The following is a 72,089-nucleotide window of genomic DNA, read 5'->3' as shown; positions in this document are numbered from 1 at the left end:
TGCATGCATGTATGTGCACGCAACCCACCTGTAGAACCAGGGACCAGGTCCTTTCTTGAAGACCTCAAACAAAGCTTTTATTATCCAGCCTCAAAGCCATAGCCAAGGCTGTGTGTGTTGGAAGAGCTCTCAGAGATGTTCCAGCAGGCATTGCCCCACCTGCACACATCACTGCATGATATTGTCGCCTACAATATTTGTGTTTGAAAAGCATGCAATTAAGTTACCAGAAAAAAGAAAGGAAGAAATAAAAGAAGAGAAGAAATAGGGCAAGAGAGATAGCTCAGTGGTTAAGAACACATACTGCTCTTCCAGGAGACCCAAGTTCGGTTCCCTGCACCCACATCATGATACCCACAGCTACCTGTAATTCCATCTCTAGGGGATCTGATGCCTCCAACCTTCTCCAATACCCACAATCCCATATGCATATCTACACACAGGCACACAATACAAACCCATCTTTATTTTAAATCTCACAGTATTTTAAGTACAATTCCAATTTTGCACCAGATTGCACTCACAGCTATCCTGGGGCCCATGTGCCTGCCACCGCAGGGTGGCCACAGCTGTCCAGATATGAAGTTATGCCTTTCCTCAGTCTCTCTCCGAGTGCTCGGTCCTTCCAAGGAAGCCAAGGCTAACTTGGGGTGAGGCCCTCACTTTCATGCTGGCAGCCCACGACATGGCCTCCATCTCGGAGCTCGCCACCCTCCACCCTGCTGTTCTCCTGCATCACAATGACAATGATGAGGTAATGCCTCAGAGGATGAGATCAATGAGTTGAACCTTTCTGGCCTGGCGTGTTAGCCATGGCCCTGGCCAATAGCAACACCGAGAGCCTCGTGTGTGATGCACTGGCTGACAGGCCCTCTTCCTTCCACCGCGGCTGCCCTAGCCAGCATCTCTTGACCTGATAGGAGATGGTTTTGAGTAGATGAATAAGGTGAGTGAAGGTTCTATGGCTGGGCCAATGCAGGCATGTGCAAGCAGACATGGGTGGAGGAGCTGATAGCTAAGCCCAGTGAGCAACCCCCCCCTTCACCCTCTTCTTCCTGCCATGACGGGGCCTGGCAAGGGAACACTAGCAAAACTATCAAAACCCAGAGGAGGCTCTTCCCACAGAAGGGTCATGGCCGGGATCTTCACTCTGCAGGGCGCACCATCTTCCCCATTCACTGCCCTGCAGTTGTAAGACACAGGAAGAAGGCACCAGACAAAGATAGAATCCAGGACCCAGCAGTACCCACGTGTGGCAACCAGTATGAGATCCAGGATTCTAGCATCTGACTCAGCCCTGGCTCATGGAGGCCATGGGCAAGTCAGCCTCCCACATGGTCCCAGGTTTCTCTACTAGCCAGGCTTATGGGGCCTTTCTTCATGCAGGACCAGGGAGCTAGGGGTGCATCTAACTGGGATGCTTGCTATGTCTATGACCAAAATGCCTACCAGCTCAGAGGCAGATAAAGACCTTGCCCTTCTAACTTGCCTCCTCTACCCTTAAGAAGCCCTGGGACACATATATACCTTTAACCAAGCTAGAGACTCACGACTCAAAGCATGGTACAAAGCAGTGGCCTGACCTCCCTTGGAGCTTAGCAGAAAGCAGACCCTCAGGCCCACCTCAGGCTCTGCAGCTGGACCTGATGCCCAGAGTAAAGGCCCCCATACTGAGAGACATGGAAAACCCATCAGCCTCGGACCCAGCAGATCCTTAGGAGGCACACATCCCAGCAGCCTCTTGCCAAACGGGTGCTCTGTCTACGCACTGAACTTGGACTCCTCATGCCAAAACAAGGTGGAGGGCTGGAGAGATGGCCCAGTGATTAAACTGCTTGTCATGAATTTCAGATCTCTAGAGCCTATGTAAATGCTGAGTGGGCAGAAGGACTCATGTCTCTGAAGGCAGAGACAGAGGACCCCCCTCTCCCCACTGTGCAAGGTGGCAAGCAAAACTAGCCATACATGCAAGCTCTGGGCTTTGCTGAAAGACCCTGCCTCAAAAAATAAAGTGGAAGAATAATCGATAAACACACATGCATGCACCTTCACATGCATGCAAAAGCATGCATACATGCCCATGTACAACACACACACACACACACACACACACACACGGAAGAGGGAGAGAAGGAAAAAAACAGGTAAGAAAATGTCTCTCTGAGCTCACAGAGGACAGTTTTCCGCAGAGCTGTTTGTGACAGGGAAAGACTGCACACAGACTCACCATGAATTTGGAGAAAGCCACAGAAACCAGGAATTACACAATAAATGGAGAGCAGTGAAAATGGAATTCATAGTACCAGCCATGTAGAAATGAAAATTCTCATGCACGCTCATAGATACACGGACCATTCTGGAAGACTAGAGCCCTAACTACTAAACATGGCAAAATGAGACATGAAGGGATGAACTGGGAGTAGAGAAAAGACGGTCTTAAATCTCAGATTGTCTTAACTCTCACTAACCTTGAAGGAATTAATGGGCTGGGTAACTGACATGAGTTTGGCCAGGAGAAAAACGCATCTGGAACAGTGTGCATCTGCCGTGCGCTTCATGTCTTCTGTGGGGCAGGGGAGCTGTGGGACTGGGAGGGGGTGGGGAGTCGAGGCATGTCCAAACCCCGGAAATCTCATCCTGAGTCAGCAGGAGTAGGACTGCTCCCTCCCCGCTATCCCTGGGCCTGCATGTTCTGCCACACATGGTCCTGTGCCCTGACCTTTGCCCCCCCCCACCCCTGTAAAGGAGGTCACATAGCTGGGTAGCCAGGTCGTGTCCAACCGCACCTTGAATTTCTTCTCATGCAAATGAGGCATCCCCAGCACCCCAGCCCGGTCAATAATGTACACTCACCATCCATCGAAAGGTTTAGGTAGCCTTTGTTCCCTCTATTAAAGCAGCTGTCTCACCAAAGCTGTCTCCCAAGAAGTCTGCTTCTCTCTGCGCTCACTGCCATAAGAAGCAGGGAGAAAAGCCTAAACAGAATTTTTGACACTTCTCAACCAGGATATCTCAAAGACAACTCTTGGTCCCAGGAGATTCTCCAACTCAGATTCCAGAAGAAAGCGAGCAGGTATTTATGCAAAACAGCTGCCAGAGAGGGGGACATTTTTGAATGTCGCTATTCCCTGGGGCACATCCTCCTCTGCTAAAATGCCGCAGACTCAAGCAAAGGCTGAGACAGCATCTTAGAGCAAGAAGGTGCTTGTGTCACCTTCGGGAAGATCCTTGCATCTCGTGATTGGCAGCCCCTGAGGAATAAGACCTGAAGTTGACCTCTGGTTTTACATACGCACATGTGCATGCACACTAACAAGTACATGTACACAAGCAAACACACACACACACACACACACACACACACAGGCCAGCCAGCTTTTTTGTTTTGTTTTTTTAAACGAGGACTCATGAAGCCCCACTTCAGATGGAAGTGATAAGACCCGTGACCCCCTAGAAGTGGCTCATCTGGCCCCTGGGGTCCCCAGGATACCAGTGCTCTGTCCCAACCTCCAAGGATCAAGGTGAGAAGAGGATTTCCACATTGCACACCTTGGGGCTCACCTGGCTCTGTGGGCCTCGCTAAGTACCTCTGAGGAAAGGAGTAGAGGGGAGCCCTGGGTGCTGAGAGGCACCTTCTAGGCTAATGCTCCCTGCCATGTGACTTCCACTTACTTGGAAATACAAAAACCGTTGTGGCTTTATGGAAATCGACCTGCACATGTCATAGGCAACATGGCCTTCAACACAGTCATCTTCACGGTACTCCCCGGCATTCCCTGCTGGGAAGCAGTCCTGGCCAAGTGAAACTCAACTGGAGATCGGACAAGCAACAAAAATGCCTCACACACACCTCTGGTGCTGAGTCCAGTGCAGAGGGGGCTCTGAGTGATCGCAGAAGCTTGAAGTACTTGCGTCCTGGACAGTACTTCAGTTTCCCAGCACAGTGAAAACCAGGTAGGCCTGGCAGCCGGTGTCCGGGTGCTTGGGAGGCAGAGGAGGGCACCCCCAGAGGACGCTGGGCCATCTAGGCTAGTCCAATCGACCACCCCTGCACTCAGCTGGGAATCCAGACCCCTCTACTCCTAAGTTCCAATAAGTCTGTCCCTGGTGCAGTTCTATTTAGCTGAAATTCCCTCTTCATCAATCTTTTCACCCAAAGTGTTACCCCCTGCCTCAGTGGGCAGGACTTGGCTCGGTATAAAGTCAAGAGGGGAACAATCAGATTAATTCACACTAAAGTGCCTGGCTGGGAGCTGAGGCTTGTGAGCACAGGAAATGGGCCAGCCAAGAAGCCCCGTCCTGGCTTCTGAGCTCCACTAGGCTGAGGGACTACTGTGTCCCTCCGAGAGGCATGCATGACAGCAAGGTGGCTCTGGATGGCAGAGCCTCCCCAGGGAGACACTCGCAGGGCAATTACATCAACACAGGATGTCTTTGTCTTGAGTTCAGGCCCGGGTTCCCACAAGCGACTGAAATAAATTAGAGCCTTTTCAACAAGGGCGGTTGAAAGCGGCCCTCTTGGAAAAATCTCAGCAGCTGAGCTTTATGGGATTATAACTAGTAGCAAAACACCCCAAACCACACAATCGCCTGCAAAGGGGGAAATCGAATCAAACTCAACATTGTTGTAGACCTGGAAAATGTCTCCCCAGGAAGCCGGGCCTGGGAGCCTGCTCAATGTTCCACTGCTCAGCACATCAGGGAGACAGGCGCTGCTCTCAGGGGGTCACATGTACTTTGTCTGTACGCATGTGCAGCCAGAGCCTCCAACACACACAGACAGACTAGAGACAGGGGACCTGGCCCAGGCAGGAAGCTATCACTGGGATGTGTTGGAGTCCTAGAAGGCCTTATGTGCTGAGTGGTGTAGCCCAGGCAGCAGTGTGCAGGAAAGCTCTTTGCTGGGGGGTGAGGGGGGAAGTAGGGGAAGTGAGGAGTCTGCTTATGGGGACCAGTGTGTCCTGTGGTGCCCTAGGGACAGACAGATATGAGCTCTGCTCCCTAGGAAGCTGCTGGAAGCCTCCATCACAGGATGGGTCTCTAATTTAGGAGAAGGTTGACATGAAATAACAGAACTAAGCAGCCAGAGGCCCTGGTGGCTGCATCTCCACCACTCCCCAGCTCTGTGACCTCCAAAAATATATATATAATAAGTGAGCCTCCATTGGCCTGACCACAAAATGGGTACCTCCATGTCCTCTCTTCTCCTAAGACAGGAGTAGAGATGGCTAGAATGCTTCAGATGAGAAGCAAAGGGGACAGAAACAGAACGGGACTGTGTGGTGGGAGCAAGATGGCCCAGGAAAGGGCAAAGAGAATTTTCCAGACTGGTAGAAATGTGCTATATCTTGATTAGAAGGGGGCAAGCTCCTGCAAACATGTATTTGTCAGCATTTGTCCAACTGTGCATTTAAGTTTGCACAGTTTAAAAAATGCTTCTGCTTGGTTTTTTTTACCCCCTCCATTTATTTATTTATTCACTTTACATCCTGATCACAATCCTCCTCCTCTCCTCCTAGTGCCCCCACCCATCCATCCCTCCCATTCTCCTGTCTTCCTCTCCTCAGAGAAAGTAGAGGTCTCCCTTGGGTACCAACCTGCCCTGGCACATTAAGTCACTGCAGAAGTAGGCACATCCTCTCCCACTGAGGCCAGTTAGGGAAGCAGGATCCAAAGGGAGGCATCAGAATCAGAGAGGGCCCCCACTCCCCGCTCTAGTTGTCGAGGGACCCACATGAAGACCAAGCTGTGCATCGGCTACATGCGTTCAGGGGTCCTAGGGCCAGTCTGTGCATGCTCTTTTAGTTGGTGGGTCAGTCTCTGTGAGTCCCCAGGGGCCCAGGTTAGTTGATTCTGTGGGTCTTCTTGTGGAGTCCTTGACCCTTCTGGCTCCCTCAATCCTTCCCCCAACTTTTCCTGCTTTTACAGCTCGGTAATGACATTTAAGTGCTAAGAGAACTGGAGGGACATGGGCCATAAAAGGGGCTTTCTGGCTGCCATGATCCGGACACACCCAGATCCGTAATATCTCCCATTGCCTTGGATGTGAGATTATTTTGAAGTTCAGGTCCAACGGTTTCAGAAAACACATATGTTTGTGTCTAGTTCAAACTGGTTTGGTAGGTATTTAAGAGAAAACATTCATGGGATCCGGAGTGCAGTCAAAAAGTAATAATATTTGGGTTCAGTTTGGGGGTTCGGTGAGCTGGAGCAGTGTTTTCCAATTTGGGATCGTGGTTCTGCTCAGTTTTAACTCTTGTTGGGACAGCCCAGTGCAAGGTCTCACACACACACACACACACACACACACATGCACACACACACTCACACGCACATACACACACACACGGGCACACAGGCACATGGGCACACACACAGATACACATACACACACACACAGACATACAAGCACACACACACACCAGAAACACTGCACACTGCCCTCCCTGTGGACAGCTCAGTTTAGGGGTGACCTCCTGAAACAGTCTGCACACTGCCTTCCCTGCCCATTCAACCCTTTCCAGCACCTTCTTAAAGAAGTGGGAACTTGAGAAGAAAAGAAAGCAGACTCTCCTGTCCTCAGTCAAACTGAGGTCCACACTCTGGCCTATGGGTAAAAGGCAGAATTTGGTCTTTGAGATGACAACACCCACCAAGTGGAATAAAGTCAGTGATCTGATCCCAAAGTCCCTGCCTGGAGGCTGCCGTGCCCTCCCGCAGGTGGGGAGGGGGGCACTGAGAGAGGATGGGGAGCTTGGCCCAGGGTTCTGGGCAGGGACAATCTGAACAACAGAGCTATAAACGCCCTATGCAAGGCCAGCATCCTCCCAGGCCACCCACATCCTTTGAGGTGCTCGAGCCTTCCAAGGCTTCTTGTTCCTACTTCTCTGTGCCAAGGAATCCTCTCAGCACGTGTACGGAGCTGTGACTTTCTCTTCAGGTCCCACAACTCCAAACAGGGGCTGAAACGACAGGCAGAAGACAGGACAGAGCTCCTGATGGACGTTTCCAGAAAGATCGGGGCATGGCATGGGAATAAACGTCCAGGAAAGCCTGTGAGAGGAAGGAGTTACCTCCTCACCTGCCTTCCTCAGGCTACTTCTGCTCTTGTTGGGAGAGCCCAGTGCAGGATGAGCCTGCTCTGGGTCACTGGCTTATTCTGGCCTGGGGGCTAAAGCACAAAGCCTGGCCTCTCCTTCAGCCCCACTTCCCTGCCCCCTTTGCTCCACACGGACATCCTATTCTCCGTCCGCCCCAAGGGTTGAACACACTTGTGCATGGGTGAATATATTCCTCACCCTGGGGCCTTTCCTGGGTGCTTCAGGGTGATGCTAACCACTCTGGGCAGAGGGGACTTAGCTGTGGAAAGTGTCACCCAAGTTGGAGACATCTCCAGCTCGCCTTCCCTTCTGATCAGTCCTCCCCCAAAGTTTATGGGTCCTTTATAGAAACACAAAACTGTCAGCAGGAACGCCCTGTGCCACTGTGCAGTTTGTGCACTACATAAGTGTGCCAAACTAAGAGGGTCAGGGCAAGCAGGGTCTCTGTGCAGAGCTGTGCCCAACCAGAGAGGGCACTTTTCTTTCACTCTCACCTATGAAAGTAGCAGTGGCCGTGCCTGGACCACAGGCGCACAGGAGGAGAGTGGGCACTTTGACCATCCATCTTGATAAAGGTATCGTTCATCCTGATTGAAGTGACTTGTGGAAGGACATGTGTGACAACAGCTTAGGCGGCTCACCAAGTGCCCGGGGCTGATTTTACACAGACTAGGCCCTGATGAATCTCCTCATTTTGGATTCCTCGCTGAATGTCAGTCCAAGTACATACAGTGCCCTGGAGCCAAGTGCCAGCTCTTCCTTTGGACAACTTGCACACACACACACACACACACACACACACACACACACACAGACAGAGTGGGCACACACAGACAGAGTGGGGGACAGGGAGGGGGAGAGGGAGGGAGGGGGAGAGGGCGAGGGAGAGACGTTGTCTCCTGTACAGCGTAGCTGGGAATGCTACCACCAGCCTAACCTACAGGAGAAGGACTGATGGTCGCTACCGCCCAGACAGCTTGGCCTGGCACATAAGGCATCGGGAGACCTCGCTGCAGCACACACTGTGTGAAGATGCAGCCTTGCAGACCTCCACGGGGTCTTCTTAGGGAGAAGAAGAAAGGGGGTTCGCTCATTCTCTTAGACAGAAGTGCAGAGGGAGCAGGCTTCTAAACTGCTGGAAAGAAATTTTTTCCAAGATCTTTGGAGTGGCCTTCCTTCTGGGCACTATAGGCCCCCGGCCGGGTAACCGTGTGCTAGGCAGCAGCGCCCCCTGCTGGCTGTAAGCGTGGCAGCCCTGAGGAGACTGTGGGGTGCGGGGAGGAACTCCTGGGCAGCCCTGTGGCTGTTCATACTCCTCGGAAAGTCAAGAACGTGTGGCCACTGCTCTAGACTAGTAACAGGAGCCTTCATTGTCCTTCCTTGTTTAGGGAACCCACGACCACCCACCCCCCAAGAACAGATCCCACAAAACTGCCTGCAAAGAGCCATGGCTTTCTCAGAACTTCCATGTTCTCTATTTCAGTCGGATAGGGTTTTCCCTCCATAAGTCATTATTTTTGCAGCTCATGAACTTGCTGGGATGTGCCTGGAGGCCATCAGCTACCTCCCCGGGAGCCAGCTGCCCGTACTCTGCTCTCACAACAGGGCCCACTCTACAGTGAGGTATCGGTACCACCTGTGGCTGTCAGTTCCCAAGGGCCAGTTGCTATATGGGTGTGCACAGCCGACGGGTCGTGAAGTTAGGAGAGTGAAGGGGCACACAGGAGGGAGGGGCTCACAGCCAGCCTTAGGCCAACATGAGCAGGTCCACAGCTCTGGCCCGCTTTGGCCTTGCAGAAAGTTTGAAAGTGCCTTTAGAACAGAGAGCCTGAACACAAGTTTAAACATAGGTAGATGATAGAGAAATAGAGACAGACAGACAGGTAGATATGGATATGAAGACAGATAGATGATGGACAGATAAAGAGATGTGTGATAGATAGATAGATAGATAGATAGATAGATAGATAGATAGATAGATATTTTAAATAGATATACTAACTCCATTTTTAATAGAATAACCTGTCCTTCCTAACCCAGGACCTGAAAGATCATCTGGGCTCGCTTGAAGAGGGCTCAACAGATGGGTTTCCTCCTAGGAATGAAGTGAAGGAAGCCAGCCCAGGAAGGTGAAGCACCCATGGGCCCTGATCATCCCTGTCCCTGAAGAGGAAAGGGAAGAGGGCCGTGCCAAGAGTCACTAACAGGAGCAGGGACCCAGCGGAGGGCCATGACCAGCAGCGGGAACAGCAGCAGGAGCCTGGAAGAGGAGTGAATATCCCAGTACCCCACCCATGTAACAGCCCCATGGAGGGAGCCAGCTTCAGGGCATAGAAGCCGGAGCGGGAACTAGGGCATCCCAGGCAGTGGGGATGTGAGGATTCTCAAGGCAGACCCCAAAAAGCTCAACTGTGACAGTGGGGTCGGGGTCCTGGGATGCCACCGAAAGGGCCTGACACTGGGTTTTACTCATATGCGCCTGTGTCCGTCCCTCACCAACAGTAGTGTTCTGTTTAGGGAGCAGCTCTGCGGGAAGAGCGCCCCCTGCAGGGCTCAGTGGTCTACGTGCTTGTTCTCGCCTCCTTCAAGAAGCCCTGACCCAGAACCAGCGGGGACTGGCAGAGCACTTGCCTAGCTGCCTAGCGTGAAAGAGGCTTGGGATACATCCCCAGCGGCAAAGAACTAAAGGCACAGAGGCGGAGCTGGAGAGGCAGCTCCTGAAGTACCTGCGGGGCAAGCCTGAGGAACTGAGTTCAATCTCCAGAACTCGTGTAAAACACGCTGAGCACACTGTGGACCCATGCGAGCCCAGCGCTGGGTGGGGTGGGGTGGGGAGGCAGATCTCTGGTGCTTGTCGCCCCCCACCCCAACCGCCACCATCACCACCACCACCACCACCAATCTAGCTGAATCAACACCCGGTTCAGTGAGAGACCTTGCCTTAAAACAGTAAGGCAGAGAGAGCAGTACAGGAATATACCTAATGCTCAGGGGCTCGTGATCACAACAAACAGATTCTCCCCGCCTCCCGCCCCGCCCCCCCGCCCCGCCCCTGAGAAGTAAGTCAGGTAAGGTCCCTCTAGGTGCTGGCCTCACTCACCTCACCCACCTACCCGCCCCAGAGCATCAAACAGCAAACATTCTGTAAATCACCAAGCCTAGCACCCTGGCACTCATAACTTTGTAAATGCTCCTCTTTTTCCTTTCTTTCTTCTTCTTCTTCTTCTTCTTCTTCTTCTTCTTCTTCTTCTTCTTCTTCTTCTCTTTTTCATTATTAAAAAGAAAAGTTTAAGAAGAGCACTGGCTTCATTTCCTGCCCTCTCCCCATCACAGGGGCAGGAGACGTTTGCTTCAGAGTCACAGGTTCTGTTTCCATTTGGGGGAGGCAGGCCTCCGGGGAACAGCCCCCATCAGGACTTTCCATGGGCTGAGAAATCTAATCCAGTGTTTCGCAGCCATCATTTAGCAGAGAGTTGTCATCTACGTGGTTTGCTCAAGCCCTATGCTGCCTCCCCCTCCCTCCCTCCCAACTCCCCCCCCCACCCCCAAGGACCAACTTGGTGACTCTCTCCATAGTTATGAACTAGCAGATCTGCTAAAACTTAGGAGGCCTGGGCTAAACCAAAACGTTTTTCAAAGAAACACTTTCCAGTCGAGAAAGGTAATATCCTAGAGGCCTGCCCGCCTTCCTGCAATTAACTGGAACACCACCCAGCATAGCTTTTGTTGGCTGCCACTTCCCATGGAAATACCTCAAATGCTTTTCCTCAACCCTAAAATGGAACTTTTGTCTCTTTCCTGTTCAAGCCACAGAAAGGCAGAAGGGACCAGTGAGCCCTTCCTCCACCACCCACAGCAGCCAGGGCCAGTGGACTGGCTCCCGGGTGGGCTCCAGGGCCAGGCCAACCCCCAGGCCAGAAGGGGTACTTCTTGCCTGGAGGAGGGCCCTGGTGCATCCAAACCCAGCCCAGTCAGACCCTCCAGCTCTGGAGACTTTAGCCAAGTCTGTGCCTTCCCAAAGCCCAAGCTACCACTCCCTGGTCTGTTCAGTGAGTGAAGCTGGGGGTTTGGGAAAGGCAATGTGTGTGCACTCTCCCAACACACGGTGCTTGTGGAGGTGGGGCCCCTGCTTCCTGCTGGAGCATGGCACGCTTGTTAGTGGAAATTCTAGGAAGTCTCACCAGAGTCAACACGTTACTTGGGAAAGTCCAGGTTCCCTCGTGGGCTTCTTAGTCCAGAGGAGAAGATGGAGAAGAGAAAGAGAAAGGGCCACATTGTTTGAATCAAGCCAGTGTAGAAGCTGACAGGGATAGAAGGAAGCTTCAGAGAGAGGGGGAAAGGAAGCCCAGGGCACTAGGGAAAGCAGATTAGAGCAGAGATGGAAAAAAGAAAAGGGGGGCAGGGCATGGTGGCACATGCCTTTAATCCCAGCACTTGGGAGGCAGAGGCAGGCAGATCACTGTGAGTTTGAGGTCAGCCTGGTCTACAAAGTGAGCCCAGGACAGCCAAGGCTAACACAGAGAAACTCTGTCTCGAAAAGAAAAGAAGAAGAAGAAAAGGAGAGACTGGAGAGATGGGAGGTTCAGTTCCCAGCACCCACATCTCACTCATGGCCATTGTAAGTACAGTTCCAGGGATTCAAAGCCCTCTGGCTTCAGCAGGAATCTGTACATGCAGGCACACACACACACACACACACACACACACACACACACACACACAAAGAAAAATAAATAAATAAATAAATGTCTTAAATTGCTAACACCAAGTAACACCTTAAAAGAATTTTTACTGTTTGTGCTCCCCGCCCCCCCCCCCCCCGAAAAAATGCCACACAGCCAGGTACAGTGAACTCAGAACTCAGGAAGCTGAGGCAGAAGGCTTGTGAATTTGAAGCCAACCAAAATTATGCAGTAAATCTCCATCTCAAAAATAAATAAATCACAGCCGGACGTGGTGGCGCACGCCTTTAATCCCAGCACTCGGCACTCGGGAAGCAGAGGCAGGTGGATCTCTGTGAGTTCGAGGCCAGCCTGGGATACAAAGCACATCCAGGACAGCTAGGGCTACAGAGGAACCCTGTCTCAAAAACCCAAAAATAAATTAATTAATTAATTAGTTAGTTAAGTGTTATACAGTTGACTCTTTCGAAAATATTTGGCTAATCCCCATTTTCTCTGAGAGATTTCTAAAATTCAAAATAAAACACATGAGGGACAACCTCACTAGAGTCAGACACAACAAAACAGGCAACGCTCACCTGAAACTTCCTAAAATGTAACACAGAATTTGGACACAGTAAGATTTGTCTGATGAGCCATGTGTACTTCAGTGTAGAAGATGAGGGAGAATATATTTTAACTGTTAATTACTTACTAGCCTGTGTGGCTCACCACGCTGCTACACTGTTCATAACACTCAGGAGGCAGAAGCATTCTGCACACCCATCAGCCAGTGAAGAGCTGAAGAAGCACACAGTGGGACTTTATCCAGCCGTAAGAAAGAGTGAAATTGTGACGTCTACAGGAAAACAGAAGGAAATTATTCTTCAAAAATAATTTTTTAATTTATGTGTTGTGTGTATGTAAGTAGTCTGTCTGCATATATACCTGCACACCAGAAGAAGGCATAGAGATGACGGTGAGACTCCAAATGGGTTCTGGGAATTGAACTTAGGACCTCTGGAAGAACAGCCAGCTTTTTTTTTTTTTTTTTAAATAAGCCATCAAGCCCCCTAGAAATCATTCTTTTTTTTTTTACAAGCTTTTATTTAAGTGCATTGACTTGAGGATGAGGTTAGATTTTGTTAAAAAGCAGTCACATCCATGGCCTGCACGTAGTCCTCGAGGGCAGTAAGCTGCTCTTCCAGCACGTCTGTTCCAACCGTCCTCATCGGCAGGCTCTTTAGCTTTCTCTGATCCATACTGTGCCAGGCGTTCCTCTTGCAGCCTCTTTGCTTCTTCGCTTTCCTCCCCATCATCAGATCCAAAGAGATCAATGTCGTCATCATCTTTAGCATCAGCAGCTCCACTTCCTGTTGTCTTCCACACTGGCAGGACCATACTTGCCCAAAGATTTCTTTGCTGCCGGCAAGCTGGCCTTTTCCTTTTCATAAGACTTACTGTGATTATTCCCAGGCAGGGCCTGACACAGGTCAGCGGGCAGCAGGCCAGAGACTGCTTCAAATACCAACACACCTGCTTGGGACGGCTCATACTCTTCAATGTAGCTCTTGTCTGCCAGGTAATGTTGAGTACCTGGAGGCCAGCTGGGGGTGGGGCTGGGGGTGGGGTCAAGTCTCAGAAACCCATGGTGTGGGCTGTATCTGGGAGCCAGGCAGCAGTGGAGGAAAAGAATGCCACAAGCCCACGACCAGCACTAAAGCGAAAAAAAGTTGGAAATCATTCTTAAGTGAAGTATCCCAGACTCCGAAAGACAACTTCTGCAAGTTTTCTCTCACTTGCAGAAAACTCTTAATTTTCACATATGTATGTGTATCTGTGTGTGCCTATTTCTGTGTGCAGCTGTGTCTGTGTACATGCCTGTGTCTGTGTGTTTATGGGTGTGTTTGTATTCCTGTGTATGTCTGTGTATATATCTGTTTGTGTGTGTGTGTGTGTGTGTGTGTGTGTGTGTATCTCTTTGTTTCTGTGTCTCTGTGTGTTTGTGTATGTCTGCATATAGATCATGAAACTAGAAAGAAGCACATGAGACAGGATAATGACGTCTTTAGGGAGGACAAAGAAAGGAGAAAAAAGAAAATGATTGGGTGATTTCATTTTCATTTCAATTAAATATAAGAACAATGCCAGTCCTACCCAACAAACAAGAAAGTGTCACCTGGGAATGAGGATTTTTTTTAATTATCTTGTTAAACGAGTCATTCTGCCCACTCTTCTTTCCCAGAAGTACCTGTTAGTTGCTGCAGAGGGACTCCCCGACATCTTATTCATCCTTCCCCTCCTGATAGACATCCAGGCTCCTCCCAACACTGAGTGGTCCTCCTAGGCACAAGTTGCTTTAGGGAAGCAAGATGGAAACAGCCGTTGGCCACAAGATACCAGCATCTCCTGTTTCACAGGACTCTGATGGATGACTTCCACACGTCAGCCATGTGCACGTCAATCATTTCCCTTCCATGCTCACTGATATTCAGTATTGGTACAGTTTCTTTTTTTAAATATATTTTATTAATTTATTCATATTACATCTCAGTTGTTATCCCATCCCTTGTATCGTCCCATTCCTCCCTCCCTCTCATTTTCCTCTTACTCCCTTCCCCTGTGACTGTGACTGAGGGGGACCTCTTCCCCCTTTATATGCTCATAGGGTATCAAGTCTCTTCTTGGTAGCTTGCTATCCTTCCTCTGAGTGCCACCAGGCCTCCCCATCCAGGGGACGTGGTCAAATATGGGGCACCAGAGTTCATAGTACACTTTCAATTTGTATGGTGGATAAAAATAACTCTCAGTGTTGTTTTGCTTTTTTTTTTTTTTTTTTTTTTTTTTTTTGTGGGTGAGTGGTGGTTGGCTACCTGGCTGGATAAATGGCTCAATGGCTAGCTGGCTGGATGATTGATTGGTTGGTTGGTTTGTTAGTGGGTTGGTTGAATGGTCGGTTCATTAGCTAGTTGGGTGACTGGCTGTCTTGTTGGTTGGTTGACCGGTTAGTTGGTTGGCTGGTTAGTTAATTGGTTAGTTATTGGTTGGTTGGATAACTTGCTGACTGATTGGTTGATTGACTGGCTTGTTGATTGGCTGGGTGGTTGATTGGCTTGTTGGCTAGTTGTTTGTATTATTGGTTGGTTGACTGGGTTGCTAATAATTGATTGACTGTTTCATTGGTCAGTTGGTTGGTTGGTTGATTGGCTGGCTGACTGGCTGGCTGGCTGGTTGTTGGTTGACTGATTGGTTAGCTGGCTTATTTGTTAGTTGGTCTAGCTTGCTGAGTGGTTAGCTGGATGATTGGTTAGCTAATTGGTTAGCTATCTGGTTGGTTAGTTGGCTAGTTAGTTAGTTGGTTGGTTGGCTGGCTTGCTGATTGGTTGTCTGGTTGATTTGCTGGCTGGTTGGTTACCTAGTTCATTGGCTGGCTTACTGGTTGGTTGGCTAGCTTGTTGATTGGTTGGTTGGTTGGCTAGTTGGTTGGTTTTGAGACAGAGCTCATTCTTTAGCTTAGGCTGTCTTAGAATTACTGATGCCTCTCTAAGCCATAGTGATCCTCCTGCTTCAGTCTCCCAAGTGCTGGAACTACCACACACAACTTGTTTTAATTATTTCCCCAATGACTGACAAGGCGGACTTCTTTCCCCGCATGTCATAGCAACTGAGATTCGCTTCTCTACAAACTTCCTGCTCATCTTTTTTCTAATAGGCCATTTGCCTTTCATTTTTCAGATGTTACCTTGTGCCAGTCTGAAAATGAAATCAATCAGATAGCTCTTGTCCTTTGTGGTCAACGGATGGGAGTGGTGATCTCTTTTAAGAACATCTTTCTGCCTGAGATCTTAAAAATAGCTTGCTATTTCTTTCTACTGGTTTCAGTACTTGTTTGTTATGTTAAGTCTTTAAAACAACTGAAATTTGTTATTGTGTATTGTGTGATGTAAGAAAGTAAAGAGACAAAAAGAGGGAATTTTTAGAAGGCACGATAACAGCAATTGAAAATAATTATTTGGAAAACAGTACACTGCTAGGAAAGTGTGTCCAAGTATAATAGAGTTTCACTGTGCATGCAGCTAGGCTAGCCTGAAACTCTTGATCCTCCTGCCTCTCCTTCCCCAGTGCTGGGATTCCAGGTGTGCTCCTCCACCCCTGGGGCCAGCCATTTCTTCCCCTTTATAGTTGTCACTTTGCTGTGATGGTTTGAGATGAATTTTCAAACCTGGAAGATTCCCTCAGAGTTTGGGGCGTGAACTGCTCCTAATCCTGCATGACATTAAAGAGTTAATGAACTGACTGTTTAAACGGAGATGTGGGACAAGTATCAGGGTCCAGCTATGTAACTAAGCCTTCTCCAAATTGACCTCCTGATGTCCTTGTCGTAGCTGACAGAAAGGAGGAACACATTCTCTCCCATAGGCCAGAGCTTACACTCCCAAGTTATTTGTTGATTTGGGTTTTGTGCTGGGTTTTGGTTTTTGTGGGGGTTTTTTTGTTTTTTGTTTTTTGTTTTTTTTTTTTTTTGGAGGGGGGTTAAGATTGTGATCTCACAGTATAGTTCAGAATAGCCTCACACTCATAGTAATCCTCTTGCCTCAGTATCTCAACCGAGTGTGCCACTGTGCCTCGCTCACACAGCTTTCTTTAGATGGGCAGCACTGTGGCTCTGAGTAGGCCAGGCACATGAGTGGTCAGGCAGCCAGGGGAGAGGGTCTGGCAAGAGGGCACAGAGCACCTTTGGAGACATGTCCAGGTTTCATTTCCAGGGCTGGCTTAAAGCAGCATAAGGAGGTATATTAGTCATCCCCAAAAGGAACAGAACTGATGGATGAGTACACACATTAAAAGGGAATTTGTTAGACTGGCTTACAGGAGGTGGTCCAGCTAGTCGCAGAATGGCTGTCTCCCTATGGAAAGGGGAAAAGCCAAGAATCCAGGAGATGTTCAGTCCATGAAGGCAGATCTCTCAGCAGCCCCACTCTGCTGCTGGTCTTCAGTCTTCATTAGAATCCTGAAGAAGCTGGATTTAACACCAACCACAGCAACAAGACAGGTGAACATGCCAGCAAGAGTAGGGGCAAGCAGGCAAACAACAAAAGCTTCCTTCTTCTGTGACCTTTTAAGTGGCTACCACCAGAAGGTAGCCGATTCAGGGTGGGCCTTGCTGCTTCAAACACTCTAATAATCTGAGGAAGAAAATCCCTCACAGCAGTGCCCAGCAGCCTGGGTTTTAGTTGTTTCCAGATTAGCCAACACAAGAGGAGACTGTACTCTAACAGAAACCTGCATGTCCCCAGACAGGGACAGCAATACACATACAATACTGAGTGAGACCTTGTGGTACCTGATGGAGAGCTGATCCTGCTCAGCTGGGGATCTGATGGGCAGTTCTCATGTCTCATCCCGGAAAAGCGTGTCCCTGCTTTGGCACAGTAGCTACGGAGCATGAGCCCAACTGAGGCTGAAGTACGTTGGAATGCACTGTTACAAAGACTTTGAATAAATGCCAGGACATTGCTACCTGCAGCACTGACCAGCACATGGGTCGATTAAGACTTTTCTCCTGTTCACATGGAGGAAAACTACCAGGAACATGCACACTGGCTTTCAGGCAGGAGACTGTACCGACATTTTCATATAGCACAAGGGCTGTATGAGCATAAGATCGGGATGTAGGCAAGCCTGTAGGACATTCTCTTTCTTTCTTTTAATTTATTTAGTTATTTACTTTATACCCCAATTGTAGCCCCCTCCCTCCTCTCCACCTGGTCCCACCCTCCCTCCCTCCCTCTTCTCTCTATTCCCTCTCCCCTATCCCTCAGAAAAGGGGACCCCTGACCCATCAGCCCACCCCAGCACATCAAGTTGAATCAGGACTAGGCACATTCTCTTCCACCTTAGCCTGGCAAAGCAGCCCTGCCAGGGGTAAGTGATCAAAAAGTAGCCAACAGAGTCCATGTCAGAGACAGCCCCCACTCCCCTTATTAGGGGACCCACATGAAGACCAATCTGCCCATTGGGTACATATGTGTAAGGGGTCTAGGTCCAGACCATGCATAGTCCTAGGTTGGTGCTTCAGTCTCTACAAGCCCCCCCTGGGCTTTGTTGGTCTTCTTGTGGCCCTCCTGTCCCCTCTGGTCCTTCTATCCTTCCTCTCCACTCTTCCACAAGGCTCCCTATGCTCTGCTGTGAGTCTCTGGCTGTGAGTCTCAGCATGTTTTGATCTGCTGTTGGGTTGAGCCTCTCAGAGGACAGCTATGCTAGGCTCCCATCAGCAAGCATAGCAGAGTGTCATTAGTAGTGTCAGGGGTTGACTTTCTGGTCTCAGGTTGAGCCAGGCATTGGTTGGACATTCCCTCAATCTCTACTCTGTCTTTATCCCTGCACATCTTATAGGCATGGTAAATTTTATAGCCAGAAACTGGAAACAACCCAAATGTCCCTCAACTGAAGATTGGATAAAGACAAATGTACATTTACAGAACAGAATACTACTCAGCTATTAAAAACAAAGAAATGATGAAATTTGCAAGCAAATGGATAGAATTAGAAAATATCATCCTGAGTGATAATGCAGACCCAGAAAGACATGCATGGTATGTACTCACTTATAAGCAGATATTAGCCATATAATAATGGATAACCATACTACAACCCACAGACCCAAAGAAGCTAAGTAACAAGGAAAGCCCAAAGCAGGATGCTTGAATCTCCCTCAGAAGGAGAAATAGAATAGGCAACAAAAGTCAACATTTTCTTAGTGATTAATAGAGGAGGGCCCAACCCACCGTGAGTGTTGCTATCCCTGGGTTGGTAGTCTTGGGTTGTATAAGAGAGCAGCCTGAGCAAGCCATGATGGGCAAGCCAGTAAGTAGCACTCTTTCATGGCCTCTGCATCAGCTTCTGCCTCCAGGCCCAGACCTGCTTGAGTTCCTGTCTTGACTTCCTCTGATAATGAACAGCAATGTGGACATGTGAGCCAAATAAACCCTTTCCTCCCCATCTTGCTGGTAACACTAAAACAAGGATGCGAACACCTTAGTGTGGAAGGTAACATTCTAGAGTGAGGAGGCAAGGCGGCTCAAAGGATAGAGATGCTTGCTACCAAGCCATGGCGTGAGTTGGATCCCAAAATCCACAGTACTCATATGCACACGTACACGCAGGAGCACGCACTCTCACACGCACTCACACTCACACACACACACACTCACACACTCACACACACACACTCTCACACACACTCACACACACTCACACTCACACACACACTCACACTCACACACTCACACTCACACACACACTCAATCTCACACACACACACACACACACACACACACGATATAACTTCAAAAATTAAAAAAGTAAGATATCACTTGCACAGCTACCAAACTATGACTTTGTTAGGGAAAACAGCCTACATCTGACTCTAAGGCAGTTAAAATAAAACCTCAAAAGTCCTAGGAACCTTGTACCACCTCATGGTCTAGTTCCGGTCACCTGAACTTCTCTAAGACACAGAGACACATACCGCATCCAATGAGCACAGAGACAGCTGGAATGGCTTGCTATTGTTTAGTTTTAGTTGCTGTTTTACTTTATTTAGTGAATGAGAATTCCTAAAGGCTTTCATCTGCTAAGTGCCACATATAGCTTGACTACCCTGCTAGTCAGTGACAGTGTCTGGACAAAAGGAGACCAAGTGTCAGGGCAGGAGAGATAGCTCAGTTAGGAAAATGCTTACCTTGCAAGCATGGGGACCTGAATTTGAGCCCCAGAACCCATGTGTGTGGTGTGTGCTTGTCATCCAGCACTGGCAGATGGAAGCAGGTGGCTCCTTGGGGCGAGCCTACTTTGTGAGCTTCAGGGAAGCGGAAGACGCTGTCTCAAGAAACAAGGTGGACAGTTCCTGCCTTGGAGCTCCACACACATCCAGACACGTCTCTGTGTATACCTGCACACCAAGCCGTGGGAAGCTTAGTGAGGTGCCCAAGAAGATAATGAGAAAAGCTCTGCTGCCTGGGGCTCAGCACACACACACACCAGCTCCCTGTCAGTGGAGGCAGCAGGCAGAGACTGCTCCTCATTAGCTCTCCTCAGAGCACCACAGAGCAGAAAGGCACTTGTACTGAGGGAAGCTTCCTCAGACTGCAAGGAGCCCTCTGGGCACGGGCAGGGCAACTCTGAACCAGGAATAAATCATCACCATCTAGTAGCCTTTATCACAAACCAATATGAATATAATATTGAAAGCTTGTTTCCCGGTTAAGAGTGCTATTTGGGGAAGGTTCTAGAAACCTTGGGAAATGAGGCCTAGCTAGAGGAAGTGGGGAGCAGGAGGCATGTTCTTAAGAATTGTGTCTTCTCCTGGTGTCTCTTTCCCTCCCTCCTCCTGGCACATGCTTCTATGGCTGCCATGATGTTCTTCACCGCATACTGATAAGCAACAATATGGACTAAAACTTTAGACACGATGAGCGGAAGTAAATCCCTTCTTGTTTTCAACTGTTGCGGCAATTCTGTCAGCCCAGTACGAAAGTGGCTACCAAGTGACTTCCCAGAGTAGCACAGCCCAAGAGAATGAGATGGTGGAGAGGCAGCTACGGTGTCTGGGAAAACTGAACCTTGGATCCTACTTAAAGTTGGATGCCCCTTTAAGCGGCATGCAGTTTAACAGCTACCCTGTTGGAGGGCTCATTTCCCAAAGAGTCAGCAGCTTCTTGGACCCGTCTTTCCCACTGGGTGTCTTGGCCTCTTTGTCAAAGCACAGTAGTGGGGACTGTGGGCACTGCTCGTCCCCGGCTTTCAGTCCTCTTCTGCCCAACTATCTAGAGTTTTCCAAGGCCAAATATTATTTCTAATAACAGAACTTTCTCGTTCCAGGTATAATTACCAGCCTCTCTGGGGAGAAAGTCTTATAGGCCAACAAATGGCCTATCCAAAGGTTTCAGAAATGACTTTTTTTTTTTAAACGCTTTGGACTGGACGATGCAGGGAAATTAAATAAGTATCAGGTTGGTTTGAGTAAGTTATCACATCTGCCCATGAGCTGCAAGGCGTGTTTACAGAAGGCTTTTTTCCACTGGTTCCAAAGAAGGGACAAATTGTATATAGGAGTGATGGAAGGAAGGCCAGAGCAGGAGCAGGAAGGCCGCCGCGGGGAAGGGAATATTAAGCAAGACTTCTCAAGAGCGAGGAGCAACCAGAACAAACACACACTGCCTTTTTACATGTACTGAAGCTCCTAGGTGACACCCAGCAGTATTTCCCAAATTCTAATACACACACCACACATGCACACTCGTGTGGACACATGTTCAAATGCGGGTTCCAGGGATAAAGGGACAGCTCCGTTCTTAAGAACGCTAGAACTAGAGTCTGGTTCCCAGCACCCACATCAGGCATCTCACAACCACCTGTGTGACTCCAGGGGCTCAGACACGCTCTCCTGGCCTCCAAGGATACCTGCAAGTATATGGGCAGACAGTATGGGGGAAACTGGAGCCGCTAGTCTCAGGTGGGTTGGAAACCTTGGGAGGCACTAAATCCATGGGCAGAAGGCACTGGGCTGGTGGCAGCCTCTGCACTGACCGGCCGATCCCCCTCGGGATATAGAGCTGGACTCTTTTGAAAACAGGCATTTAGAAACCTGTCTCCTTCAAGGTATTCACATTGTTTTAAAAAACTCTCCCACAGCCACTAGTTATACACAGACGTCCAGGAAGTAGCCAGAACCCGCCCACACATAACCTATTAGGTCTTCTGTCTCAGTCAGTGTTCTACGCTGTGAAGAGCCACCATGACCACAGGAACTCTTACGAAGGAAATGATTTAACTGAGGCTGGCTTATAGTTTCAGAGGTTTAGTCCATTATCATCATGGCGGGAAGCATGGCAGTGTGCAGCCAGGCACAGTGCTGGAGAGGGATCCGAGAGTTCTGCATCCAGACCCACGGATGACAGGAAGAGAGAGAGCCACTGGAGCTTGCTTGGGCTCCTGAAACCATCCAGGCCCACCTACAGTGACACACTTCCTCCAACAAGGCCACACCTCCTAATCCTTTCAAATAGTGCCACTCTCTGGTTGACCGACACTCAAATCTATGAAGGCAGTTCTTACTCAGACCGCCGCAATCTCCAAGTACAAGAAGCGTACACACCCCCAACTTGCAATCTTCTGTTTCCCCACGTTGTAGAGACAGCAAGACCAGCAGGCTCAATGCTGCCTGTCCTAACTCTCCCCCTGTTTGTCCTATCTCAAAAAGTAAGGTTAAGTGATTGACCTAGCTTCAATCTCTGGCCTCCACACACACACGCGCGCACACACATTCACACACCTGTGCACACACATGGGAGTCGGGAGTTGGGGGACAGTGACTCATTGGATGCAGGAGGCTCAGTCGGCACCCCTTCCCTGACACAGCAGGTAGTAGAGTGGGAACACCAAAACGCTTCTGACCAAGAGGACTGACAGCTACAGGTTGCTTCCCCCCTTTTAAAAAATAAAAATAAAAACAATAAACAGTAGAACAGGATGAGATGCAGTTGATCTGTACAAGGACCCAGCAGCCTCTGTGGCAGTGCAGAGCTCTGCTGCAATGGCGTGGTAGCAGCACAAACACGGACAGAGTGAGTGAAGAAAGCCACAGGCACGGGGTGACATCCACAGTGCCACATGCTACGGAGGGGAGGATTCCTGAGTGGGAAACATAAGTGGGAGCCAAAATGGAAAACTCAGCAATAGAAGCGGATAGAGAAATGACAGCACAACAGCGCATGAGGGCACAGAGCACCTCACACACTGTACACGCTCAAGGGTGCAAAGGAAAGCGGGTAAGGGGTGACAGATGAGCATACCACTGACACCTCACTGGGAATCCCACTGGGAACCATGGACAACACTGGAGAAAAGGGAGGTCCCACGGGGAACTTGAAAAAACTTGAAAATCCCAGCACTTGGGAAACAGAGGCAAGAGGGGTCTCTGCAAGCTCAAGGCAAGCCTGGTCTCAATAGTGAGTTCTAGGCCAACTAGAACTACATAGGAAGACCCTGTCTCCAAAAACAAAACAAAAAAGCCTACAACGGAATGTATACAGAATGAAGAAAGGAAAATTAGTGGTTTTTTGGGTTTTGTTTTTTTAAAGAACAAAGCTTAGTAATCTATCTGCCTGTAGGATACATGCTTAAGCCAACTTTAACTTTAAAAAAAAAAAAAAGAACACTTTTAGAACTTTTAAAAATGTTTACATCTCTAAAAAGTGTATTGTTTCTTTGAGAATTTCATACAATATATTTTGATAGTCACTCCCCTCCTCCAGACCCACCCCTTTTCCTATCCACAAAACTTTGTCTTTTCTTTCTTTCTTTCTTTTTTAAACCCATCAAGACCAATTTGTGCTGTCCAAACATTCTTGGATGTTCACTCTTCCAGTAGAGTATGGTCAACTTACCAGGGGCTATGCTCTTAAAAAAATTTTTTTTTTTTTTTTTTAAATGCTCTCCATTGAAGCAGCTAACAACTGCCCACAGCTCTGGGACCAGGGGTGGGGTTCTTGGGTCCAGCTCCTATCTCCATACTGGGATTTGGTCTGGCTTGGGCTTGCACAAGTCACAGGCCTGCTGTTGCAACGACTGTAAGCTCAAGCATGCACCTGCCCTGCTGTGTCTGAGAGACTCTTTCCTTGTAGCCATCCACTCCCTCTGGCTCTTAGACCCCTTCCACTCCCTCTTCTGCAACAATCCCTGAACCTTAGGAGGAGGGGCCACAGCCTATTCCGCTTAGTGCTAAGGATTCTGCATTTTCTCTACACCTTCACCAGCTGCAGGTGGCTGTCTTTCTCTACATCTTGGCCAGCTGTAGGTCTTTATGTTAATCGCCCTATATTGGAATTAAAAGCTTCTCAGACAAGGGTTGAGAAACATATTCATCTGAAAATAGAATACTAGGATCCTGGTCCCAGGGCTCCAACTCCTTTAAAAAGCAGTGTATCTCTTTTCACAGAAAAATGAAAAGTTAAGAGAATAGAAGAGCTATACTGCATAAATGCTAATCATAAAATAACTGAAAGTTTCAAAACAAAGAATGTCACCAGCTACATAATGATTGGGGGGCAATTCCTCAAGACATAATATTCTGCTGGATATGTAGACTTTGAGACACCGAGCAACCCTGACAAAACTAAGAAGTTTCAAATACATAATAGTTAGTCTCTCAGCAACTTAAAGAATAAATGCACAGGAAAAATCAATGGCCAGAAAGCTCAAATTCTGCCCATCAATTTTACTTCAACTTTATTCTGTTTGGAGAACACTGAAGCCAAGTGGGCAGAGTTACCAAGGCAGAACAAATACCAAACCATAAAACAGTGTTAATCATCTAAAGGCATTAAAGTATTGAGGAGGATGAGATAAGAGGCTCGTCATGAGTTACAGGTAAGCCTAGGCTACATCATAATCCTGGTTCATCCTGGAGATCCTTTCTCAAATTGAAAAAATAAAATTAAAAGCAAACAAACAAGAGGCTAGAAAGAAAGTTCAGTAGTTAAAAAGAACTTGCTGCTCATCCAGAGGACCTAGGTTCAATTCCCAGAACCCACACAGCAGCTTACAACCATCTTTTACTCCAGTTCCAGAGGATCCAATACCTCTTCTGGCCTCCATATGTACTGTATACATGTGGTGCACAGTACATACATGCAGGCAAAATACCCATACAAATAAAATTTAAAATAACTTTTGTTTTTCAAGACAGAGTTTCTCTGCGTAGTCATTTTAATCTCACCTACCCATAAGTTGTTACTGCAGCTTTCCTCAAAGGAAAAATCATCTTACGTTATGACCTAACAAGACTTTTACAATAGTTAAGTCTCCCTGGAAAAGTCCCAATCCACCATGGATGCTGCGGGGGGGCTAGCCGGTCTTCAAATTCCCTTTTCTCAGCCACTGCTAGAGAGGGTAAAACCCTGTGTTTTTAGTCACAGTTCTCAAATTGGTCCACCACATGACCATGAATACCTGTTCAATACTCTGGGATCCTGAGCTCCTCAAGCAGTTACCTGGGACACGGCTACCCTCTGCTGCCTTCCCTACACGGACACCAAGGGCACACAGGTCTTGGCCCGGGGTGGTTTATGCCACTTAGATCACCTTATGCTTATATTTTAGAGTTCATGCCATGGTACTTATGCTGCGGCTGCTCTCCAAGAGGCTGTGGGTGCTGCTTTTATACAGAGTGGGGAAAAAATTTTCAGAAAACATTCTATCATCCTCACAGAACTGGACTTGGTAAAAATATACACATGTTTAACAGATTTTAAAAGGTGAACTTTGCATCCTCCCTGCCCCCAACTACTCTGGTCAAAGCTGGGACCACTGACTATCCTCAACCTGCCTGAGCTCCCTTCCGTAGCCTCACCCAACTGTTAGTGTACAATAAAGAAAACCCAAAGAAATAATATGGGGCCGCAGGAGGGACACGGATAAAAGCAAGCATCCTAACAAGCAATTCCAATGCAAGACATGGAGCAGTTGACAAAGACAAAATACTAAGGGAATTAAAACTGTTTCAGACAGCCAAGCATGGTGGGGCACACCTATGATCCCAGCACTCAGAGTGGCAGAGGCAGGTGGATTGTTTTGAGTTTGAGGCCAGCCTGGTCTACAAAGAGAGTCCGGGACAGCCTAGGCTACGCAGAGAAAACCCTGTCTCAAAACAAAACAAAACACAAAACAAAACAAAAAACAAAAAAAAAACCCAAAAAGCAAAAAACTACTTCAGCTAACTGCCATGCTCTTAAAACTTCCAACATGGCTTCCGAAACAATGCTAACAGGCAAGGGTCTTGGGCACCTCCAAACCTTACCTTCGGGAAATGCATTCACACCAAGGATATCTCAGAGTGAAGGAGCCGTCACGTCTGATTCCAGCACCTTCTCTCAGTCTACAAAATCACTGTCCACCTACAGCTTTGCTCTGCCACCAAAGGAAGGCACATGCCCTCCAGAGTTCTGCAGGTCTCCCAGTAAGCATCAAATGCCATCAGCACACAAGCAGGTTCCTCCATCTTCCCTCCCTCTCCAAGGAGATGTGAGTTTCAAAGTGTGGATGAGGAGGGAAGAGGCTCCTCCAAGTCTGCCCTCCCTAGGTAGTGCTGCTCTCCATCTCTCTGTCTGCCAGTGCTGCAATCTTCAGAATGGCTTTCCCCTCCTTAACACTGACTGGTCCTCGTTCAAACTCCCACCGAGTTTTCCTTGCCCTCAATGGATCCTAAATGCTAATAATGCCATAATTATTTGCGAAGTTTAAAAGAAGATGCGTTGTTTCCTAAATCACAAGAAAATTACAGCCAGGAAATTATAGTCCAATTAAGGAACAGAGAAGCTGGTGAAAAGACACAGATGGTTAGAGGACTTGTCTAAAAGCAAACAGATCAGACTCTAACAAAATGCACAGGTTCTCAAGTGGGCTGACACAAAATAGATGACAATCCTGTTTAAGAAATTGTCGTTTGAGTGAGGTGTTCATGTGGCCCACCTCCATCTTGGTGGACAAGTTAGTGGAAGGAAAGAGCAAACCAGAAGGAGTCACACACAGTCTCCATTTCAAATCTCTAGCCTAAAGGAATCAAAACAAAACAAAGGATCTTTATAGAGAAACTGAGCAAAGTAAGAAAACAGCAGAAAGTCCAAGTACTGGGCAGGTTCCTAGCTGGCCAGAATGTGCCAAAACACTTTGACCTCTTGGAATAAAAGGGATTCTTGAGACCACAAAGGATTAGAGCAGGGCAGAAAGCCAAAAAGGGAGTGCGCCAGCAAGGGATAGACTGAAATCAGTCCTCAGAAGAAACTGAAGTGCTATGTGCAAGTTAAAAGTAAAGAGAATAGACAAGCAAGCCATCATAAATATGAGAAATACTCCAGTACCAAGGCAAAACTCAAAGCAAAAAGATAAGCCACAGAGCAGCATCAACATCTACAGAGCACCAACAGAAATAACTCAACAATCTACAAATAATCTAGATGAACAGAAATATCTACAATAGATTTTAAAATTGCACTGTTAAGTGTATAATCTTTCAAAACTTAAATTTAAGTAATTGAGAAATTCCATGCTCATCTGTCACATATCAACTGAATAACCCTTCATTTAAAGCATCCAAAGGGGCCAGCAAGATGCCTCAGCAGGTAAAAGCACTTGCTGCCAAGCCTGAAGTCCTAAGTTCGATTCCCAGTACCCATGTGGTAAAAGGAGGGACAGTTCTCATAAACTGTCCTCTGACCTTCATACATGTGCTCTACACACATACACAAAAACACACCTCTTTAAAGATTCACATCCACAGAACATCTTAAAGATTCTAGGTCCCAAAAATCTCAATATATTCTAAATAAGCAAAAATTGCATAAGTCATATTTTCTTTACATAATGTAAAATCATTCAAGTAACAAAACAACAAAATATTTTTAAAGCTAGCCACATGGAAATATTTAAATATTCTTAATTGTTAAACCAAAATTTGAAACAGTGATAAGCTACTTAGAAAACAAGGCTATTGCACACATGGAATGTTCACACTATTCAGAGAAAACCCAAAGCCTTCAACACTGCATTTCATACAAACAAAACAAACCCCATATGCTAAAAGTTTAGAGGAAAAAGAAAAACCCAGAAAGCAAAGTAATAATAAGTGAGAAATATATTTTAAACAAAGCCACAATAAACCAAAAGACCAGTTTTCTGAAGGAAAAAATCCCATTATATACCAGGCCAACCAGGTAAGCTGCAAGGCCAAGTAAAGCTCTCCCAATAAGTGACAGGGTCTGAGTCTGAAAAGAGATTTTTCTGCTAACAACTGTTTAAATTTCCACAATAACATAAATATTATAATCTTCTTTCTTTTCTTCTTCTTCTTCCTCTTTTTCTTCCTCTTCCTCCTCCCACTCCTCCTCCTCCTCTTTCTTCAAGACAGGGTCTCTCTACACAGCCATGGATATGCTGGAACTCACTATGGAGACCAGGCATATTCTCAAACTGAAAGATCACAGAGATGTGCCAGCCTCTGCCTCTCAAGTCCTGGGACTAAAGGCATGGGCCACCACATCCTTGCTAAGTTTTACATTTAGCAAACATAACAGAAACTCATCTTTAAATGTCAGTTATTAAGAAAAGACTTCTACAGAGGGCTCTGAACTAGGTCTCACATGTAGTATTTCTGCCTCTCCTTGAACAAATCACTGCCCTGCTTTAGCAGCTGTACAGAGTACACACAGCCATCCCTTACTCAGCTCAGCTACCAAACACCCAAAGCTGTAAGCTGTAGAGCAGCCCTAAGACCTATGCTTACATACAAATGCAGACTTCCCAAATAACAGAAGCAAGGCAGACTCTACACCACCAACAGGCAATGGCACCTGGGGAGAAATGTATCCTAGGAAGGGTCAGTCACACGCCATAAGCCTGCCATCTGGACACTGTGGTTTTTGTCTTGATAGCTACCAATCCAGCATGACTCCTAATGTTTTGAAGAGACTCTGTGCACGTTGGTACACTGGCTCACCCACATTTATTTTCTGTCCCTTTGACGCTCATCATCTTCTTTGAGGTCAGCTGGGTGTTCTGTCCCACAGATACCAGACTTCCAAGTAACCTGACCACTCAGTGAGACCCGATGAGGAGTCACCATCTTGCTCTTGCCAGGATGCTGATGAAGGATCATCTGGGGCCTACTGACCAGTGACAGGAGTTCTGCTATTACAAAAGCATTACAGTACATAATGCAAGACTGCCGGTGTTGAAACTGCAAGTTGTGGTGACTCTTTTAGGCATTTGTCCACATTTTAAGGACGTCAGTCATTATTAATAGAATGACTATTTAGTCCATATACTTTAAAGTCTACACAAAACACAAATGAACTATAAATCTTTCTGTTTTAAATGAATCTAACTGGCTCCAAGAGTAGAGAGATGGCTTCCTGTTGGACAATCTATTAAAGTCAACACCACACTAGGTGGGAAAATGGCAAGGACATCTTAAGAGAGACTCAAGAGCTCCCTCCCAACAGGACTCCACAACCTTCTTCCTCATTCGACCTTCTACTGAACTTCAGCAAAGAGAGGCCACCTTTCTAGTGTCTCCGTCAAAAAGCCAACTTAGACATAAAACACAGTGATCATCTCCATTAGAACCAGAAACAGAACAAGACTGTCAGCCATTATTATTTAATATAGTTCTGGAATCTGAGCCAAGAAAATATACAACAAAATTTAACTATCATCCCTATTCAAAGATGGTATCAAGTGTTGGCTTAAAAAATCCACCTGCATACCCAGTCATGTCCCAGGCAGCTTTCTGGCACAGTCCCAACTACTGCATCAAGCTTTTAATGGCTTCCTGACCTCCACCCAGGTGAGACAGTTCACAATATGGCCACAACAATGAAATCTAAACCCACAGGTGACCTGCCATTACACTGCTTAGGAGGATTCCCTCAGCTTCTAATGTTTAAAATAAAGCTCAATTCCCTCCCAGTGGCCCATATGGTCAGGCCTGTGTTAATGCCATTACTGACACTCAAGCCACTGACCACTTTTCGCTCGCCCAAACACAGGGCAGCAGCATGGGCTGGCAACCCACCCTGGAGGGATGCATTGTCTCTCCTGGGTCTCACAAGACCTGGCTTTCTAAAACGGCAACCAAATCTTATGTCACCCCTCTTCCAAGTGGCCTCTTTAATCACGCTCTTGTGTCACCCTCTTTAATTTCTCCCGCAGAATGAGAGAGAGAGAGAGAGAGAGAGAGAGAGAGAGAGAGAGAGAGAGAGAGAGAGATTATTTTAAGCTCAAGAAATAGACCCTATTTTATCCACTGTTCTAGATCCAAGATTCTGGCACAGGATATTTACTCAACAAATACCTGGTGAATGATTGAGCGCTTCCTTTTTCGTTAAGTCCCTATGGTTAGGCAAACATTCCTGCTAAGTCCACCACATTACTGTGTTCAGGTTGTTAGGTTTTTGCTGTAAATATTGTTGAAGCCACAGCCTCCCAAGGGCTGGGGTCATGAGCCTGTCCACCACACTCTGCTACTAAGTCACCTTACAGGAGCTATTATAAAGTTACTGATCTCCCCACATCTACCCATTCTCTAAGTTGCAAACTTACGGAAGTAACATACTAGGCTAAATGCAAAGCTTTAAATAAAGTTAGATGGCCTTGTTCAATCTTTAAAATATCACTTAAAAATATGCATGTACTGTGGTACATTTACACTATGGAATACTACTCAGCTATTAAAAACAAGGAATTAAAAATTGTGAAATTTGTGGGCAAATGGATTGAACTAGAAATGATCATAGAGAGACTCAAATGGTATACACTCACTTATAACTGGACACTAGCCCAAGGGGCATGTCTCATGAAAGTCTTCACTTACCAGGAAAGTGGGATAGAGGTGAGGACATCCTATTTGGACTCTAGGTGAGAGAAATATAGGAGATAGGGAAATAGATGGATCCAGAGGGTCCTAGAAACCTACAAGAATAACACTATGATGGGCAGATCTGGGCCCAGGAGTTCTGCTCAATCTATGGCACCAACAACCAAGGACAATACGTGCAGTCATCATCAAACCCCTACCCAGATCTAGCCAGGGGACAGGACATTCTCCACAGTTAAGTGGAGACTGGGTACTGACTTTCACACGATCTCTGGTGCCCCATATTTGGCCATGTCCCCTTGATGGGGAGGCCCGATGGCACTCGGAGGAAGGATAGCAGACTACCAAGAAGAGACTTGATACCCTATGAGCATATACAGGGGAGGAGGTCCCCTCAGTCATAGTCATTAGGGAAGGGGAATGGGGTGAAAGCGGGGAGGGAGGGAATAATGGGAGGATGCATGGGGATGGGATAGCAATTGAAATGTAATATCAATGATTTTATTTTTTAATTTAAAAAAATGTTGACTAAAAAAATAAAATAAAAATATTCATGTACTCCAAAAAAAAAAAAAAAAAAAAAAAAAAAAGAAAAGAAAAGAAGAGCCAGGCATGGTGGTGCACGCCTTTAATCCCAGCACTTGGGAGGCAGAGGCAGGTGGATCGCTGTGAGTTTGAGGCCAGCCTGGTCTACAAGGCAAGTCCAGAACAGCCAAGGTTACACAGAGAAACCCTGTCTCGAAAAACCAATAAATAAATAAATAAATAAAACAATCATGTAAAATACTACAAGTCAAAAAAAAAAGACCACAAGTCTTTTGAGTTATAATCCACAAATTTTCATGCCAGTAACCAGCAGGGAAGAAACCTTCCCTAAGATGACACTGGAAAGAATAGCATTAAGTTTTAACAAGTCTGTCTATCCATCATTCCAGCGCAGAGAAATGACCGCAGAGGACTGCCTCCTAAGGAGGTTCTCATTAAGTGCAGCACACACAAGTGCAGCTGGAGCTGCCGGGACCCTAAGTGTCTGATATCTTCAAACAAAAGATTGCACTCGCCATTTTTCACATGTTCTTTTTATTCAAGGGTTTACTCACAGGCAGTATTTAAAGTCAGGCTTTTTAAATTAAAGGCCTAAACTACGAAATTTTGCAAATATGGACACTGGCAAAGAATGAGCGTCTGGATAATTTAAACCCTCATTATCCTGGAGTCCAAGTCTGTAACACGGACCGTGCAAGATCAGTATCATTCAAAACAAACAATGAGAAACCACGGATGCTGGGTAAATTTGTCAATGAAGAGAAACGTCAGTTTCAGCCTTGCAGAGTATGAAACCAGCAACTAGCTCTTCTGTGGCAGAGCATCAACTGTGCTTCAGAACTTTGCCTGTAAAGTCTCTTTCTCCATCAGCAAATCTGCGTATCTCTGCTGAAGCTCTTTCTCTCGTTCCTGCTGCCGCTGCACATCTTCTTTTAGACACTTGTAGAAAGAAAGATATACAAAGAACTGTTTAATTCACAGCACTCTGAAGGGTACAGGTCACAGGGAAACAATCTGCTATGAAGCTACCATTGCAGCCATGCTTTGTCCTGTGCTTACCACCCTGTAACCTCCTGCTAGCTCAGTAAAGAAGCCACTGGAGTCTCCTCAACACCCACAAAGTACCAAAAAGGCTGGCTGCCCTGAAGCTAGGCAGGGGCGAGAGTCCACACTAAGGAGGTAAGTCTAAACCCAATTTGGCCAAAGGATCTGATGTCCTAGGGTGCACAGCTAGGCTCCCAGCATCTTCGACCACAAAACTGAAAAATGTTAGTTTCCCCAGAGCCACACAAATGAAGCCAATAAGTTGCAGGAAAACTACTCACAAAACTGGCTTTCTCTCCCACCCAGCCTATCCTTGAGTGTAAGAGAGAATGAGGAAAGTCTTCACAGCAGAAACCATTTACTTGTTACCCATCTACACACAGGAAGGTCTATGAAAGCCAGAAACCCAATGCTCGCCAATACCAACTTCAGAGATAACCCGCTTATCTCTGAAGGAGGAAAAGGAAGGCCTGGGGAACTCTTCATAGGTTTCCTTCTGAGCAACGAGGCACCACATGCTGTTACCTCTAGCCTGCGGGGAATAGCAGAGTCTTCATGTTTCTTGAGTTCTTCAAAAGTGCGTAGCTCCAAGTGAGCCTGCTCAATTTGGTCCCATAAGTCATTCAACTGTTTCATGAGCCCCATAGCACGAGACTGGTAACCACCAAGCAAAATTTTCATCTTCTTTTCCATCTTTGCAGCTCTCTTGGCTTCTGTTGTCATGTGACCCCTGTTTATCTGGGGAATTGGGGGAGGGAGTGGAGAATCACACCAACATACATGAAAAAGGCAGATTTTTAAATGAGGGGTAAATGCCAAAAGTCAAACATACCAGGGCTCCTCTCACCCTCAGAGACACAATATATAACACAAAATTAGCCTCGACAGATACCTTACACCCAACATTCCACAACTTAATCCACAACTCAATCCCCAAGCAGACTTCAGTTTCCGAGCATGGGAAAACTGCTGTGCACCTGTGCAAATGACTTCTGTGATCATTCACCCTGTTACTCTAGGCAGCCACCTAGCCATCTTCTTCTTCTACACTCCAAATCCACTTCAGTATCACACGTCTGTTCCCCTTTTACAACGAACAATATTCCAGAAGTACAGAAGGCCCATTGGAAATGTGGTACTTTAGACCCGCTCATCTCCAGCTTTATTGGAAATTGAAGTCAAGTAAGCTACCTGGGGTGGGGGCGGGCGGGGAGGGGAGGAATACTGCATGTGTGTGCCTTAGAGCATGAGATGGAGCTAAGGTTACTTTAAATAAACCTTCTTTAAGACCATCATTCTGTCTTTCTTTCCTTTCACTTAATAAGATTTTAAGCATACAGTGTTTGCCTGCATGTACATCTGCACATCAGAAGAGGGCACCAAATCTCATCATAGATGGTTGTGAGCCACCATGTGGTTGCTGGGAATTGAACTCAGGACCTTTGGAAGAGCAAGCAGTACTCTTAACCTCTGAGCCATCTCTCCAGCCTGCCATCATTCTTTCAACATTTATTCAAGTTAAGCTTTTCTGCTCCTGCAATTGACTTAAGGCCATGTAAACTGCTGTTGTTCCTTCTTTTTCTCTCGTGGGTAGTAAGTCAAGTAAGTACGCAGCACAGGACATCTGCCAAGAGGCCCAACAAACTGCTGGTGTGGCAGGCAGCTCAAACAATGAGTAAAAACCACTGGGACTACCCAGCATGCCCCCCAGTTGGCCTGATGGAGCAGGTTATCCAACCTCTGTGCTCCATTTCTTTATCAGTAAATAAAATGGTCGTCGCTGCAGTTAACTACAAAACTTAAAGTGGAAAATGTATATGAAAAAGGCACCCAAAACCTGGCATTGAATAAGCAATCAACAATTGTGAGCTGATTACAATGACTGTTTTACAGATACAAAGCATCCTCTGTAATCTCTAAAGGACCAAGGAAAAGATTTGAAAATCTTCAAATTCCAACTTAACAATGTGGACCTCTTGGGGGGGAAAGCAGAGAACAGCTGTGCTTTCTTTTAGGCGGGCAGTGTGCCCTCTGCAAACCACCATATCAAATGGCACACACTGGACCTCTGCTCGACATTGCAGTGTTATCAGAACATGGAGCATTGCTACTCTTTGACTTGCTGAGATTTTTCTAGCCATGAAGTTCAAATGAGGTGAAGGATCCCTGAGTATGCTGAGCCAGCTATTTTCTTCCCAGCATATACCCAAGTGAAGACATGCTGTGGCAAAACATATAATCACCATGTTCACAGCAACACTACTCATAATCCCATCACCCACCACTGTAAATGGAGAAACACAGTGAGCTATTGCCTACCCAGGGGAGCAGCACCCAGCCACTGAAAAGCAGGGAGGTACTAACACATGCTATGGCTAGGGGGAACTCGCAGAACACAATGTTTAGTGAAAGCAGCCAATCACAAATGCCAGCACACTACAGGACTTCACTTCCATGAAATATCAGCAATGGCAAATCTATAGCATGAAAAGGGACCACAGCTGCCTACAGCCACACAGGTTGAGAAGAGGGAGTGACTGCCGTGCGTATAAAGGGTTTCTTCCTGGGGTGAAGAAAATGTCCTAAAGGTATAGTGGCACCTGCACAGCTCTGTGAACACAGGAGAAATAGCCATCTGTTTGCCCTAAAGAAGCTGTCTGAGCTGTGTGATTTACACCTCCAAGTGTCCAACAGTGGGAAGATTACTTCAGGGTGAGAAGCAATCCTCAACCTCAGTTCTTCTGAACACAAGCAGAACTCTCTCCATCCTTGAGACCAAAAGCAGACCGTTCTGCATCTAGGTTCTAAAAAGGTGATATGGAGAAAGATAAATGACTAGCAAAGGACTCAGCACCCAAGGCAGACAGCTCACAACCTCCTTCCTCTATGTCCCAACTGTGGGGACCCAATGTCTCTGGCTCTTGTGGGCACCTGCATCCAAGTACATATATAAAGATACTACACACACATAACTAAAAATAAATAAAAATTTTTGTTAGTTTACAAAATAAAATACCTTAATTTTGTCTCACAATGTAGTCAAGAAGAGAAGACAGCACTTACTCTCTTCCATGTCAAACATTCTTGGAGCATGTGTTCTGAAACTAGTGGTTTCAACCGTGACTAAACTTATAATTATTTGTAAAGCTTTCAAAATGACCAGCCCCAGATTCTGATTCAATGGTTTCAGACCACTGTCTCCCAACTCCCTGGAAAGTTCTAGTGAGCAGCCAGAATGAAGAATGGATCCAGCTGGGATCAGCAGAGAACTGGTATCAACTGTCTTCTCAGCCACACCCACTAAAACAGTCCTCCCTCCAAAGGAGTGGAACAGCAAATTCCAGAGCTACACATCAAGGTCCGTACTGTGTGCAACTCAACACGGTCCAATACCCATATTAGACTTCACTCACATGTGGGTTTCAATACACATCCAAAAGCCCTTAAAAGCATACAATTTCAAGTTAATATGGTGTGTCTTAAAAATTAGTTATACAAATTAACATTTTCATTGGTTAAGATATCTCAATTAGCTTTACATTGACCACACTCCATAGATATTCAATTTCCAGCTTGGTTAACAGCTTAATACCTATGTGCAGAAAGCATTTAATTAGTCACCGTGGCATACTTAGTGGTGTGTCCCCTGTCCCTGGATATTACCTCACTCACGTAGTTCAGCTGTGTATTATTCCCAAACCGCCAGAGATATTTAGACTTCAAAGTTACTAGTTCCCACTTATTGCCAACAATTACACTTCACTCACCTCAAACTTTGTAAAAATCTTCTGGTTCAGCTACAGGTTTAGATAAAATAAATTGAAGTACAAGACTAAGTAACTATATGGGTGTTTATGTGGTGGAGTTAGTCATCAGACATAAAAAAAAAATTAAAGGTGGCTTTCAGTACTAAATTTTAGTTATTGGATACCTACTATCTAATTATTAAGGTGGAAAGGAAAATATCAGTAACTGTTCAAGACTGCTAAGCACACTAGAAAGAAAAGGCATCCTGTAACTACAAGACCTGAGGTGCCAGAAGATAAAAGATGATGGTTTAAAGGACAAAAACCTGACAGAAAACCAGTTGTTATCAATTCATATTCCTAAGTCCTTTAGAAAACAAATGAGCAGAGGATGAGGAGGGGAAGCAGGAAAGGGGGCAGATGGCAGGGAGAGCAAACAGGACCAAGCACATTGACGTGTGTGTATAAATGTCATATAGGAGCAAGCACACTGACGTGTGTGCATAAATGTCATATAGGAGCAAGCACACTGACGTGTGTGTATAAATGTCATATAGGAGCAAGCACACTGACGTGTGTGCATAAATGTCATATAGGAGCAAGCACACTGACGTGTGTATAAATGTCATATAGGAGCAAGCACACTGACGTGTGTGCATAAATGTCATATAGGAGCAAGCACACTGACGTGTGTGTATAAATGTCATATAGGAGCAAGCACACTGACGTGTGTGTATAAATGTCATATAGGAGCAAGCACACTGACGTGTGTGTATAAATGTCATATAGGAGCAAGCACACTGACGTGTGTGTATAAATGTCATATAGGAGCAAGCACACTGACATGTGCATAAATGTCACATTAAAGCTCCTTACTCTGAATGTTAACTTACTTCTTTTAATTAGGCATTAACAGCTGCCCTATTGAAACTTTATTTTGAAAAACTAAAAACAATACTGGCTTAAGGAAATGATGCAGCCTCTTACATCTGATTTACCAAATGTTCCTCTAAAGCCTGCTACATCCTAAGGATCACTCACCCTGCCCAATGTGATGGCACAGAAGCAGGTGGATCTTCGTGAATGTAAGGCCACAGTGAGACAATACATTTACAAAACCACAAAAACAAAAAGGCACTTATTCTAACAACTTTCAAAAACTACTGTTTAAGGGGCTAGAAGGATGTCTTGCCTATTAAAAGGCTCTTGCTACTGTTTCAGAGCACCTGAGTTTGGTTCATAGCACCCACTTGGGGGCTGACGTCCACCTGCAACTCTCTTCTGGCTTCTGTAAGCGCGTGTACGTACGTACGTACACACACACACACACACACACACACACACACACACACACACACACACGGCTATTCAATTATTTTAAAAGGACGAACATCTATCTGAAAATATGAAATTAAAGTGTTCCAAAATCTAACATGTTCTAAGCACTGACATGTTACCCTAAGTAGAAATTTTATATTTAACCTCATTTGACAGGTCACAAAATTATATAAAATGCCATATTGTAACATTTAAAAAATAGAATTACCTTCAGGCTATTTGCATGAGGGATATAAGAAACAAAGACTTTGCATCCAAGGGCTCCTCACTATGGATACATATGTACACAAAGACTCCTCATTCTAATCCAAACATCTGGACAAGGGACTCTCAGCCAGTGTGCAGCAGGGACAAGCAGAGAAGCATTCCTCTTTTGCCTCCCTATTTAACCACTGCCCCTCTCCAGAACAATCAAGTAAAACTCAGTTTTATTTCATTACACTGAATTTGTGTCAGGGTTTTCAGCAGCTGTAGAGCCTGTCTGTTGTGTATGTCAGAAAGTACATGTGTACAACCTACTCAAGATAAGAAAAGTCCAAGGAGATAAGTATCTTCATCATTGAGATTTACAGTACTAGAAAGCATCCTGAATAGCCAATTAGGATCATATGTGTAGGTGGATCAGGCCTCTACCTATGAGAAAGTACCCACCAACAGGGAGCACTCACTTCTACACAAACCACTATTCACTCAGGCTCCCTAGCAAGATAAACATCCATTCAGGTCTCGAAGTGCAGGCCTGTCGCTATTCAGGAAGAAGATTTTAAATCTAAAGTCACAAGCTGGAGAGATGGCTCAGAGGTTAAGAGCACTGATTGTTCTTCCAGAGGCCCTTAGTTCAATTCCCAGCAACAACACGGTGGCTCACAACCATCTATGATGTGATCTGGTGCTCTCTCCTGGCCTGCAGGTATACTTGTAGACAGAGCACTGTATACAAAATAATAAATAAATAAATCTTTTTTTTTTAATGTAATTGTTAGCCAGGCAGTGATGGAGCACGCCTTCAATCCCAGCACTCAAAGACAGAGGCAGGCGGATCTCTGAGTTTGAGGCCAGCCTGGTCTACAAAGAGAGTTCCAGGACAGCCAGGACTACTACACAGAGAAACCCTTCTGCAAAAAACCAACACACATACATACATACATACATACATACATACATACATACATACATACGGTTTCTGTTGTTGTTGTTTTGAGAAAAGGTTTTTTTGTGTAGCCCTGGCTGTCCTGGAGTCCCTTTGTAGACCAGGCTGGTCTCGAACCCACAGAGATCTGCCTGTCTCTGCCTCCTGAGTGCTGGAATTAAAGGTGTGCACCACTACACCCAGCAGTTTCTAATTATTTTATGCTAAACAAACTGTAGATAATACACACTTGTGATGGTTCATAAGATTAAAAGGGTAGACTTAACAACCTCGTAAGCAGTAGCAAACATAAATATAACTGGTGCTTACAGATTTTATAAAAGCTACACTTTCCTGTAGAGTTTAAATGGAAGTGAGCATTCTTTTTTCTTAAATTCCTATTTACACTATTATACTATTGGGTGGAAAACATGGTACAGGATCATTTCAATTCAGTTATAAAGCTTTCCTTTCTTTACACATTGAGTTAAGGTTGTAGACGTCGCTGAAGAGACGTCCTCTGCTCTTGCACGAGAACCTGGGCTTGGTTCCCAGCACCCACAGGGCAGCAGCTCACAACCATCCTTAGCTCCAGCTCCAGAGGCTCCACCACCTCTTCTGCCCTCCACGGGCTTCCTGTGCACATGGTACACAGACAACCAGGCACATTCACATTAGCACTCACCATAAAATTAAACTAATGAATTTTAAAAAAAAGAAGAAGAAGAAGAAAAGAAGGGCTCTTCTAGAGGACCCAAGTTCAATTCCCACCATCCACATGGAGACTCACAACCATCGCCAGTTCCAGGAGATCAATACCCTCTTCTAGCCTCCATGGCCCCTAGGCACATACATGGCACACTTACATACAATCAAGTAGGCACATCACACACACACACACACACACACACACACACACACACACACACACCATAAAATTAAATAAATAAAAATATTTTAAACGAAAAGCGTAACTGGGCGTGGTGACCCACACCTTTAATCCCAGCAGTAGGGAGGCAGAGGCAGGTGGATTACTGTGAGTTCAAGGCCAGCCTGGTCTACAAAGAGAGTCTAGGACAGCCAAGGCTACACAGAGAAACCCTGTCTCGAAAAAAAAAAAAAAAAGAAAGAAAGAAAGAAAAGAAAAGAAAAGTATATGTGTATACATGTGTGTACTGTTCAAAAAGTCTGAGGAAACTGTCTAGCGAGCAGGCTTCTGAACAGTAAGCTTCTTCTGTAGTTTTTCTATTTCTCTTACAAAGCACAGGTATTATTTTTAGAAAAACGTCTAGAAATGTTATTTTTAAGTGCATAGAAGAGAAACTGTCTAAAAATGACTGGCCGGGGACCAAGGGAAAACTGATGGTCCCCAGGAGATGAATCAGTAGACCCGTAAGTGTTTCCTTGGGTCATTACAAAGGGAGCTGTATGGGATTATAAAAGTGTAATTGTTACTTTCAAGCTCACTGAGTTTGTTAAGGTTAGTAAGCTTAAGTAATTCCAAAATAAACACGTTCTCCTTGGGTCTCCAGTACTGTCTGTAGTTTAAGTCCACTCCAGCGAGGTTCAGAAACATTCAGAGCATCCCTCACTGAAACTTGCTTAAGGGGCCAAAATATAACCTTATATAAAAAGAGCTTGAGGGACACCCAAAATAAACACACAGCAAATTGCAGCTCACTGCCCAGTCCATCACTCAGCCTGATGATCCTGTCCCAGTAAGGATGCAGTGCAATCACCACATTCACAGGCAAGTCGGGAGTACCTCTCCTTTCACTGCTACGCTCCTTAATAATGTCAAGTTTTTCCGTGGCCCTTCCCTCTCCTAATGAGATGCACGGTCAATTGATTACAGTCATCATCTATAAGACTTAGCAGGTTATCACTCAGTGCCCAGTGAAACCAGGTAACCAGCAAGGTAGGCAATCACCTGGCAGAGCATCACAGAGCAGGCTGCATCTGCAGATTAGGAGGTAAAACACAAATGACCCAAATGAACTCAACTTACGCAGAGGAGGACTGAGCACCGTAGCAGTGCTGCTCAATCTCTGACCTGAGGGTCCAGCTTTTATCTGAGTTCTTCCCAGCAACAACTAGTGCTCTGAAGAGGCATGACAGACAGCAGAATTGGGGAAAGAGAATTACAAAGGACTGATGAGCCCTCCTCTGTACCTCTGGCCACCTACTCCAACCATCCCCACCTCAGGAGAACAGAAACAGCTGGCTTCAGAGGCATTTCCAATACAGACTTCTCTATCCAGCCATGCCCCCCAATTTAATCCTTAGCCTAAGTTTTCACTCTGGAGTAAGAAGCACATTTTCCCCTATGTTAAAATACCCACCTATATAATGAAAAGCACTGAAAAATGGGATCCACTGTACAGCCAACTCTGCTGAAATATAACCCTCAGGCAAGCCAGGGTCCTTGGCAGAGCTTTACAGACAGACTGAGAGGGCCCTCAAACTGCTATCTGTGTTCTTTACGTCACTTATCTCCAAGAAGTCAACATTATATAATATGTCTTGACTACACTGACTGTACCAGTAAAATATGGGGAATAGTAACACATGGGGCCAGGTTTCTACCTTTAAGGAAAGCCTTTTCATTTTTATAGCTAAAATGACAAAACCCACTTTCCAGCCAAGCTTCCTCAACACAGCAGTGTAGTTACAATTTCAAATACTATTAAACTTAATGGCAGGGCCTAAATTCTGGCTTTTCATTTCACTTCTGTACCTACTGGAAACTGCTTCACCCAAACTAATTTTGTCTTCAGATGATTTCCCATTTCCACTCAAGTGGAAACAAATTAGAACACTTCAGATTCTTTTTGCACTTCGCAAATACAGAAATGACTCAATGCCTAGCATCATCCGAAAACAAAGCCCTCCGCTCGTGTTTTGTAGATAACCAAAGCCCACAAGAGTGAAAGCGCCTGTCTGTCTTGTTCTCCACTATGTATCCAGCCCAGAGCAGTGTCTGGAACACAGTGGGTATCTGGTAATAGTCACTAACTGTGTGAATAAATAAGGGGAAAACATTTTATTTTTAACAATTTGGTGATTTTTTTTTTTCTACAACAAATTACAGCCATCCCTCATTTTCTAAGAGTCATGGCATGGAACAGACATGGAGCCTCTCTGTTACTCTGGGGGAAATCCCCAGAGACAGCAAAAGCTCCAACCTCCTGCAGGAGCTTGTAATGGCCCCAAAGTTATTTCAAGGCTCAGAACTTTCTGCTGCATGTTAAAATGCCTTCTGCACGCTGTGCTTGCACAACTTTCCTGGGCTCTTATTTCTGTTTGCCCCTTCACAAACAAACGTCTGACAAGGTTCTAGTTAATTCTGTCTCCAGAGCGAATTCAGCTACAATCCAGAAGTCTACAGTGCTTAACAGGCTCCACGGAACAGCAACTCAACCAACCACAATCTGCATCAAATGAGGTGGGTCTATTAGCTGTTATTATCTTTTTTAATTACTTATTTACTTATTTTTAGTATGAACATTGGTGTTTAGCCTGCATTAAGTCTGTGTGAAGGCTGGACTGGAATTGAATACAGACAGATGTCAGCTGCCATGTGGGTGCTGAGATTTGAACTTGGATCCTCTGAAAGAGCAGCCAGTGTTCTTATCTGCTGAGGCCCAGTTTTAAGTATCTTCAGGACTTAAATAAAAGTGCTAAGTTCCAAATGTTAATGATTCGATGTGGCTCAAAAGCTACCCACAGTATAACCCTCAGGGCGTATTGTAACTATACACGTGGGAGACAATAGCCATGATGGCTCTGCACGTCATCTTGCCTGGGAGGCTTGAGATGAGGCCACAATGTGGATTCACTACTCCAAAGTTCATGGCAGCAAAGTCAAATGCTGGCAGCCATGGTGCACTGTGCTTGCCCAAAAAGCCCACCTCCCTGAGCCTCAAGTGGAGGTTTACCAGTTAGTTTACACCATGTAACTGCAGTTCCTTCCCACAACAAACTCTGAATGTTGTTTATAATTTAGCAATCAACTAAGATGATTAAAGAACTACCGCAAAACTAGAAAAACCATGTATTTCAAACCAGTAAAACTGTGTCTTCAGAAGCTATGAGAAATCTAGCTGTAAATTATGGCTAGATACAAAATAGATGAAGGTTTTGTTTATTTGGATCTCTAAGTTTCTTCTCCCTGAAGATTTAGTAAATTTTCGTTTGGAATAAGAGAAGCTTACTAATTGAAGGATTTGATTTAGTATTACTTAAAATTAAAACTAGCTGGGTTAACAATGAACCAAGTTACCCAGGAGTCAAGAAAAAAAACTACTTCAGATAGTTTTATTAATATTCTTCCAAAATCACCAATCCCTCAACAAAAATAGTTCTCAACAGAAGATTTCAGTTCCTGGCATGAGATGAACAAAGAGAGCCACATGTTTTTAATGATTGCTCATCAACAACCCAAGTAAATCTCCAACACAACAGCAGAGCTCTTTCTGGGCTTTTCCCTTCAGAATTCTCAACAGTGAAGGAAAAGCTACTGTACTTTATGGCACCACTCACTTTGTGACATTCATTGGCTGTCATCAAAGTTAGTACCTCAACAGAGGAAATGAAATTCAGGGAAATTTTTCTTTTTATTTTAAACAACACAAAATGTCCTTGCAGCATAATTTACCCACCTCAAAATGAGAAGAGTTTCAAACTAAGTAAGAGATTGAAGTATTTATATAAAAATGTTACAAGAAAACATTACAAACAGCTTACCAATCAATTACAGAGCGGGCCCTAGATCTGTAGCTACCATTTATAAGACACAAAGCCTGCACAACATAAAGTAGAACCTACAGTTTAACTGCTCAGGCTCTGTCTCCAAGAACTTTAACTATGAATTAAAGCAGAGCAACAGCACCACCTACTGGAAGTTATAAAACTACACACTCAAAGCCCTGGCACCACAAGAATTGCTTTAAAAGACTAATGTCCTAACTCAACAGGCACTCAGGCATGAACATGTGTGTCATAATACATGTGGTCATAAAGGTTGAAATAAGATATTCATATTAAGAGATACTGCTTTTTCTCGTTCATTTCTCTGGCTCCAATCACTCTCAACCACCCCAAGTAATTCTAATATCTAGATTTAGCCCTAAACAAAAATACTCTCAAATCTACCTGTTTAAAAACAGTAACTAGCAATTACATCAAAAGGGAAACTGAGGCCATTTTCTAAATCAATAGCCTAAGAACCCCTTTTTCTTCCCCCATCCAATCTTGGCTTCAGAGACATCCCTAAAAACCACCATTAAAAATCCACAAAGCATGCTGGGTCTGGTTGCTCACACTTTTAATCCCAGCACTTAGGAGACAGAGGCAGGCAGATGTCTATGAATTTGAGGCCAGTTTGGTCTACACAGTCAGTTACAGGGATAGCCAGAGTTACACAGTAAGACCCTGTCTCAAAATCTCTAGGGGGTGGGGGGTGGATCTACAAGGCAGCCTGCTGATCTGTGAACCACAATTTACATGCCACTAGCAAAATGTCTACAGATTCTGGAATTCAAAACATGAACATTATACTAAGAAACCACAAGCCATGAGCGGCTGTCACTAGGCTTCAATGCTTCCCAGACATGGGCAATCATGGAAGCCACTGTCTACACAACAGCTCCACACTGACTCAAACCTCTCACATCAAGACGCACAGACATGTACTGAAGGTCTGTAAACATGCTGTCTGGGCTACAGATCACAGCTCCCACTGCTGAGATTTCACTGACCCACCTTGTTTTGAGCAACCAGTGTCACTTTAGTAATTTCTCCTCCCTCATGTGAAACGTTCTGACTGACAGGTGGGTACTCAGCAAAGATTTCAAGAAGTACAGAGCAATCAGCTGCCCAGGCCTAGTTTACTTGGGTCACAATTTCAATTTAGGGACACTGAAATTACAATTTTAAAAGGATACCAAGGGCAGTGGAGATGTCTCAGCAGGTAAAGCACTTGTGGTGCAACCCTGGCAACCTGAATTCAAGGCAGATCCCACTTAGAAGGGAATGACAAAACTGACTTTACAAAGCTTTCCTTTGACTTCCACATGCACTGCAGCTTAAGCACCCACATATACATCACACACACACACACACACACACACACACACACACACACACACACACACACAAAATGTAAACAGGTAAGTAAATGTATACCAACCTCAAGTCTCTTTTCAAGTGATTCAATTCTGTCCTTCTTGCTAGCAAGATTAGCCCTTGTATAGCGACTCTGACCAGGAAGATACAGGACTTGACTGTAGCATTCTTCCCACACCTGGTTGTAAGCTTCACTGGAGAGTTCTCCATGGCTCATTCCTTGTTTTACCACTTCCATCTCTTGTACCAGAACATCCTGGGCCTGTTCACAGTAATAATTTAAGTTGAAGCATACACTTTGCACCACCACACGCTTAAGACTAGTTTATTTCCCTCCTTCCTTAAACCAATGGCAAGGGTTGGTTAGTGGGTTAGTTTCTAGAAAGGGATGGGTGATACCTAAGCTAAATGGATTAACGTCTAAGTAGAGGCTGAAGAGATGGCTCAACAGGTAAGAGTACCTACTTTGCAAATTTGAAGGCCTCAGTTTGAATCCCCAATACCCTTTTTTTTTAATTTAAAAAAAAAAAAAAAAAACATTAAAAAGAAAGAAAGAAAACAGCAGCTATGACCATGTGTCTGTACCCTCAGCCAGCCAGCCAGCCAAAACTGCAAGCTCCTGTGTTCAGTGAAAGATGGCATGGAATATATCCTATATCTTTGCCAGGTGGTGGTGGCGCACACCTTTAATCCCAGCCCTTGGGAGGCAGAGGCAGGCGTACCTCTGAGTTCAAGGCCAGCCAGGTCTACAGAGTGAGTTCTAGGACAGCCAGGGTTACACAGAGAATCCCTGTCTTGAAAAACCAAAACAAAGAACAAAGAAACAAAGAACATATCCTAGGGCTGGAGAGGTGGCTCAGAGGTTAAGAGCACCATCTGCTCTTCCAGAGGTCCTGAGTTCAATTCCCAGCAACCACATGGTGGCTCATAACCATCTATAATGAGATCTGGTGTCCTCTTCTGGTATGCAGGTGTACATGCAGGCAGGACATTGTATAAATAATAAATAAATAAGTATTTAAAAAAAAAAAAAAAAAAAGAACATATCCTATATCTCAAGGACACAGGGCTGAGAATGATGGAGGAAGATGCCCTAGTCCTCTGGTATATGTATGACATATATACACACACAGCAAACATGTACAATCACACACATACATACAGAGAAGGCTCTAAGATGCAAACCACTTCTCCAAGAGCACAAGCACCCACTGTCACTAACTGTAACAGCAATGTCTCAGATGTGTGCCAATCACTGTGGGCCAGAAACTGGGTTCAAAAGTCTTCAGTACTTGCAAAACTGCAACCATGGCAAGTATGAAGCAGGTGGATCTCTGAGAATTCAAACCAGAGCAAGTCTGGTCTACAGAGCAGACTTTAAAAAAAAAAAAAAATCTCACCACCTTATACACTAGCCAATACTGACTTCATTTTAAAGCTGATGAACTTGGGCTCAGATAATTAAACAACTTGCCCAGGACCATATCAGTAGTAATCAGATGAAGCAGAATCTAAGGCAAAGACACCAATGCTGGCTTAGGAGTGCTCCATCCCACCTTCCACTCATGATTTCACAAGCTGAAAGGGAACCCAAGCCTCCTTCTCATTCTGAAGGAGCATCTCTGGTATCACCAAGAGTAAGACTGAGGGCGTAAGCAGTCAGACAGTGGAGCATAAAGCAGCCTGAGTTCTCTACTAAAGCAGTTTAAGGCGGTAGAGTAAGAGAAGGAACAGGGCAGGCCAGGTTCCATCACAGCTTCCCCCTGTGTAAGCAGCTGCCTGCAATGCCTAGCTCCTCTGAGCCCAATTCTCAACTAAAATAGGCTGACTCTGGGCTACAAGACAGAGCTCCAGGTAAGGGCATTAACCACCAAACACGACAACCTGAGTCAATGCCTTATTCCAACATGGTGAACAAGAGAAATTATTCACACCAAGTGTCCTCCCACCTCTACACATGAACCATGGCACACGCCCATTGATACACACACACAATTTAAAAAATATAATCAATGTAGTGAAAGAAAGAAAGAAAGCAAACCAAATTAAAAAAAAAAAAATGATTAACACAAAGAATCCAGTGGCTGGAGAGATGGCTCACTTACTGCTCATGCAGAGGTTTGGTTCCCAGCCCCGCATGGTGGCTCATAACCACATTCAATTCTAGTTCCAGGGGATCCCACGCCCTCTTCTAGCCTCCACATGCTACATGTGGCATACAGACACACATGCAGGCAAAACACGCATAAAAACTCTCCACAGTTGAGTGGAGAGCGAGGACTGACTTGAACATGAGCTCTGGTGCCCCACATTTGACCACCTCCCCATAGTGGGGAGGCCTGGTGGTTCTCAGAGAAAGAATAAGCAGGCTACCAAGATGAGACTTGATAGCCTGGAACCACAGAGTGGGGAGGAGGTCCCCCTCGGTCACAGACATAGGGGAGAGGAATAGGGTGAAAGTGGGAGGGAGGGAGCAATGGGAGGATACAAGGGATGGGATAACAATAGAGATGTAATCTGAATAAATTCATTTTAAAAAAATTTTTTTTTTTAATAAAAGAAGCCAGGCAGTGGTAGCGCACATCTTTAATCCCAGCACTCAGGAGGCAGAGGCAGGCGGATTACTGTGAGTTTGAAGCCAGCCTGGTCTACAGAGCGAGTTCCAGGACAGCTAAGGATACACAGAGAAACTCTGACTCAAAAAAACAAAAATAAATAAATAAATAAATAAATAAATAAAATCTGCTAAATAAATATCTAGCTGCTTTAAACTCTTTTCAGAACAAAGATGGATCTAAGCAGATAAAACACAGAACATTTAGCATTATTTCAAATAATCCTGTCAATCAATTCAAATCTCACATCTGATGAGGCCCTTCTGACTGAATCACAAACTGGCAGAGACCATCACTCACTAAAGAAGTAGCTTACTACAGAACAACTAACCCACTCATGTGACGCCCTCAACAACTAATGACCTCTTGAGGCCCCACATCTAAATACTGCTACAGTGGTAATTTCAACAGGAGTCCTAGAGGAGATAATCAAACCATCAGAGCTCCCAACTAGAACTGCTTATTTATACTACCATAAAATAGAATTCATGCCTTTTGTATTAGTCTAAATATCACTGAAGTACTAAAGATTTTCAAATGCAGACTTTAGCAAAGGAAAATAGCAATCGGAGGAAACCAATGCCAGCAATACCTACAAATCAAAACTACCTTGCCACCAAAGCCTCTGTAACTAGTAACATAGTGTTTAAAACACATCCTAGAGGTCAGGGAAAAAAGCTCAGTGGGGAAAGTGTTTGCTGTGTGAGCACAAAGTCCTAAAGTTTGGAACTCTAAGACTCACATAAAACCTGGGCACACCCCTGTAAGCCCAACATGGGGTGTGGGAGTGGCGCAGGAAGAGCCCTACAACTTGCTGCCAGCCAGTCTAGCAAAAATGGCAAGTCCCAAGTTTGGTAAGAGAGATCCTATCTCAAAAATAAGGTAGAGAGCAACAGAAGAAGACACCTGACATGCCCCCTGCACATGGACATGCACACGGGTTATGCACCCACGCACACATCCTCACCCGCCCCTCCACACACATACAAATATACCACATGCAAAGTAGAAGAAAAACAACATATCCTCTTCATAGCATCTCGGTTCTGAGTAGCAGTATGCCCATGTACGTTCTGTGACACACAGCACCTAACACGTGCTCAAATGTCACGATGATGATACCCTACTCAACCCTACCTTTTTCAGTTCTTCTTTGGAGAACTTCTCGTAAGGGCTATGCTCAAGATAGGTAATGTGCTCTGAGTTGTTGGTAGCAAATCCAACATTTTTTCCTTTTTTATTTCCAGATGGCTCATAGGGGTGATGTAGAAGGTCATAATGAAGCATTGTAATCATTTCTTTTTTGATCAGTTCTTCACTTTTCTGTAAATCTGTTAGAGGTGGTTCTACATTTAAAGGTCTTAAAATAGTTTCATTTACCTAAAATTTTAAGACAAGTAAAATTATCAGACATATCTACAATACACTGTCCCTGCTTTTACAGCATGAACTAAGTAGCAGTTTCATATTTTCAAGAGCAATTTCTGCCCCCATTCCTAAATCCCTCCCACTTCAAAATCCATAATGGTATTAGTGCAGTATTTTCAAGACGGGATTTGAAAACTACTTCACTATATTCCAGAAAGCAGATAAAATTTTGGTAAAGCCTTTATAAATGAGATTTAAAAAAGAAGAAGAAGAAGAAGAGGAGGAGAGAAAAGAAAAGAAAAGGCACTAATACCATGTAAAGAAACAAACTTCCTAAATCAAAATTTTCACCACTCACTTCAGATGGTCTTGGTAGATCTTTCTGAACAGCTTTGTGCATTCGTTTCATTTCCTTTACACGCTCAGCATCTCGTATGGCCTAAAAAGGGAATTTATATCCATTATTGTAGCTATACAGCAGCTGACATTTCTGATCAACTATATCCAAAAGCTTAAGCCATGGAAATCTGTGTAAGGATATAGAGAGATAATGTCAAGGCCCCAGGAATCAATTCTCATTACAAAATAGATGCTAAGGACGCCTGGCTCTGCCCACCAGATACCTAACTTACCTTTCTTGCCTGAATTCCCACAACACAACTCTTTGCTTTCACCCAAAGCTAAAGCCAGCATTTGACCTCCAGTTGCAATAATAAACTTATTGTTGTTACTCCTTCCTAACTGCAATTTTGCTATTGTTAAGAGTTGCGATGTCAGCATCTGCTGTGCGACCCAGCACCCTAAAGCCTGCCAACAGTCGCATGGCCAGACTCATGATGCTCTCCCACACTTCTCACCTGCTTTCGAGCGTCCACATCAGCAGCATCTTCAATGTAGCTATCATCTATTTCACGTTCTTCCAGCTCCTTCTCAGCATTTTCTGGTAGAACAATTTCAAAATCATTCTTAGGTGCAGGGAGGCCCAACAACCCTAGACGGAGATGTTCACGAGATTCTCTTTCCTGCAGAAAAGAATTGGTCCTTCTCAAGTCACACTAGTAGACTCTATAGGACCTTCTGAAACAGCAGGGCATATGACACATACCTAGACTGAAGCAGGATTGCCACAAACTCAAACCCAGCTTGAGCCTCAAAAGCAAAACAAAACAAAACGTGTCTCAAACAGCTGGCTTGGAGCCAGCACGATGGCGCTACCAGTAAAGGTGCTTGCCTCCAACACTCATCATCTGAGTCTGATTCACAAGATGCACATGGTGGAAGGAGAGAACCAATTCCTTCCCATACATGCACACCATAGTATATGTGTGTGTACCACACATGCCACAAGAATACACCCTAGATAAGAAAATAAAATATAATTTTAAATAAAACAATTAGCTAGATTTCTAGAGTTAGTAGTAACTCTAGAAAAGTGATCCCCAACTTTTTGTTTATTTTCTTATCTTTGTATATAAACATCAAACAAAACCTTGACTTGTAATAAATCAGTGTATTTTATGATCTTAATAATGTCTCAAAATTACCTCTTCAGGAAAAGAGAAAAAAAATCTTGTTAGGATCTGCATTTGATTTGGTATTACCCCCCAAAAAAAGGAAAAGAAAAATGGAGCTGGAGAGATGGCTCAGTAGTTAAGAGCACTAGCAGCTCTTCCAGGAGACCTATGTTCAATTTCCAACACCCACATTGCAGCTCACAACTGTCAGTAATTCCAGCTCCAGGGGATCCAACATCCTCACACTGACACACATGCAGGCAAAGCACCAGAGCACATAAAAACAAAAAAATCAATTTAATTTTAAAATGTAGGGCTGGGGTGTCTCTCAGTGTAGTACACCTCCTTAGCAGGCTGAAGGGCCCTGAGGTCAATGCTCAGCATTGAATATATAAATATAAAAGAGAACTGACACTTACCATCTGCTTCACATAAGAGGGGTCACTGTAGTCTGCCATTCCATCCTCTGGATTAATGTTTAATTTGTCTCTAAGAGGTGTTCTGCCTGGGGTGGCATTAGTGACTGGTTTGGGGGTTGTTCCACTCCGGGGAGTCAGCCCTTCAGCTCCATTAGAAGGAGTCCTAGATAAGCAGAAATCTAAGTCATGTAAATGCATGAAATAAGGAACAAGGACACCCAAACCTCTCTCTTACTTTCATTGCATTATCTAGATCAAAACAGAAGCTTGGTTTGGTGAACATAGTATTTACACATACTCTACTGGCTTCTAGCCCTAACATCTAATGTTTTGCCTTCCTATATTAGGTCCACCAAACATTTTTTTCAACCCTCTGGTGTGTCAGGGTAACTAAAAGCAAGCAGCTGGCAGTGAGGCTGGCCACTGCACTCAGAGGCCCCAGATGACTCACTGAGTTCAATGTGCTCAACGCCTCCATCCTTAAGTCTTTAGCTTTAGCTTTCATGTTACGTTCACTTCCAGCAAGTGTGCACTTTGAGTGGTTTATGCGTTTATATTTTGTTTGGAAAACAAACACCACATTTTTAGAGTCACATCTAAGTATGAACAGGCTCTGAGTTTAGACTCTCTTAACAATAAAGTCCAGCTGAAACTTGTATTTTAATTATTCAACCTTTCTGGTTTCAGTTGCTTACTTCCTGTATCTTGGCTGTGTTCCAGACTGATGGTACTGCCAGATGATTCCCGACAGGCTCGGTGTTATCATTTAAGACATGGTCCCTGCCCCCAAGGAGCTTACACTCTATTTGAGAGACAAGATATACACAGGAAAATAGAGATTAGGCTCTCTTTAGCCTCACAGGAAGCAATAAGTATTATACAAAGACTAGCTTCCAATGCTTCTTGATTCTGCTGTCATCTACAAGTATAATGGACGTGGGCATTTCTATCCTAAATAATGCATGAAGGGCTTAACTAACAGCTAAAAGTAAATACCAGAGCTTGAGAGATGGTTCAGAGGTTAAGAGCCAGAGGACCCAGAGGACCTGGGTTCAATTTCTAGCACCCACATGGTGGCTCACAACCATCCTGAACAACAGTTCTGCGGGAGCCAATGCCCTCCTCTGGCCTCCAAACACACCGGGCAACCCAATCAGGGAGACATTAAAAGGGCAAAGTGAACTGTTTCCATTCTCTATCAACATTACTCCAAAAAAACCAAAAAACAAGACAACACCACCCAAGTTCTTAGACTCAAAATATATTTTCTGAAATATAAAACATGCTTTTTTCAAATACCTGAAAGGGGTGGACAGAACTGTATTTGGAGTCTGTACCACCTGCCGCTGTGGGGTCACACCAGAAAAGTCACTCTCGTGCAGTGGGGTATTAAGCCCACCTTTCAATGGAGTGTCCACATTGGTCAAGGCCATGAGGTTCTGAGCTTCCTGGAGATGAAGAAGAGGGCACAACAGTTCAGAAAGGCTAATAGGGGCAGAGGGAGGGGAGTAGAGAGAGGGCTCAGCAGTTAAGAGCACTGGCTGCTCTTCCAGGGGACCCAAGTTCAATTCCCAGCACCTATATGGCAGCTCACAACTGTCTGTAACACCAGTTCCAGGGAATCTCACACACATGCATGCAGGCAAAACACCAATGCACTTAAAACAAACAAACAAACAAATAAATAAATAAAAGAGGGCTGGAGAAATGGCTTAGAGGCTGCTCTTCCAAAAGTCCCAAGTTCAATTCCAACCACCACATGGTGGCTCACAACCATCTACAATGAGATCTGGTGCCCTCTTTTCTGGCATGCAGGTGTACTTGCAGACAGAAAACTATATATACATAATAAATAAACCATGAAAATAAAACAAAAAAGAAAAGCTAGTGGAATCCTTCCTCTGACCCTAGTACACAAATTTCAATGCATCTTATCAATGAAAACCAAGAAAATGAAGACTGTGCCATAACAGACTTCAGCATTCCTTTGTCAGCCTAACATATCCCATCAGGAGCTCTGAATAAAATTCACGCATCAAGGCATGCTATTGTCTCCAGGTGTGGGTGCCTGTAATCCTGGCACCTAGGATGAGGGGCAAAACGATCAGCAGTTCAAGGCTACCCTCGGTTACAGTGAATTTAAGGCCAACCTATGCTGCCTAAGAACCTGAATCAAAAAAGGGGGAGGGGGTACAACACTGCTATGAGCTCATGTATGAACTGCCATTACCCAAGAGTTTCTCCCATATCCATGCTAGATCTCTTTACAATCAAGTACTAAGAATCCAAAGTCCCGGGCTAGAGAGATAGCTCAGAGGTTAAGAGCACTGGCTGATCTTTGGAGGTCCCGAGTTCAATTCCCAGCAACCACATGTTGACTCATAACCATCTGTAATGAAATCTGGTGCCCTCTTCTGGCAGGCAGGTACACATGCAGACAGAACACTGTATACATAATAAATAAATAAATAAATAAATAAATAAATAAATAAATAAATCTATCTTTCCATTAATTAATTAATTTTTAAATAAAAGAATTCAAAGTCCCTGATATGAGCTGAGGCCAAATGTCACAACACCCAGGCTTTAGTCTGGCTCCATCACTAGTTCTTTATCCAATGTTCACAAGCATCTGAGTCTGTTTCTCCTGCTGGGAAGTTTAGACAGTCCCAACCAGCCAGTGCACGTTACAAGACTCATGGGGTCAGGTTTCTTTAAAAGTTTCCCCACATTCTCTTTGACAACTTAATCATGTCTCAGCCTTCTGCACCCTCTGACTGAGACCGTGAGCTGACAAGGCCCTTTTTGGTTCTCACTGTGCCGTAACTAGCTTTGCCTTATAACATCTTAGTTCCCAGCTTGGAGTCTGTGGCAGTTTATTTTTCAAAGACAGGCATAAGCATCTCTCTCATACTCACTCTATATGTAGGTGGCCTTGTATTTCACCCTAACTAACAGAATACAGCAAGAGCAACATAGCTTGGTTTCCAAGGCTAGTTTAGAACCATGATATAGCTTCCCTCTACTCTTAGCTCAGCCTGAGATACCAGGAAAGACGTTCAACTGCCATGCTGAAGACTGCACAAACCACATGCAGATGTAAGATGTAGATGCAGACTCATGCCATGCACCCTGCCAACTCACCAACCATATCCAGCATCACTACCAAACATGAGGATGACACCCCATGTGTTCTACCTGTCAAGTCACCCTCAAATGCTGTGTTCCCAGCTGAAGTCTTAGACATCTTAAAGCAGAGGGGAAAGCACTTTTATGTGCTCTGTTCAAATTCCTAACCCATGGCAATCATGAGAACAGTAAACAGGTTAAATCACTAAGAGGCAAAACACAGACAGCTGGAGCAAGACCTGCTCCATGATTATGATTATCTTTGCTCATGAAAAGTCTAGAATTTCATACTATCAAAATCCTGAATATCCCTTGCTTTCCAAATACAAAGTGTCTCCTGGATAGAAACAGGCTTTGAACTTCTGCCTAAGAGAGGTGAGGACCAAATGACAGAGCACCCAGAAAAGCAGAGGTAACATGACTTACTTTATGTACCGTGATTATAAGCTGGTAAAGGCAGAAAACATACTATCCCTAAGAACACGCAAAAATGATATGACCAAATGGCCCAGAGAGCTGTCTCCTACTCAGGGAATTATTCTGTCTACTTGGCTAGATTGAAATGTTCCCACAATCTCCCTCCCCTTTAGTTCATCAAAGACAAAATGAAGATATGGGTGCCATACCAAGGCAGCAGCTGCCATTTATGGGCGGCACTAACACAACGCAGAGTGTCCTTGCACTGCTCTGCTCCATGTCCAGTGCTGTGAGCCAGCCCTGGAGACACACAGCAGCAGGTCCACAAAGTTTCAGGCACAGGCCCAATAACTGGAAGGCAGGGCTGGAGAGACAGCTCAGAGGATAAGAGCACTGGCTGCTCCTGAAGATGACCCAGGTTCAATTCCCAACACCCACAAGGTAGCTCATAACTATCTGTAGCTCAACTTCCAAGGGATCCAACACCCTCTTCTGACCTATACAGGTACTGCACACAAATGGTGCACATATTTACATGCAGACAAAACATCCGTACACATAAGACTTAAGAGCATGAAACAGTGAGTAAGGCTTGCACCTTCTTGACAAATACAAAATGAAGGCAGAGGGCCAGACTGGCTCCAAAATGCTGTGAATAAACAGTCACCACTTAATCCCAGCACTCGGGAGGCAGAGGCAGGAGGCGAGTTTGAGGGCAGCCTGGTCTATGGATTGAGTTCCAGGATAGCCAGGGCTGTTACACAAGCCGGGCAGTGGTGGCGCACACCTTAATCTCAGCACTTGGGAGGCAGAGGCAGGAGGATCTCCATGAGTTCGAGGCCAGCCTGGTCTACAGAGAAGAGGTCCAGGACAGCTAGAGTTGTTACACTGAGAAAGCCTGTCTCAAAAAAACAAAAAACAAACAAACAAAAAAAAGTCACCACTGAGCCTGCTAATTTAGCTTTGTGCTGTAAGAAATGCACTAGGTTCACGGTGATCAAGACTAATTCAAACAACCAAACCAGGCAATGTCCTCCATGGTAACACAAAGACAACCAACAGTGTGAACGGCTCACTATACGATACGCCAGCTTACCTGCAGAATCCTGTCCTGGGAGGCCGGTGTCCGTGGTGTTCTCAGAGCGATGCTGTTGTTTGTGACGTTGTACTCAGACAGGAGAGTGCTAGAAGCAGAGTTTGTGATTCCAGACTCCTCTGCAGTCTGCCTTGCAACTTCACTGGCCTGGCCTACCTTGACAACTTCCTGCAGTTCTGCATCTGAAATCTTAAGGACAAGAACAGCCCAGTAAGCCCTTTCCCAGAGTACAGTGCAGCTTAAACTTCCCACGTTTCAGAAGGATGACTTGCTGGAGCTGGGTCAAGGGCAGAAAGACCTCACTGTACCACTTAACACTGCCTAGCTTTAAAAATTCCAAATAAAACTTTAAGCCTTCCTTTTACTACTGGGGGGTGGGGGTTGGAATTCATATTATAAACAACTGGCTACAGTGGCTATATTTTCATACTTAGAAGTGTTTTCGTATTTTTATTAATTCTTTCAAATTCCATAAATGTTTACTGATCATATTTAATACCCCCTGAGTTCTCCCAGATCTACTCCACTCTCCCTCACCTCACCACCCAGCCTCATGTTTTCTTTTTTTTAAATATGAAATGAGTCCTAAATGTGTACACACCCTTGTACAGGAGCCATGCTAATCTTTGTATGGTTCCAATGTTAGTGTACCTGCTTGCTATTATTAAAATGTTTTAAATCAATATACTGACAGACCGATTGATTGTATCAAGAACCTAAGTGCTTATACAAAACTATTAATGAAAAGAAAACACTACTAAAAATCAACTAAATATCACACACAGTTCATTAAACCACCAGATCTCTAGGAACATCTAAAGTTTTACTTCTTTAATTTTATCAAAAGAAGTATCTTTAAAAATATTAAGGAAAAATTCAATTAAGAAATGTCAAAAAAGCACTTGGGAGGCAGAGGCAGGCGGATCTCTGTGAGGCCAGTCTGGTCTACAAAGTGAGGACAGGACAGCCAAGGCTACACAGAGAAACCCTGTCTCAAAAATAAATAAATAAATAAAAGAAGAACTACCACTAGAAGCAGAAGCCTAGGACAAAACCGTGTGGGTCGCCATTGGACTGTGGTTTCTTGAGCATTAAACATAGGCCTGAGACAGCAGACCACGGATAATTGCTGACTATGACATAAACATGTAAATTCACAGGATGACCAACTTTTCTGATTACCTGTGGGGCAGGAAGCACTAGCTTGCTTCTCTTTTTAGTAAACTCAGAAACACCGCTAGTTTGAAGAATAGCTGATGGTAAATCAGACTCCTTTTTCCTTTTTAAATGTTGTTTGTCTTTTTTTCTATCTCTTCCTTCCTTCTCACTGTCATGGATCAAGACAGAAAGGATCACACACAGGCAACAGTATCAGTAGCTATGTAAATGTTAAGGCTTTAAACAATCACATTTCTAAGAACATAATTTTTTAAAAACAAAAATCCTATGTTAAGCTGTCCCTACATCATAACATCTAGTACATATGAAAAGAATGCAAGCTTGGAATGATGACAGAATTATTAACAAAACAGAGGACACTAATTTAATAAAACTTGAAACTATAAAGATAAGTATAGCATTATATATTTTAAAATACCAGAACTTTACTATGTTTATATTCATATAAAAATATATGTGAATATAAAAATACAATAATGTAGAAAAAGATAAATGAAGGAGACAATTAAAATATATAAATGTTTAAATCTCCCATTATTAAGTTTTTATGATTTTAAAAGTTCATACAAACTTTTTTTTAACATTTATCTATTTATTTGGGGGGCTGGGGTGCACCCACACACGATGGTGTGCATGTGATAGCCAGAGGACAGCTGGTAGGAGCTTGCTCTCTCCTCCTTCCACCACACGGGTCCCAGGCATCAAACTCAGGTTCAGCAGCGGGTCCCTTTACCCGCTCAGCCATCTTGCCCAACTAAAGAAAAAGCTATTAAGTGTGTAGTCACAATGACAAATGACACCCAAAGGTTATTGGAAGCCTAAGCCAGCCTCAAGCAGTATTTTAGCATCCTACCTGTCTTCCTCCCTTCCTCAGCCAGGTGTACTCCTTCCAAATGACTAGTTTTATTCTTTTTTCTTTTTTTTTAAGATTTATTTATTACATATACAGTATTCTGCATGTATGCCTACACTCCAGAAGAGGGCACCAGATTATCATCATAGATGGTTGTGAGCCACCATGTGTTTGCTGGGAATTGAACTCAGGACCTCTGGGAGAGCAGCCAGTGCTCTTAACTGCTGAGCCATATTTCTAGTCCCCCAGTTTTATTCTTGGAGCTATTTGAAGAGCAAACTAAACAAAGGTCCTAAACACTCAAGAAAATTCTGCTTCATAGTGGCTGATGGCTAAGTAAAAATCCGTATCAACAGACATGAAAGTGATCTGAGTAGCCAATAAAAACCCTCTGACGACATAAAGCCCATCCCACAACATGCAAATGCTAAGACTCACAGGAACTCCTAAATATCTAAATCTAGAAAAACAGACAGATAAAAACACAAATACATCTACCTAGCTACATCACGTGTAAAGACGTAAGAATGCAGTAAACATTTTGTCTTTTCTTTGTAAGAAAAAAAAGGCAAATTTTTTCACTTTAAAAATAAAACAGGTTGGCAGGGCAGTGGTGGAACACGCTTTTAATCCCAGCACTCAGGAGGCAGAAGCAGGCAGATCTCTGTGAGTTCAAGGCCAGCCTGGTCTACAGCAAGAGTTCCAGAACTGTTACAGAGAAACTTTGTCTCAGAAAAAAGAAAAAATGGGGAAGGGGCCAGTTACATCAATGAGATGTCTCAACACACAAAGCATTTATTTGCCACAAAAGCTCAATGATCTGAATTGACTGCAAGAATTCATATAAAGGTACGAGGAGGGAACCAACTCCACAAGGGTTTGTGTCTGTCTGTCTGTCTGTCTCTCTCTCTCCTCTCTCTCTCTCTCTCTCTCTCTCTCTCTCTCTCTCACACACACACACACACACACACAACGGGGGGGGGGGGGCCAGGGGGTACTGACTGAGACTGACTGCAACTCCTAGACCTAGAGATGGAATCAGGTGGAACCCTGGAGCTCACAAACCAAAATTGGTGAGCTCTAGGCCAATGAAAAACTTCATCTCAAATAACAAGGTAGGGCTGAGATTATAGCTCAATGGAAGAGCTCTTGCCTAGTATCGGGGTGGAAGTAGGGGAGGGTACAAGGTGAACAGCTCCTAAGGACACTCAGTGTTGATCTCTCTTCTCCAAATACATAAGCACACACTCACATGCACCAACACACACACACCCATAGGCAACACATACAAGCAAATTATAATATAATAAGCCGGACTAGATTTGATAAGATTTCTTCAGGTCGTTAATATAAGATCTAACTTACTACAAATGTACAAAAATATTAAGATGTCAGTTGCTAAAAATAAAAATAATAATAATAATAATAAACTGGGCATAGTGGTGTTTAATCCCAATACTAGAGAGGCAGAGGCAAGTGGATCTTTGTGAGTTTGAGGACAGCCTGGCCTAAAGTATGAGTTCCAGGACAGCTAGAGCTACATGATGAGACACTGCTCAAAAAATAAAAATAAACAAATAATAAAGATGTCATTAGTAATGGTAATCAGGCTGGAGAGACGGCTCAGTGGTTAAGGGCACTGGTGGCTGCTCTACCAAATGACCCCAGTTTGATTTCCAGCACCCATATTGTATTTCATCACCATCTGTAACTCCAGTTCAGGGAGTCTTCTGGCCTCCATGAGTGCCAAGGCCAAGAGGCACACATACATATAGGCAGAACACCCATGCATATTCAAAAAAGAAAAGATGTCAACAGTCTCCTAAAGCACCAATTCAAGAAACACATATCAAGTCAATGAAATGGTTTAGCAAGTAAAGGAACCAGCCTCCCAAACCTGACAACCCCATGACCCACATGGCAGGAGGGAAGCAACCATGTCTTCTGACCTCTACTTGGGTGCCATGACATACATGCAACACAAATATATTCAAAACACACACACACCACACACACACACACACACACACACACACACACACACACACACTAAAATGTTTTTAAAGAACTGCACATCATATTGTATACTAAAAACATGACAGTGATGGAGACCCTAAGAACCTGGCTTTATGACACTTTATAAAGGCTTCAGAGTCCTCCTGCACCTATCTGCAGATTCAAAGGGACTCACGATCTTAGCTCCCCATCAAGATCCTGCTGTCGTAATTTCCTGAAATCTGCATCAAGGGCCTGGTAATTCTCCTCAGAAGTATCATAGAAACCAAGAGCAGGCTTTTTCTCAAACGGAATTTCAGCATTATAATCAACTCCTCTCTTCTTCTTCCTTTTCTTCTGAATCTCTATGCCAGCTGCTCGAAGCTCTCGTCTTTTCTGGAGGGCAGCGAGACGCCTGGAGAAAAAAAAATAGTGTCACCTTGAAAATCAACATTGCCAGGCAGACGTGGGTTAACCCAACAGCAGTTAAGAAAGCTATCTCGTTATCTGAAAAAGAAATATTTACTCAAGCCCTACCTCACACCATTTGCCAAGTTCCAGCTGACTTTAAAAATGCAATAAGGCAAAAAGGGAAAGCAGAGAAACTGTAAACAAATGTGTACCTCTCTCTAAGTAAGAGTATAACTGTGGGACACACTACAGCTCCCACAGCAAGGTTTCTGTTTTTGTTTCTTTCTTTCTTTCTTTCTTTTGGGAAGAGGTACAAGCCTTTGATCCCAGTACTTGTCAGTTCAAAGCCAGCCTGGTCTACAGAGTGAGTTCCAGGACAGCCAGGGCTACATAGAGAAACTCTGTCTTGAAAACAAACTAACAAACAAAAGAATATAGTTATTAATAAATTAAGTAGCAAAAAAAGATTAATAATGTTGAGATTTAAATTTTATAACTAGAGAACAAAAAAAAAAATCATTAAAAAAAAAAAAAAAACACTCATCCCTAATCAGAAATGGTTAAATATAGTTTATATACAAGGTGGACCTGGGAGCAGTTGGAAGTGAATATGTTTAAAATACAGTGCATTAAAATATCAAAGAAATAATAAAATATTATTTTTAAAATTTATGTAAACTTTTAAAGGTTTATTATTTTTATTTATATGTATGTATATCTGTGTGGGTGAACTACACATGCATGCAGTGCCACAGGAAGCCAGAAGAGTGCGCTGGAATTCTTGGAGGAAAGGTCACAGGTGGTTATGAGCTGGGAACAGAACTGTGCATGCTCTTAACACCACTGACTAGTCTCTCCAACCCTCCATGTAAAACTCTAATGTTTAAAAAAAAAAAAAAAAAAGAAATAAAAGTTTAACTTAACTAACAATCACAAATTAAATTAGCATGTACCATTTCTGCATATCTAGTTGCTATCGTTCTGAATTTTAATGGCAGAAGTGTAAAAAGTAGGGCTGAGCAAGGTGGTGCACGTCTTTAGTCCTAGCACTTAGGAGGCAGCTGGATCTCTAAATTTGGGGCCATATCACGCTCTAGGCCAGTCAAAACTACATATTAAGTCTGTCTCAAAAGAAGTGTAGAAGCAGACAGTATCCAGTAAATGTAAAAAGAAAATCAACTGGGATGGTGGTCTTTAAAAAAAATTTAGCAACACAGATTAAAAGCCTATCGTTTTTCATATTTTTTAAGCCACCAATTCACTCCTCTGACTTCAACCAAGAGATTAAATCAATACAAGTAAGTACTTTACTTAATCAGAGACTGTTTTGCTGAACACTGGCCACAATCTAATTCATTAATAAGAACTGAATGAATGTACAAAAGATTTAAGACAAGGTATTATACAGGCTTTATATAACTTCAAGTATATATATAATCTTAAGTTTATATATATATATTATATAAATTCTCAAGTTTCTATATAATCTTAAGAAAAGCTACAAAACTACTCATATAGAATGAAGCCTGGCCGGGCATGGTGGCACTCAGGAGGTAGAGGCAGGCAGATCTCTGTGAGTTCGAGGCCAGCCTGATTTACAAAGAGAGTCCAGGATAGGCAAGGCTACACCGAGAAACCCTGTCTCAAAAAAGGAAAAACAGTGACACCTAAGGTAGAGCAAATAAAATGTTAACACAGCTCACAAATAGAAAAGCATGCAAAAGTTACATGCACATCTATCAGCCAGTGTGAAGGATTCATGGGCATCAGTAGAGGGTAAATTTTCATTTAATTTAGACTTTCCTTTGTATTTCCCAATGATGCTGTAATTTTAGTGAGTTAATGAGAAAGTTATTCACAGTATTGGAGATAGAGAAACAAATCACAAGCCAGAAATACAAAAGAATGACTGCCAAGCACAAAGGACTCAAGAAACACACTCCCCAGAAAAACATGAAAAAAGAACATGGAAAATACATAAACATTCAAGAAAATCTACCTAAACTTGGTGAAAAAGAACGCAGTTATTCTCCCTTGTACCCACCAGCTCCTGCAGGAGGAAACGCCACACAGCCCAGAACATGAGCCCCCTCTCCCTGCCCACCAGTAGTCACAGCTTTCAGTCCAGGAGATGCAGGGCCCAGCGCTTCTCACCTTGCCACCAGACACTCAGCTACACAGCCTCCTCTTTCCACCCAAACAAGGGGCAAGCGTTCTCCCCTGGGCACCTACCACTGGGGTACAGCCCTGAGAGCTGAGAGCTCTTTCTGCCTCAGCTTCTGGAATGAGGACTCTACCTTGGGAGAGAATCAAGGACTGCCTACCACCCCTGCTCCCCAGCACACTCAGCTCCTTAACCAAGAGTGTCAATCAGAAATGCACAGTTAGAGCCCTGGAGAAGAAGCAAGACCTAAAAGAACTTGCTCCATCTACAAGAACTCCATGCAAAAGGCACTTCAAAAGCAGCAACCGGGAAGAGTGGACAGAGTGTAGCCTGAGGTCAAGCTGAGAGCTGACTAGCTTGATAGACTGAAACAGAGGACAGAGCTCTCCTGGAGTCAGAATAAATTTCAAAGGCTGATCTCAGAACTCTCTCTTCAAAGGACCCCAAGCTGAATCAGATTTAACTACACAACAGTTTACTACCGCACAACACTACTGAAAGCACTACAACAAACAGCTGGGCACAATCAGAAGAAAAGTACCCACAAGAGCCCTACCCACACACGCCATCCCACAGTGACTGTGGCAGCCACGCCTTCCCTCCCTGAGCAGCAGCACCAGAGGGCTGCTCAGTCCTCAGAGGACAACAGGGAACAAACTTCACTGATGTAATGAAATTGTTCTCAAAACAAAAATTTTTTTTAAAACTGGGTGGGAATGAGGGTACAGTACCCACAACTATTATGTCACAATATATAAAACATGCAGTTTTCAAGAAAAAAAATGAGACTTGTGAAGAAAACAGTCAGTTACAAGGGCACCCCAGTAAGATTAACAAAGGACTGTATGAGATGTGACTATACATGGAATGATCCCATTAAGTCTATATGTTAATGCGTTTCCAGACATATGAACATACATGTACAATGAAAGAGAAGTCTTGAAGGATATATTCCAAAAGTAATTTCATTCTTTAAGTAACAGAAACAAAGACTAAATGCTGGTCCCCAAGACCAGCTCCAGGAACAGCGAAGAAGAGAGAAGAGAGATGCATCCAAAGTAGGAAGGGTTGAGCGGCTGGTGAACAGCTGGTTAAGGGAAACCAACTACTGGTTGGACAACTAGCTAGAGGAACTGGTTGTTGAGGAATGGCTGAGGAATGGAGGAAAAAGAGAGATTTGGGGACTCAGGCATATGCGGTACAAGCTGAAGGTCTTAAAACCCAGGAGAACTTTTCTTCTGGCTGTCTGGCTGTCTCTGTCTTGCTTGCTGTCTGATTCCTTGCTTGTTGTCACCCATCTTTCTATCAATCTTCTTACTTGCTGTTCCTCATCTTTTGCTGTTCCCCATCTCACTCTAGCTTACTCTCTCATGTCTATTACTTGCTTGCCCTTTCTCCTTGGGCCAACTCCATTATTTTATTGAAATGAAGTTCAATTTTTTTCTATTACAGATTATATCATGAATTTTTTTTTCATCTTTTACAATCACTAGGGCATTCAAAAATCAACAGAGTAACAAGGAAATACAAAAACTTCTGTAACCTACAACAAAACATATAACAAAAATCAATTTTCAAGCAATGGTCAGCATAACCTGATCATTATTTTTAATACAGGGAAAGTTTATTCATAAATTTCCCCAGGCTAAAGCCAATGTGTTTACAAGACTGTCATAGCAACATAACATAAATAGTCTCTAAAAACTTGACCTACTTCCAGTCCCAGAGCAACAGGTATGCTATCCAAGCCTAAGCTAACTGTCAAAGGGTCCTCTATTGTAAACTATCTGTAAAGCATGACATTGCAAGCCCACCTTCTATTGCTCTCAAAGCAGATTCTAAGGAAGCGTTTCTACAGGTAACAGTATCTAGTTAGGTCCTGTTATGTCAAGTCTCAACTTTCTTTCATGCAGTTTCTGCTTGGGTGCTCACAGTCAGAGCAAAAAACTCATTGTCTTAAGCCTTTGGCCAGATGCCCTCCTTCAACATTCTCTCTGGGAAAAAGTTTTCCCAGTATGATTTTCCTTAGAGCTAAGAAATAAAGAGAAAAAACAGTTTTAGGAGAAATAGCAAATTTCTAAATAATATTACACCTGGACCATGCATAATATTTAGGGGCAGTGGTAATCAGCTGGAGATCTTTGGAACTTTGTCAAGCAAATCCTCTATGACTTATCCTCATGTCTGTGACAACTAAGCTCATCAAAAAACATTCCCAAGATCATGCTAAGTGAATCTAACTAATAAATATGCTGCTGTATCAACCACATCCTAAGACAAAAATATTAACAGACGTGGAAGGAAAAGCATACTTGTTTATCGTCAATAAAAAGTGATTTTAAGTGGCAAGAACAGATAAGCAATTTAACATCTGGAGTAGTCTTGAACCCAGTTTCACACACAGTCCTACCTTTTGCAAGGCGAATGCAGCGCACAGCTTAAATACATAGATGCTACAAGAAATGGTAGGGTAAATTAAAATCTGCACAGACGTACTTCAGTCAATCAATCCTAACCAAACTTAAAAGCCTTCCACAGATGCAATTAATGTATTCCTTGCCAGCTCACATAATTAACCAGCTTTCAGAACTGGGTTCCCAAATAGCCCTAGGCAAAAATGGGTATTTTTCCAACCATACATTACTAACCCTCAACAGTATACAGAATAGAAAGGTAGCTAGATAAGAAGAAATGCAGCACCTTCTCCTAGTTTCTGTTCACTACCCCATGTGTACCATACGCCCACCAAATCTGAGCACTCTACAGTAATGAATGGCCAGCTGCACCAAAAGCATCCTCCATGGCAGGATATAGCAGCAAGGAGAGCGGGGAGTAAAAAGCAATGCCTAATACAGTTCACTCACTTTTTTAATGAAGATTTCTGTGACAGCCTAGAATTTGGTTCAGGGCTCATTAACTTTAACTCCCTCTATGTTCAGCTTAAATTCCTGCCTCCTAGCCAGTGCCTGCCCAAGACTAATCAAGGAGGGTGGGAACTGGTAACTGACAGTCATATAAAAGCCCCCTGATGCCAAGATGCCTCAATAGATCAAACATAGCACACTGGGTCAAATGCCCGTAATTTCTGCCATGCTGTGTATTTTTCCTAACTACTCTGAAATGATTAGGGAAAAAATACAGAAGTTGTTTTTGTTTGTCCCAGAAAAATAAAGAAACTAAGAAGTAACATCAAAATAGGAATCGGCCAGTTCAGACTAGTCACAACCAGAGTGGATAACCATTCAGCTTTCCTGAGCCTAAGGATGCACAACTAACTATTGGATGTGAAATGAAAAACACACCTTGCTTCTTCCAACTGCTTTTCTCTTGCTTTCCTCTTTGCCTTCTTTCCTTGAGTATTGGCCAGGCGGGCTCGAGCCTCAGAAAGCATCTCAAGTTCATCTGCAAAAATAAAGACAAGAAAAAGTAAGCTCCTCCCCAACATGAGCAGCCAGACATACCTAGTGCTTACAGTGACAGAAGCACAAATGCACTCGCTGTTGGTACAGGGTATAGAACATTTGTGACATCAGAGAAGGTCAGGCTATAAATCATCCCATCACTAACTTGCTAGCTATGTAAGCCTGACCCCATACTTACCTCTGTCAATAAGAATTTACCTTTAAAATCAGAGTAAGAATTTCTACTTCAGAGATGCTAAAAAGAGCTAAGAAGAGCCAGGCAGTGGTGGCGCACGCCTTTAATGTCAGCACTTGGGAGGCAGAGGCAGGTGGATCACTGTGAGTTTGAGGCCAGCCTGGTCTACAAAGCAAGTCCAAGACAGCTAAGGCTGCACAGAGAAACCATGTCTGAAAAAAAAAGAAAGAAAGAAAGAAAGAGGAAAATAAAGGGGATTAAGCAGTTACTTCTGTAATAAAAAAAGGGCAGACACATTTGGGGAGATATTTAGAATATTAACCACTGACAGAACTGGGATTGTAAAAAGTCAAGAGTTCGAGAAGAAACTGAGAAGAAAGTAGTAAGGAATGCCCACATCGTCTAGTTACCCAGGAAACACTCAAGAGTCTGTCCACTCACCCTCATCCATATCAATTGGATCAGGCCGAGCTGGTTTAGTTTCTGGGTTGGGATCTATCTCTCCAGGTTTAAGTTTTCGGGGATCATCTGTTGTTTCCTCTTCATTGTCTCTTTGAGCAGTTTTGTCCCTTGGAGGAAAAAAAAAGCCGAATGAGTTTGTCATAGTATCATGTCAATTTGTCTTAGAATTACCAAGGGTCCTAGCTCTGCCACTTTTTTTTCCCCAAAAATACCAACAAATGAACATTATGTAAAATAGCATCTTTACAACTGTGAATAAAATGGCATTAAAAATCTCTCATTTCAGTGTTTCCACTTATGATGAAACAGATAGCCCTCACATACTGCAGAACATTCAGAGAAATGAAGACACTGCTGGAGCAGAAGGCACTGGCGACAGGTGGCCTTTATGTGCTCTCTCATGCACTCATTTTTCTAAGATGACTGTAACTCACTTACTTTGTAAATCATCCTTTTAAAGGGGAAACAGAAGACATAATTTTGCTCAGCCATGTGACATTTGGAATACAGAATTCAATGGCTTTAGTTTCTCTGGCTTTAGTCACAGTCAAAATTAAGCTGGAAACGCCTTTAAGTCTGTTCAGCACGTTGACATACACACAGTCTTCAAGATGCTCTAAGTCTACTCACAGGAGGAATTCATAGTGCTCCAAGCACTGGGCTGCTGTTCTTCCTATGATTGGAGCAATGGTCCTCCACTGCGTTGGCATCAGCTTGGCCAAATGTAAGAGTTTTTCCTCCTCTTCTCTGGACCATTCGGTCTTTTTAATACTTGGGTCCAGCCATTCATACCTATTAAAGACAACATTTCAAACATTAGCCAGTTACCAAGAATAAATCTCCAGCTTACACATTAGATTTGCTGTCTAAAATCACATACTCTCATCCTTCAATCCCTATTCCTTCTGATGAGAGAATACTCACTGTGAAGTTAAACTTACTCATCTTTTCCTCTTCACATTAGTATATTTTATTAAGATTACTAATACTTAGAAACCTAATTTGACTGAAATGAAATCATGACTTCTTTTTCAGCTAGTACTTATTTTTATTTGTTCTTAACTTTCTCTTTTGTTTTTGCCATTGCTGTCTGAGATAGGGTTTCTCTCTGTGTAGCCCCAGCTATCCCAGAACTTGCTAAGCAGACCAGGCTGGCCTTGAGCACAAAGATCTGTCTGCTTGTGTCTTCTGTGCTGGGACTAAAGGCTTCCAGCACCACACCCAGCGCTTGTTCTTAACTTTTCTGGAGGCTCCAAAATTATCTACAAAGAACAGCACTTTGTATTTTTTATATTACAATTTCACTGCTCTGTCTTAGGTTTTGAGTTCCATGACATCTTCACTTTCTTCTTTTAGCATCTGGTTTAAACCCACTAAACATTTCAGCACTCTAAGTGCGCTTTCATCTGCTGTACTTTTAAATTTAAAGTAAAACTACTATGGCATCCTCCATCTTCTAATGGCTGCCCAATCCACCTTGTCTATTAGGTATCTAGCTAGGTGAGAGTCTGTCCGCACTTCTCAGTCCTCACACTACTGGGGCTCAAGCTGGGCTGAAGTGAATGACTTAAGGCGGCTACAGCCTGAGGGCTACCCTCCTTCGGCTCTGCACCTGATACTTTCCACCATCATACAATCCAAAACGAAGTTCCTCACAGAACATGGGCTACAGCTGAGACCTATTCATTCACCCTAAGAACACAAGCTCATATCAAGCACCGTGTTATTTATCAGGTGATTCCATACGTAGACTGTTGGTATCTGCTTCATCTTTGTGTGGCATACATGCAATATTGCAACCTACTACTAGGAAACTAATCACTGTGACCTGGCCTAGAAAAAGCGGCATTTATTTCTTTGGGAAAGTAAGTCCTAAACAAACAATTCAAAGACTTTTAGAACACAACTCATCCAATGAGCTGAGGCCCAGTAATCTCCTATAAGATTTTTGTATTTTGTCTCACAAGGCACTCTCAAATACACTGACTCACTTAAACAGGGCTTCACAACTGATCAGTTTCTCACAATGCTAAATTGTGAGAAAAAGGCAGAGTAGAGGGGAGGAAAACCTGTTTTCTTAAGAACACATAAGAAACAAGTGACAAATGAATCTAAAAGCCCACCTCTCTCCATACTTCCCTCTGTGTCACAATCAGGACCACGCTGTTTTCCACTTACTCACTGGTACATACCATCTGGCTTTGCATTGCTTTGCTGATTTCCTATGCAGCAATGAGGCAATCCTAGACCACTGGTTTTTGCCATATTTCATTACTGCTGCTTTCAGAATTTCATCCTAAAAGAGTCGCCAAAGAGAATACATTTAGTTACAAGCCTCCAAATGAGAAAAGACAAAATTTTATTTAGCCCTGTAGAGTTCCTACAGAGATACACAATCATTTTTTTTAATGGGGAGGGGCATGAAAATGTCATTAACAGTTAATGATAAGTAGCATAAAAGAATCAGAAGGAGGTGACTAGAGAGGCAGCTCAGTGTTCAAGGGCATGTACTGCTCCTTGCAGACCTGAGTTCAATTTCCAATATGCACATCAGGCAGCTTACACGTAACTCCAGCTCCAGGGAAATCCAAAGCCTCTAGCCGCTGGCGGCCCCTGTGCTCATGTGTGCATATCCATATACAGACATGTAATTTTAAAAATAAATCTCTTTTTAAAAAACAGAAAAAAAGCAAAAAACAAAAAACCCAAAGGACATCTTACCTGTCTCTCAACAAACTAGAGGTGGGAAAAGTCAATGTTGAAAATACTACTTTATGACATACAAAAATTATTCACCAGTATGTACTTGCCATTCTCTTCACAAAGGTAAAGTTCACATACATTTATATATTTATATTTTTAAAAAGTTTTCTGAGTATCTATCTTGAACCAGGTCTTGGGTAGTCCAGAAAAGAGAATCAAAGATGACCTCTGCAGGCCTCAAGAAGCAAGCTGAGACTCTGGTTCAACATCACGTTTCCTCTCCAGCACCCTACCCATCATGATAGCCCAGGAGGCACAGCTCCCTCTACCTCATCAGTCATCACCCTGACTGCTCCAATCACCAAAGCACACCCAACCCCCAACAACCTGCCAGGTGAACGCACAGACCCCAGAGAGCATAGAGCCGTAAAGGAATGCATTTAAGCACTTTAACTTGGGTTTCTTACAAAAACGAACATGAACTGCATGCCTTGTGCCTGAGCCTCTTCACTCCATCTTCTCTCCCATTACCAGCTGGCAGAGTGCCCACTAGTATGCTTCAAGTCCTGGGTTAGCGTCCCAGGTAGTAATCCCAGCAGTAGATGCAGAAGGATCACAAGTTCAAGTTCACCCTCATCTACATAGCAAGTTCTAAGCCAATCTGGGCTACATGAGACCGTGTAACTAACACACACACACACTCTCTCTCTCTCTCACTCTCTCTCTCTGCAGTTTGACTACTGCAGAGCTACATGAGACCCTGTAAAACTCTCTCTCTCTCTCTCTCTCTCTCTCTCTCTCTCTCTCTCTGTCGTTTGACTACTGCAGAATGATCTGCTGTTACTTGATTTTTTTATTTCTGCTCCTCCCTCAGGTCTCCTCTAATTTAAACAACCTCCGTGCCTCCATTTGCAACTTTGATGAAGTTTTTCTATACTTCAACACATCTTCAACCAAGTATATACGGCAGGCAACTATGCTACAAGACTCATTCACAAACACCACCAAACAACCGGCTTCATACTAAGTTCTAAAATACCAAAGCCTGGTCCTCCTGCATCTGTGGTCTGATGTGGGCAACAGCAACTTGTTTTTACCTAGGGCTTACTAATGTCCCCAGCTGTGTTCACAATATTCCAAACTGGTAATGCCGCAATAAGTATATAATGTTACTTGTTTTATGAAAATGAGTAAACTGAGGCCTTGAGAAATTAAGCTCAGCTGGAACCACACAGAAAGTGCTTGTAAAAACAAAAGGCACGCTATAGCAAATGAAAGCGGGTGGTACAAAACCACTAAACAACTAACTCTCAACAGGATGGTTAAGGGACTCCAAGAAGTGTTCTCAGCTAAGTTCGGAGTACCGTCAGAAAGATGCCAAGCAATTTAGAAAGATATCTCAAGAAGAGGCACAAGACACAAAGGTATTCATACATTCATTTAATCAAAGGCACGGGAACTTAATTTGTTTTACTTCCTTTCTTCTCTGGTTCCCCTCACCCGTGGCATGATCTACTTCATTTCTGCAAGCAACAACCACCACCATACGTAGTAGTTTATCCTAACTATTCTATTGCGGCAAAGAGCGGCGTGACTGGCAGGTAAGAGAAAGGACCTTGGGATCTGCAAAGCAGACCGATTACGCCGGGGCATCAGATAAGCAGAGAGGTGCAGACGTAAACGCGCCGCCTGCCCCGCTGTAAGGAAGTCAAGGGAAAACAAAGTTGGGGCCACAGCGACTTCTACCAGAGGGAAGCTCTTTGTACGAGCAGAGAAAGGAAGGGGCTGAAGAGAAACTGCGCTTCCGCGAAGGTCCCGTCTCGGCCGCCCCGGGGTCCCTGGAGAGAGTGACGGAGCGCGTCCCTAGCCGAACAAGTAAGTGTTCGTGGGCCTAGCACATAACAGGCGGGGAGCGCCGGGCGACGGGTCGCAACCTCGGCCCCGAGGTGCGCAGGTAACCCGAGCCCGCACCCACGCATGGCAATTGGTTCCCAGGGTCCGGTCCCCGACGCAGACCCTGCGGGGCAGCCACGGCTCCCGGACCTCCCCCGCGCGTGCGCACACGCTACCGGACCCGGCGGAGGGCAGCGGACGGCGGGAAAAGCTGCCTCACCTCGGTATTCCTCCACACGCCCCCTTTGATCATAATCCGAGGCATCTTGGCGGCGGAGAGTCCCGGCAAGCGGCCGAGAGGAGCTTCGAGAAAGTAGTAACGGCGCTCCGGTCACGGGACGCAAAGAGGCCACTTCCTCCGAGAGCGACCTTCTCCTTTGAAGAGATCTGCGCAGGCGCGACGGGGGAACGGGGGGAGGGGGGGGATGAGACAGCCCGGTAAATCTCGCGAGATCTTAGTGACCGAAGGGAGAAGACGCGGCCTGTTTGGAACCTTAAGACTGACAGAAAATCATCAAACCGCGGGGGCCAAAGCGCCCGACGTCGCGCGCAGGTCCGAGACAGGTTGGAAGAAAACAAAACTCTCGCGAGATGCCAGAGGTGGAACACGGCCGTGAGCGCAGTGACGGGATTGGTCCTGCCGTCACGCTGGGGGCGGCACGGGGGAAATGTCAGGGGTGTGGCGTTCCGCACCCGAGTCGTTCACGAAGGGAAAATTGTTAAGTTTATTTAACCGAGAGCGGTGTTGGCCGCCTCAGCGACGCACAGAGTCCTCAGGGAAATGCAATGGTGTGATCTGTTCTCATCTGGAAAATACAACCAGCGGGGCCGAAGATGCTGTACGGATTCGGTGACATCATAAATCTAACCCGAGTGACATGACTGCTCTTTCGAAGTGTTCTTTATCCTTCCTAGAAGGGCCACGCAAACTTCACCTCAACCCCCCCGAGGAGTTCAGAAGATGTCCTAGAAACCCGAGAAACTCGGCCGCCAAGGAAAATGTCACTCCAGCGGTTCTCACTCATCACTCCCTGTTGGGTCTCTGCAGACCAGGCTCTCGGTCAGCGGCGGGAGTCTTGCCCCTGTAGTCCTGTGTCGTCATCTGAAGAGTGGAACTAAGGACACACGTGTTCATAACGCTGAGGACAGCTGCGGTTCAACAAAAACTCGGTGAGGTGGAAGTCGTTCAACTCTCTGCCGTCTCCTCTGCCTGTTTCCCACGCAGATTTTATTCCGTGCTCTGGTTTGGTGGTGGTGGTGGTGGTTGTGTTTCTGTCTGCCTCTTCTGGAAGACATGACGCGCTTTCTGATTTGCTTTTTGTTATCTTTTTTCCCTTGAAATAGGAAATTGTATCAATAAAATATCACTGTTTTCTGTTGAAAGGGAGATGGTGTACTGTTATGCAGAACACATGCATTTAGTCACATGCAATCTCATTTCACTCTTAGCTCTCTTGTCAACTGGCAGTTTGACAGGTGAAAAGCCATTTTCTGCCTCTGGAACTTTCTGCAATGCTCTCGGGTCAAGATGTGCAACCCTTACCTCCTGCCCACTCGGGCAACATCACTTAGATATGGTTCTCACAGCACACACACACACAGGCATGCGCTCATGTATGCACCAGTGGGTTGACCAGATCAAAGCAAAGCTATAGACACTGCCTTGGGAATTTTAACACTGGGATCCAAAAGAGATCAGTCTTTCTGCTGGCTGGTGAATCTCTAACCTACCAATTGTGTGGCACCTACCAGCTGTTTATTACCTATGTTTTCAACTGTGGAGGCCAAGGTGAGAAGAAATAACATCACAGATACAGTGAAAAGATCAAAACACAAACTCTGAAGACTTGGAAGTAGGTCCTGGCCACAACATGGTCCCTGGATCCAGAACATTCCCAAGTCAAAGCTGTATTCCCCTTTTGAATGTAGCCATTGGAGTTAGGTTTCCAATATTTATAAGTAAGAGTCCTAATAAGCACACAGATGAACCAGCCCTCTACCAGAGCCCTTTCTCAGAGTATATTCCAAAGGTTTATGACAGTGGCTTCTGCCACTCAGGACCACCTCTACACCATCGGTCATCTTTATGATAACGTGAAAAGGGTGTGTCTTCCTTAAGACATGTTCCTTAACATGTCACCTGCTAGAAAA

General features: G+C 44.5%; 1 protein-coding gene and 1 pseudogene across 2 annotated transcripts; both read right to left on the bottom strand.

Annotated features, from left to right (window-relative positions):
• Positions 1-12,906: 12,906 nt before the first annotated feature.
• On the bottom strand, positions 12,907-17,163 carry LOC127195297 (elongation factor 1-beta-like; annotated as a pseudogene).
• Positions 17,164-31,233: 14,070 nt separating this feature from the next.
• Positions 31,234-70,344, bottom strand: Cdc5l (cell division cycle 5 like). Of its 2 annotated transcripts, XM_051152913.1 has the most exons (16): positions 70,159-70,344; positions 67,535-67,638; positions 65,973-66,134; positions 65,322-65,449; positions 64,586-64,685; positions 58,905-59,123; positions 55,864-56,008; positions 54,682-54,870; positions 51,339-51,487; positions 50,040-50,202; positions 48,964-49,128; positions 48,465-48,545; positions 47,876-48,118; positions 44,188-44,385; positions 32,310-32,522; positions 31,234-31,679 (listed from the first exon to the last, which is right to left on the bottom strand). In XM_051152913.1, exons 1-16 carry the CDS (start codon positions 70,201-70,203, stop codon positions 31,575-31,577), a joined length of 2,409 nt encoding a protein of 802 aa, XP_051008870.1. In that variant the 5' UTR covers positions 70,204-70,344; the 3' UTR covers positions 31,234-31,574. The 2 variants fall into 2 exon arrangements, with proteins under 2 accessions (XP_051008870.1, XP_051008869.1); XM_051152912.1 differs by lacking the exon at positions 31,234-31,679 and having other exon boundaries at positions 31,790-32,522.
• Between the last annotated feature and the right edge of the window lie 1,745 nt (positions 70,345-72,089).

Source organism: Acomys russatus, chromosome 11 (genome assembly GCF_903995435.1).
Source record: "Acomys russatus chromosome 11, mAcoRus1.1, whole genome shotgun sequence".
In the NCBI taxonomy this organism is placed as follows: Eukaryota; Metazoa; Chordata; class Mammalia; order Rodentia; family Muridae; genus Acomys; species Acomys russatus.
The sequence above is the reverse complement of the archived record's forward strand: the minus strand, read 5'-3'. Positions and strand labels throughout refer to the sequence as shown.

Bases quoted from the DNA above. Each gene is read 5' to 3' on its own strand.
- Cdc5l (XM_051152912.1), bottom strand. From the start codon at position 70,203: ATGCCTCGGATTATGATCAAAGGGGGCGTGTGGAGGAATACCGAG. The intron at 44,386-47,875 runs GTAGGGTTGAGT...TACTGTGAACAG, and splicing joins CCAAAGAAGAACTGAAAAAG to GCCCAGGATGTTCTGGTACA. The intron at 32,523-44,187 runs GTTGGTATACAT...CCAATTCCCCAG, and splicing joins CACTTGAAAAGAGACTTGAG to ATAAACAGGGGTCACATGAC.